Source organism: Scyliorhinus torazame, chromosome 20, assembly GCF_047496885.1.
Source record: "Scyliorhinus torazame isolate Kashiwa2021f chromosome 20, sScyTor2.1, whole genome shotgun sequence".
Lineage (NCBI taxonomy): Eukaryota > Metazoa > Chordata > Chondrichthyes > Carcharhiniformes > Scyliorhinidae > Scyliorhinus > Scyliorhinus torazame.
In genome coordinates this window covers 1,866,636-1,938,374 of record NC_092726.1, presented here as the reverse complement: position 1 = coordinate 1,938,374, position 71,739 = coordinate 1,866,636, and the positions used below count along the sequence as shown (strand labels likewise).

The 71,739-nt window shown below is 49.7% G+C and overlaps 1 protein-coding gene, 1 long non-coding RNA gene and 1 pseudogene across 4 annotated transcripts; all 3 read right to left on the bottom strand.

The window, feature by feature from the left end:
* Nucleotides 1-11,434: 11,434 nt before the first annotated feature.
* On the bottom strand, nucleotides 11,435-14,660 carry LOC140397063 (cholesterol 25-hydroxylase-like; annotated as a pseudogene).
* Nucleotides 14,661-24,152: 9,492 nt separating this feature from the next.
* Nucleotides 24,153-27,035, bottom strand: LOC140396814 (uncharacterized). Its single transcript, XR_011936638.1, has 2 exons — nucleotides 24,412-27,035; nucleotides 24,153-24,311 (listed from the first exon to the last, which is right to left on the bottom strand). It is a non-coding gene; the product is annotated as an uncharacterized lncRNA (long non-coding RNA).
* A 3,358-nt stretch (nucleotides 27,036-30,393) lies between these two features.
* LOC140396813 (erlin-2-like) lies at nucleotides 30,394-58,367 on the bottom strand. Of its 3 annotated transcripts, none has more exons than XM_072485567.1 (12): nucleotides 58,299-58,367; nucleotides 55,834-55,950; nucleotides 52,064-52,145; nucleotides 50,541-50,587; nucleotides 42,470-42,531; nucleotides 41,680-41,805; nucleotides 41,495-41,568; nucleotides 41,167-41,225; nucleotides 36,700-36,791; nucleotides 33,967-34,056; nucleotides 33,540-33,619; nucleotides 30,394-31,649 (listed from the first exon to the last, which is right to left on the bottom strand). In XM_072485567.1, the coding sequence occupies exons 2-12, from the start codon at nucleotides 55,938-55,940 to the stop codon at nucleotides 31,467-31,469; spliced, it is 1,002 nt and encodes a 333-aa protein (XP_072341668.1). In that variant the 5' UTR covers nucleotides 55,941-55,950; nucleotides 58,299-58,367; the 3' UTR covers nucleotides 30,394-31,466. The 3 variants fall into 3 exon arrangements, with proteins under 3 accessions (XP_072341668.1, XP_072341667.1, XP_072341669.1); XM_072485566.1 differs by lacking the exon at nucleotides 58,299-58,367 and adding an exon at nucleotides 58,000-58,207; XM_072485568.1 differs by lacking the exon at nucleotides 58,299-58,367 and adding an exon at nucleotides 57,674-57,975.
* Nucleotides 58,368-71,739: the final 13,372 nt, after the last annotated feature.

The following is a 71,739-nucleotide window of genomic DNA, read 5'->3' as shown; positions in this document are numbered from 1 at the left end:
CTCCTGGAGCGAATCATTCTTTCCGCACAGTCTTATAAAATAAACTAAAAGATTGGGGTTTGGGTCCAGTATCGGAGCCACTGTTGGGGTCTGGTATCATAATAACTCTCATCCATCCCAGTCATAAATTCAGCTTTGATACCTAACCCCCCCCCCCCAGTGGGCAGCTGTGACACAGCTCGAGAAAGTTTTAACCCCGGCACAGAGGCTATCACTCCGTTCACCAGGGATGGCTTCTCACAATTCCCAGGACTTACTGGGCTGGAGTCACTCGGGATCAGAAACCATGGACCTGCCGGTTAAGGCTGAGACATGTTGCATTGTTAACTCTGCAGCAGCATCCCAGAATTGAAGGCTGATTGCCCCCACGTTACGGTCGGAAACTCCGGGGTCGGGAATTCCGCATAAAACAGGAGTGAAGAAAAGTCTGCTCCATTCAATGGACATGAATGGGAGCAGGTTGAGGGGGTGCAGTTAACCACAGTCACTTAGGCAGTCACGTGTGAACTGTGGGAGCCAGGGAGAGGCGGTGCTGGATTTGGAAGGCAGCCTCGGGTGAATTTGCCATTCCAACACAGTATTCCTCCCTCTCGCCAGACTACCACCCAGGCTTGGGGTGGGGTGGTTACCCAGCAGACACCTCAGTCCCACCTCAATGGCCAGGTGCAAGTGAGTCCCTGGTTGGATATATTTCTGGCGAGTTAATCAGATGAACTCACGCCTTCACCTGATCCAAAAAGAAACAATTACCCCGCAATCTTCAACATTTCATGAACTAAAGAGTAGGTTGTTTATAAGATTGTGTAGTCTGCCTGTCAGCAAGCCAGGGTGGTCTGGTTGTTAGAGATTAAAGGGAGCACTTTAACTGGGAAGAAGGTGCAAGATGTTTACCCTGAGAGACAATGGCAAAAGTCTCTGCACAAACAGTGGATGAACTGTGAGTCTCCAAAGTCTCAGAAAGTGTTGGATTGTAAATATTTGTGCTTTATACTGTCTATTTACTTCCAAGATAGAATGGGATCTCAAGGGTAGCTCGTCAGTCTTTCTACCTGGATACAAGGCTCGTGTGATTCATGTTGCCATGGAGATGGACTTTGAGAGCTGCTATGATCCCAGCTGATAATACTGGACAAGTCAGATCCCACAGTGAAACATGACTTGATAGATCCCCTATCTCTTTTTAGAAACTGGAGGAAGTTACTGAACAAATGGACTTTCAGCAGAAATAATCAAATATTAAACAAGAAAAAAAATCTATATTACACCAAAAGGTTGACAAGATTTCAATACAAACCCAAGAAATTATTCAAATATTCACTATTCTTTCACCCTGGCCATATTTTTGCAGGCACATACAAAATGTATCTGTCTAGTATGAGGTTCATGTAAATTAACAGGCAAACTGTGGCCAGACACACAACGCTCTAAGGTAAGTGACAAATGTGACCAATACAGATTCCATGGATTTCTCACCTCCCTGGGACACCTTCGCTCTTCAGCATTCTGGTTCACCAGGAACTGGAGTTCCGGACTTCAGATTGACGAACTGGTTTCAGTTCCATTATAGATTGGAAGGGTTTCTAAGATATCTCAGAAAAATCAGTCAAGGTTCGACTTCCAGGATCCCTGTGACTCACTGTACTGGAATGCAGGTGTGGCCTGGTGCTGGGACCAGAAAGACCAACTGTAAGATTCTCCGTCGGTGCGATCACCCTCCCCGTTGGCAGCGCACCCACGTCTGCCCGTTTCCCAACGCCGCGGGGCGGCCACAATGGGAAACCCCATTGGCCAGCTGCGGAAACCGGGAATCCCGCTGCCGGTGGGAGAATGCCGTGCCGAAAAACGGGGCTGGCGGGACAGAGAATCCCACCCAAATTCCTGAGGAGTTTAAACAAGGCTGGAGGATTTGTCTAACTTTAGCTAGAGAGACAGAGAGAGAGAAGTCTCCGGGAACACTCACACCGTGAAAGACAGTTCTGGAGTTAAATGTTTTCAGTTTGGGAAAGTCAGAAGTAAATCTGCTCGGGGGCTGAAGGATCATTCTGGATTGATTCTGGAGGAATAGAACGTCTATTTAAAGACCAGTGTCATGTATACCTGATTATGAGCTTTCTTGCTGTTAAAAGTTCTGTTCTGTAGTTTGAGGTATAAATTTGTTTACAAAAATAGTGTTTAGTCAATAGTGCATTTAGTCTGTTACAGTGAATGTCTTAAACTGGGGATGGGTCACCTGGGCTGGTGAGTGGGCCGCATGACTGTCCGTCCCTCCTTCATCTCAATGGTCGCAAGGTTGAATTCGGGCTTGTTCACTAACCCTGATCCCATCAATAAGATTAAATATATTTAAATGACCTGGAGGAGGGCGTAGAAAGTTGGGTGAGTAAATTTGCGGATGACACTAAAGTCGGTGGAGTTGTGGACAGTGCGGACGGATGTTGCAGGTTACAGAGGGACATAGATAAGCTGCAGAGCTGGGCTGAGAAGTGGCAAATGGAGTTTAATGCAGAAAAGTGTGAGGTGATTCATTTTGGAAGGAGTAACAGGAAGACTGAGTACTGGGCTAATGGTAAGATTCTTGGCAGTGTGGATGAGCAGAGTAATCTCGGTGTCCATGTACATAGATCCCTGAAAGTTGCCACCCAGGTTGAGAGGGTTGTTAAGAAGGCGGAAGGTGTGTTAGCTTTTATTGGTAGAGGGATTGAGTTTCGGAGCCATGAGGTCATGTTGCAGTTGTACAAAACTCTGGTGCGGCCGCATTTGGAGTATTGCGTGCAATTCTGGTCACCGCATTATAGGAAGGATGTGGAAGCATTGGAAAGGGTGCAGAGGAGATTTACCAGGATGTTGCCTGGTATGGAGGGAAGATCTTATGAGGAAAGGCTGAGGGACTTGAGGCTGTTTTTGTTAGAGAGAAGAAGGTTAAGAGGTGACTTAATTGAGGCATACAAGATAATCAGAGGATTAGATAGGTGGACAGGTTCGAGAAATCTATAAAACACACAGACTGTTTCATGATGAGTAATAGAAAATGCTTAAATCATTGATAATGTGATGGGACAAGGGGCTGGGGATTGTGACGGGCAGTGTGGACTTTACTCAGTTCAGAAGCTCACACAGGTGTCCAAATACAAAAAAAATAACATTTACTTCAAGGTCTTCCGATTCTCAGCAAACACTGAAAAGAAAGGAAACACACACCTCGCTCAACTTTATACGCAGTCTATCCCTACTTCAACGAGGATGTCAATCCCGTTTCCCAGGGAAATCTCACCCCTGTGTATAACAGCGACAGCTCTTCAGCAAGGCAAGGACGTGGGCGAAGAAAGTGAGATTACCAGAGTGGGTCTCAGTCACAGCAAAGTTCAATCCAAATCAGGGTTTTCATGGAGTCCGAGGCCAGCAACCAACACACGGCAAATTCTTCACTCGCCCAAGGCACCTTCCTCACATTTACCAAGTTGACTTCCATTTTTAACAGGACTCAGTGCTCTGCTTATATAGTCTGGTAAGGCTACACAGCTGATCCCTCATTGCACTGATCCCCTATATTCCCCTCAGTTTTCCACATGACTTGTGGATTGACTTCCTGCAGCCATCTTGATGTAGAACTGTCACCAACTTCAAATGGGAAAAACAAAATTAATTACCGGAAGGTGCAAAGTCATTTAAAAAGTGCAAATCCCCAGTCCACTGGTGTTGTAACCAAGCCAGTCTCCTGTGATAGGGTCATCCGGCACGCTGCCCTGGTGCGTTTGATGGCCAATTGAACCATAGCGGCACTTTGACAGGACATAGAGGGAGTGCACGGCTCTCACAGTCAATGTTGTGAGCAATCAGCATGCTCCTCGCTTCACTCACCCTCGCTTTACGCGAGAGTCACTTCAGTCAAACCAGCAGGAAAAACACACCCCAGACAGAAGCCAGCAGAGTCTGCCAACCCAGCGGCTGGGCAACGCCCAAAAAACTGCCTCGCAGGCAACACTCAGAATCCTGAGAGGCCACATGCAGCCCGCAGGCCACCGCCTTAAACCCTGACATTCTGCTGTCTTACCCAAACAGCGAGTAATTGGAAAATTCCTTTCCTTCTTCCGTCTATCGTGTCTGTGCCGGTGAAAACAACCACCTAACTATTCTAACCCCATTTCCCAGTGCTTGGCCCAGGGCCGAGCCTGCCCTGGGATCGCACACCTAAATACTTCTTCAATGTTCTGAGGGTCTCTGCCTCCACCCCCCTTTCAGGCAGCGAGTTCCAGACTCCCACCCCCGTCTGGGTGAAAAGGTTTTTCCTCACATCCCCTCTAAACGTCCGACCCTTACCTTAAATCCCTGCCCCCTCCACCAAGAGGAAAGGTTCCTTCCTGTCTACTCAATCTGTGCCCCTCATAATTTTAGTAAGAAGCCTCACAACACCAGGTTAAAGTCCAACAGGTTTGTTTTGAATCACTAGCTTTCGGAGCGCTGCTCCTTCCTCTTCCTCATTCACCTGAGGAAGGAGCAGCGCTCCGAAAGCTAGTGTTTGAAACAAACCTGTTGGACTTTAACCTGGTGTTGTAAGACTTCTTACTGTGCTCACCTCAGTCCAACGCCGGCATCTCCACATCATGGCTCATAATTTTTCACACCTCAATCATGTCGCCCCTCAGTCTCCTCTACTCCAAGGAAAACAATCCCAGTCTATCCAACGTTTTATACAGTTCCAGCTAATATCCCTGCTCCTAAACTCTGCCTGGCCTAATAAAGGCAAGTATACCATCTGCCTTCTTAACCTCTGTATCCACCTGCTCTGCTACCTTAAGGGACGGGTGTATATAAGAACATAAGAACTAGGAGCAGGAGTAGGCCATCTGGCCCCTCAAACCTGCTCCACCATTCAATGAGATCATGGCTGATCTTTTGTGGACTCAGCTCCACTTTCCTGCCCGAACACCATAACCCTTAATCCCTTTATTCTTCAAAAAACTATCTATCTTTATCTTAAAAACATTTAATGAAGGAGCCTCTACTGCTTCACTGGGCAAGGAATTCCATAGATTCACAACCCTTTGGGTGAAGAAGTTCCTCCTAAACTCAGGCCTAAATCTACTTCCCCTTATTTTGAGGCTATGCCCCCTAGTTCTGCTTTCATCCGCCAGTGGAAGCAACCTGCCCGCATCTGTCCTATCTATTCCCTTCATAATTTTATATGTTTCTATAAGATCCCCCCTCATCCTTCTAAATTCCAACGAGTACAGTCCCAGTCTACTCAACCTCTCCTCATAATCCAACCCCTTCACTAGATTAACCTAGTGAACCTCCTCTGCACACCCTCCAGTGCCAGTACGTCCTTTCTCAAGTAAGGAGACCAAAACTGAACACAATACTCCAGGTGTGGCCTCACTAACACCTTATACAATTGCAGCATAACCTCCCTAGTCTTAAACTCCATCCCTCTAGCAATGAAGGACAAAATTCCATTTGCCTTCTTAATCACCTGTTGCACCTGAAAACCAACTTTCTGCGACTCATGCACTAGCACACCCAGGTCTCTCTGCACAGCAGCATGTTTTAATATTTTAACATTTAAATAATAATCCCTTTTGCCGTTATTCTTACCAAAATGGATAACCTCACATTTGTCAACATTGTATTCCATCTGCCAGACCCTAGCCCATTCACTTAGCCTATCCAAATCCCTCTGCAGACTTCCAGTCTCCTCTGCACTTTTTGCTTTACCACTTGTCTTAGTGTCGTCTGCAAACTTGGACACATTGCCCTTGGTCCCCAACTCCAAATCATCTATGTAAATTGTGAACAGTTGTGGGCCCAACACTGATCCCTGAGGGACACCACTAGCTACTGATTGCCAACCAGAGAAACACCCATTAATCCCCACTCTTTGCTTTCTATTAATTAACTAATCCTCTATCCATGCTCCTACTTTCCCCTTATTGCCATGCATCTTTATCTTATGCAACAACCTTTTGTGTGGCACCTTGTCAAAGGCTTTCTGGAAATCCAGATATACCACATCCATTGGCTCCCCGTTATCTACTGCACTGGTAATGTCCTCAAAAAATTCCACTAAATTAGTTAGGCACGACCTGCCCTTTATGAACCCATGCTGCGTCTGTCCAATGGGACAATTTCCATCCAGATGCCTCGCTATTTCTTCCTTGGTGATAGATTCCAGCATCTTCCCTACTACCGAAGTTAAGCTCACTGGCCTATAATTACCCACTTTCTGCCTACCTCCTTTTTTAAACAGTGGTGTCACGTTTGCTAATTTCCAATCCGCCGGGACCACCCCAGAGTCTAGTGAATTTTGGTAAATTATCACTAGTGCATTTGCAATTTCCCTAGCCATCTCTTTTAGCACTCTGGGATGCATTCCATCAGGGTCAGGAGACTTGTCTACCTTTAGCCCCATTAGCTTGCCCATCACTACCTCCTTGGTGATATCAATCCTCTCAAGGTCCTCACCTGTCATAGCCTCATTTCCATCAGTCACTGGCATGTTATTTGTGTCTTCCACTGTGAAGACCGACCCAAAAAACCTGTTCAGTTCCTCAGCCATTTCCTCATCTCCCATTATTAAATCTCCCTTCTCATCCTCTAAAGGACCAATTTACCTTAGCCACTCTTTTTTGTTTTATGTATTTGTAGAAACTTTTACTATCTGTTTTTATATTCTGAGCAAGTTTACTCTCATAATCTATCTTACTCTTCTTTATAGCTTTTTTAGTAGCTTTCTGTTGCCCCCTAAAGATTTCCCAGTCCTCTAGTCTCCCACTGATCTTTGCTACTTTGTATGTTTTTTTCCTTCAATTTGATACTCTCCCTTATTTCCTTAGATATCCACGGTCGATTTTCCCGCGTTTTACCGTCCTTCCTTTTTGTTGGTATAAATCTTTGCTGGGCACTGTGAAAAATCACTTGGAAGGTTCTCCACTGTTCCTCAACTGTTTCACCATAAAGTCTTTGCTCCCCGTCTACCTTAGCTAGTTCTTCTCTCATCCCATTGTAATCTCCTTTGTTTAAGCACAAAACACTAGTGCTTGATTTTACCTTCTCACCCTCCATCTGTATTTTAAATTCCACCATATTGTGATCGCTCCTTCCAAGAGGATCCCTAACTATGAGATCCTGAATCAATCCTGTCTCATTACACAGGACCAGATCTAGGACCGCTTGTTCCCTCGTAGGTTCCATTCCATACTGTTCGAGGAAACTATCGCGGATACATTCTATAAACTCCTCCTCAAGGCTGCCTTGACCGACCTGGTTAAACCAATCAACATGTAGATTAAAATCCCCCATGATAACTGCTGTACCATTTCTACATGCATCTGTTATTTCTTTGTTTATTGCCTGCCCCACCATAATGTTACTATTTGGTGGCCTATAGATTACTCCTATCAGTGACTTTTTCGCCTTACTATTCCTGATTTCCACCCAAATGGATTCAACCTTATCCTCCATAGCACCGATGTTATCCCTTACTGTTGCCCTTGGTAAGTGACCTTACCATCCACTCTGTCCTTCCGAAAAGTTTGATACCCTCGGATATTTAACTCCCAGTCGTGACCATCCTTTAACCATGTTTCAGTAATGGCCACTAAATCATAGTCATTCACGATGATTTGCGCCATCAACTCATTTACCTTATTCCGAATACTACGAGCATTCAGGTAAAGTACACTTATGTTGGCTTTTTTACCTCTGTTCTTAATCTTAACACCTCGATCAGTAACCTCTCCTAAGTTATATTTCCTCTTAACCTTTCTCCTAATTTTCCTTGTCGTCGAACCCACATCTTCCTGTAACAACCTGCCGCATCGCTTACCATTAATGTTTTCACTTCCCGTTTTATTCCTTTTAGTATTCCTGGTCCTATTCACTGAGCTCCCCTCAGTCACTGTACCTTGTACTGTCGCCCTTTTGATTTTTGACTATGGCTTCTCTGCCTTACACTTTCCCCCTTACTGCCTTTTATTTCTGTCCCTGTTTTACTACCTTCCGACTTCCTGCATCGGTTCCCATCCCCCTGCCACATTAGTTTAAACTCTCCCAAGCTCCCTCTGATCCTCGGTGCTTCCCAGGGTCCTGCCGTTTATCATGTATTCCCTGCCTTGTTTGTCCTGCCCAAGTGCATCATCTCACACTGATCCAGATTGAACTCCATTTGTCACTGATCAGCCCGTCTATACCCTCCCCTAATCGGAGGCTATCCTCCTCACTATTTACCACCCACCAATTTTCATATCATCCACGAACTTACTGATCAACCCTCCTACATTCATGTCTAAATCATTTATCTAAACCACAAACAGCAAGGGCCCCAACACTGATCCCTGCCGGACCCCACGGGATACAGGCTTCCAGTCAGAAAAACACCCCTCGACCATCACCCTCTGCTTCCTGTCACTCAGCCAATTCTGGACCCAATTTGTCAAATTTCCTTGGATCCCATGGGATATCTTCGCTATCAGTCTCTCATGTGGAACCTTATCAAAAGCCTTGCTGAAGTCCAAGTAAACTAATGCATTTCCTTCATCTACACACCTGGTCATCTCTTCGAAAAATTCAATCAGTTTGGTCAGACATGACCTCCCCCTAACAAAATGATGGAGTTATGATCACTGTGTGCAAAATGCTCCCCCACTCATACTTCAACCACTTGCTGGGTTTTGTTATCGAAAATTAAGTCTAGGGCCGCCCTCTCTCTTGTTGGTCCTTCTACACACGGACTTAAAACGTTCTCCCGGATGCATTCGAAGAATTCTGCTCCCGTTAAACCTTTCACACTCTGGCTACCCCAGTTAATATTGGGCAAGTTGAAATCCTCCACTATCACTCACGATTACTTTTACACTTCTCTGAAATTAGCCTACATATCTGCTCTTCAGTTTCTATCGGACTGTCAGGGGCCCAATAGAATCCTCCCAGCGATGTGGTTTTTAAGTTCTACCCATGTAGGTTCAGCCTTCTAAGGTGTCACCCCTCCTTACTGCTGTAATTGATTCCCTGCTCAATTCAAAGTCTGCCCACACATTGCCATGGCCACGGACATGACGTTCCTTGTTCCCACTGAGGAATATTAACTCAGTAACCGTCAGCTACTGCTTCGTCTGGCTGGAGTGTTACCTGGCAACCTCCCCAGAAGATCCCCTGGGGAATTTGGGGAATTATCCAAAAACCCCAGGAGATGCGAATTAATATTTTCCAGTTGTTTCCCACAGAAGCCTGGACAAGCCGGTTATTGTGTGAGGAATTAACCTCTTGCAGTCATTGTGAAATTGTGGGTTCAAGGCCCTCAGAGGTTTTAGCACAATAATCCATGCTGACATTCCCAGTGCGGTACTGAGGGAATGCTGTTATCCTGGAGGTGCTGTGCTTCCGATGAGGCCTTGTCTGTCCCCTCATCTGGACAGAAAGGCAACATCATGGGAAACAGATTATCTGATCATTGTCAGGCTTGGAAATATATCGGCCGCTCCTTCACTGTCGCCGGGGCAACATCCTGGAACTCCCTCCCTAACAGCACAGTGGGTGTACCTACACCACAGGGACTGCAGCGGGTTCAAGAAGGCAGCTCACCACCACCTTCTCAAGGGGCAATTAGGGATGGGCAATAAATGATGGCCTAACCAGCGACATGCACGTCCCAGGAAGAAATTTCAGAAATTAGAGCTAATATTCATCTTTCAGCTGTAACCTTGGAGCTTCACGGAAACATCCAAATGTATTCTTTACTCTGATAAGTCAAAGTTAAATGAATGTGAGCGTCCTTCACGTTAATTTCCTTTGAAACCATTTCTTTTATGTTATTTTATTATTTTGGAATGTGGACCCACAATCAGGATGTGGCTTCACGCAGACGCTGAAGCAGACCGTTTTCCAAGACCCTGTGTTCCCAGGTTTTGTGTTTGGCAGAGGAGAAGCCAGACTCCTCGGCACCGAGTGCATTTTATGAACCAACCTTGGATGGAGTCGGTTCGATTGGTTAACTGGCAATCGGTGGGTGGACCAGGTAGAGTGTTCTGCCTGGCAACGGTCAGTGATTGGCTCCTGGGTGATGCTTTCTGAGGGAACTGGGCAGAAGTGTTTAGACCTTGGACATGAAAGGAACACTCTCTCTCTCTCCTGCTCACTGAAGTGAAAGAACTGCTTTATTATTCTGAGAGCAGAGTGCTGGCCCATCCTTTGGAATGACGCTGAGCCTGTGGAGAAGATAGGCAACCTTACCAGAGAAAACCATCTCAAACCTGAAGGAAGAAGTATCAAAACGAAAGCCTGAACTCCTGAAAGACATTAACTGAGAGTCATCCCTGTGCATCAAAGATCTTTATCCTTTTATTTTATACATATTTTCTTTTCTTTTCCACCACCCTTTCCCCACTGTGTTGTTTGTCTGTGTGTGTGTGTGTTAGAGGATGGGCTGAGTTAGAAAGAGGGTTTGGGAAAGGTGTAATAGATTGTCAGTGACATTTTCATTAATTATAATAATGTGCACCATAAAAGGTTTCTTGTGTTTTAAAGTTACAAACCAGGTGACTGCAGTTTATTGGGTATTTTTAATAAAATCTAATTTCCGTCTGTTGCGACTCGGGGTCAAGCAGGGCTGGAATTGACCGCCTGCTGGCCCTGGGGGTCGCGACATGAGATACAAACTAATAACAACTTCAGTTGAATTAGGAAAGGCAACTGGACACTGAACCACATGAAGTGGCATTGGAGTAGATAGCCAGACAACTGGTCAAAGGGGAACTCTTCATGGGGAGTCTTAAAGGACAAAAGAGAAGTCAGGGGTCATGGGGAGAATTTCAGAACTTGGTAATAAAAGGCTCTGTCACCAATTGTGCAGCGATTAAAACCTGAGTTAAAAGATCCTAGATCGCTCGGAAAGTTATGGAGCTGGAGAAGATTTGAGGGGTTGGAGGGACAAGACCACGGAGGGATTTGAAACAAGGATATACATTTTTTAATTGAGCCATTGCCCATCCAAGAGCCTATCTCGGTCAGTGAGCATGGGGGGATGGCTGAATTGGACCTGTCAGATAGGACACACGCAGCAAGGTTTTGGATGGGTTCATGGGGACCAGGCAGGAACACTCATTGAACCTCCTGGTCTCTGATTCTTACAAGAGGGCAAACAATTACGTATCAAACAAACACGCTACACTGAACTTATGATTCAACACAATTTTATTGACTGACCTACAATAAAATACACTATGTATGTCAACCTTATGCTTTACAAATAATCACAATTGTCTCAAAACCCGCAGCTTTAGACATAAGTAAATATTACCCCAATAGAACTGGCCAAGTTTTTTCTTCGGAGGTCTTTCAGTTCGCTGAAGTCAGGGGAAACTCAGGGTGCTGTGTGTGTGAGATTGTTCCCAAATTGAGCGGTGTATTTACCCCCCCCCCCCCCCCCCCCCCCCTCTGCACACATATTTCATGGAGGTGTCATTCTCTTGATCGCCATTATGAAAACACCGCAGACCATATGACCTAGATCTCCTAACCCACGGTCCACCCTGCAGAATATTTTTCCAACATTCAGACCTTGTGGAGTAAAGTGTCGGGTTACCACAAGCTTTGACAAGGTCTTGTGGTTAATGACGAATTGTGTAGTTGAGGGAATCCTGTTGTTGCAATTTGCACAACTTCTACAGATGGGTCATGTCAACGATGACCAAATTTCCCAGCATGCCTGTAGTAAGTCATTTGGCATGAACAAGGCCTTATTGCTATCCAGTGATGGGATTTGTCCTCGTGCCCGGGGCATTAGTCCAGGCCTCTGATTACTCTGGATTGCTAATCCAGTAACATTACCACAATGCTCCCACCTCTGGATACTATGGTACACACCTGTCTGTAACCCTGTATCTCGGAGGCTGAGCTGGGCGGATTGCTCAGAGTTGTGAGTTGCACGTTATTGTTATCTATGCCAGTGAGGTGTCTGCTTTAAGGCCTTCGTGATGGTGTGAATATGTGGACGGGATTATCTTAGGGTCAAATACAATAACAAGGTTACAAACAGTCTGTTCAGTTTCAGACAGATTCCAGAAAGAAAGGTGATGTCGGTAGCTAGGGAATGGAGTTTGCAAGCGGGACGTTAAGCTCCAATTGTGTCCCTGTCCTAAGAATTAGAAAGCAAGTCTTGATTTTTTTCAAGTCCAATTTTATTGTGTTCTACAGTCACTTCTCCTCCAACTCCACAGTGCCACCTAGATCCGCTTTCTATACATGTGCAGTCCATCAAACAGTAAGTAGGGTCTGGTCTATTGAACAATTAAAGCTCCAATTCTCACTTAAGCACTGGTGAACATTAACTCTTTCCTAACAGGGAATAGATTTTGTAATGAGGAATGGAATGGAGTTTGTCATGGGAAAATCCAGAGGGTTTTGGTATGTGCAGTATTTAATTGGAGGAAATCTCTGACCATCCAGCACAGGGCATTATTTGTGTCTTTGGTAAGAGCTGTTTGATACTGTGACAAAAGTGGAAATCTGATCGGAGGGATTCAGGAGTCCTCAGAGTCCAGGGCTAGCCCCAGAGGAAGTTCGACCTAGTAGGCTTCGGGCAGGGAAGGAATCTTGATCAGATGGTCTCAATCTTTGTGATAAAGACGCCCATGAGCTCATTACACTTTTGTTTTGGATGTGAACGGTGGAGGAGACCGTTTGCAACAGGGAAAATCTCCAGGAATACTTTGTACCAAGGTTGGCAGCCCTCAGCCTGGGGGAATGGGGTAACGCAGAAAGGGAACGTGTGGCTTCAAAATGCTGACTCATCTGAACGCGACGACGCATGTTCCACTTCCAAATAATGTGGAGGAATGAGGAGAGATCTGTGGGCCTGGGGTCCATCCGTGAGATCTTTAACTTTGAAGACCATCGATGTGATGAGTGTCTGTGGAGTCTGTCAGTCTGTAGCTTTGTGGGGTCAGAGTCACATCAATGAGCGATTCAGTTCTTACTGTTGTATCATCATGCCCAGTTTCACCATGTGAGGAACCCTCAGACCCACTTGTTCGTCCTTTCCTCGTTCTCTCGCTCGCTGTTCCTCTGCCTGTCCGTCATTGGACTGTCCTGTAGTTAGAAATAGACCTTGTGTTTTGATCAAACTTTTAACAATTGCAGCAAGTCCCAAAGTGTTTCAGTGAAATAGTTGGGGAGTGTAGTCACATTTGTAAGGCCCAATTTGCGTACAGCAAGTTCCGTTGCGATGTTGCGATGTTCAGAGTTTAGTGATGTTGGTTGAGGGACAGGGGTGGGCAACACAGCAGCTAAATCACAAAGGGGGTGGTATTATTGGACCAAATGTTTTCTTGGGATATGTCTGAAAACTTTTTCCTCTTTTGTTTCACTTTCTTTCCGTTGCAGCCTCTCGTTCTCTGACAGTCTCTTATCAATTTCTTCCCCTGTCAGTTTCTCTGCCTTATCAATTTCTCAGTCTCTTTAAAAGTCTGTCTTTGGCAGCGTGTGTCATTGTTCCTCTTGTTGTGACAGTCTCCCTCTCACCCTCTATCCCACTCCCTCTTTTTCTGAATCTCTGACATAATCTCTCTCTGTCACTGTTTCTGTCGCAGACTCTCTTTCTTTCTCTCTGTCACATTCTTTCCCTCACAACATGGAACATTTCTGGGGCAACCCCAGCATGTAAAGAGTCAAAATATTTCTTGAAGACCAAGTGGGTGTCACTGTGGATCAGAGAGTCTTCATGGAGGGAATTCACTCCTGCTCAATCCTACCCTCAATTTAACCTGAGCAGCAGAGGTGTCCTCACTGACAGTACCGTACGACCGACTTCACCTTCACGCCAACAAACGGGTCCTTTATCATTCCCTGAGCCACTCTCTCACTTGGCATTCCCACCAACATTTCTCCCCTCCCCCGCGCTCCCTGATTCGGGTACTGTAGCCACACTATTACCTCTTGAAGGCTTCCTGTAGGTTCCGAAGAGTTTGTCCAAATAGGTGAAGTAAGGAGCATAGTTACATCGAGATGATGCAGATCATGGAAAGGGGCTCCCCCCAGGATGCCAAACGATGTTGTGCGCAGACCAGGGCAGGTCCTCAGCCGACAGCCACATGTTGAGGAGGAAGAAGGCCATCTCGGTCAGAGGGTGGCAGGACAGGAGGGAGGGGATGGAGACTGCCAGGAGCTGCAGGCACTGGCATACTGCGCAGAGAGCGACAAGGGGCTGCCATGCTGGAGCTGGTGACAGCGGTAAAGCAGGGGTACACCCGGTGATGCAGCCAGTGCCAGAAGAAGAAGAGGAGGTCAAAGGGGAGCAGACACACAATTACATCCCTCAGCAGCTGGGATATGGCTGGAGCTTCCAGGGTCCCAGGCTGCGATCTCACTCCCCGGAACAGCAAGGTGGCTGGGAAGATGAAGAGTCCGTGGCTGTTGCAGATCCTGGACAGACACCTCGCCACAGTGTCTCGCTCAAAGCTATGGGATGGCTTCAACTTGTAACGGTGGAAGAATGGCCAGCGGGGTCCCATTGTGTCCAACGGGAGGTAAGGGACACAGGCGACCAGGTTGGCAGTGAACGAGAACACCACCGGGAAAAAGGGGGAGGCCAAAAGGTCCTGGTGAGAGCCCAGCTTGTCCCAAATGGGCTGGAGGTGGGGGTCCTCACCACACTGACAGCTCCCGTCCATACTCCTTCCCAAAGTGAGACTCAGTCCTGTGAGCAGAGTCTCATTCTCCTCCCCCACTCTCCCAGGAGAGGAATACACAACTCCAAACAACACTCCCCTCTAGTGCTGGGAAACATATCTCCAGACACCGAATCATCGCAGACTCTCCCTGGCTGTTGACAACTACAACTGGTCTATTGTGAAAATGTGCAAAGGTTTGGGGGGGGGGTGAGTGCCGCTGGGGGAGAGAGCTGACAGTTAAATAGGAAGCAGCCAAAGACAAATAAAGAATGACCTCGTTCAGCTCCCCCATTTACCGGCTGTGCTGAATTTCCCAGATCAGATCCAGCCGATATTCACCATTCTTAAACTTCATTTCCATAGTTACAGAAGAAAAAAGTCAGTTGTTATTTTTTCCAAGTGTGCTCACTGAGATTTGAAGTTGTTTAGTTTAGTTGTTAACTTTTTTAATGTTTTCATTTTTAGATCAGTTCTGGTGCATGATCTTGATGATGTTATTGACCTTGTGACTGAGTGTTGGTCTCTCTTTAACCAGTTCCTCTTGATATAGGATAGATATTGGTAGCACATTAAAAAGGATTTGGCCGTGACTCGGCCAGCATTGATTGCCCATCATTAGCTGCCCTTCAGAAGGCATTAATATCTGGGAGTTCCTGTGGGGATATGGAGGTCGCACGTTGGGTGGCTCCCACCAAAGGTTCACCTAGCTGTGGGCGGGGGGGGGGGGGGGGGGGATTTTTATGTGAACTTTCTTCAATAAATCGTGGGTGTTTGACGATTTTGTAAACCCAACAAAAGAATACAGCACGACACGGAACGAGCGCCAGTTCACCAGCGGGCACGGGTACGGTGCGGAATTCTCTGGGAGGAAAGATGGTGGGAGGAAGGTCGCCAGGCGGGGCTGCGCCAATCACCGTGGATACACTGGCCAAGGTGATGGTGATGGACGTGGGCTTTTGTGGATCCGGGTTTTTGTGTGAGAATGACAAGGGTGATTGGCGATGGTGTGGGTTTAATAAAAATGGGGAGGTCTTGCCGGCAGTGCTGACGGCGGGGGTAAGGAGCGAGGTCGGCAGAAAGCGGGTAATTATAGGCCGGTAAGCTTAACTTCGGTTGTAGAGAAAATGCTGGAATCTATCATTAAGGAGGAAATAGCGGGGCACCTGGAGGGAAATTGTCCCATTGGGCAGACGCAGCATGGGTTCACAATGGGTAGGTCGTGTCTGACTAATTTGGTAGAATTTTTTGAGGACGTTACCAGTGCGGTAGATAACGGGGAGCCAATGGATGTGGTATATCTGGATTTCCAGAAAGCTTTTGACAAGGTGCCACACAAAAGGTTGCTGCATAAACTAAAGATGCATGGCATTGAGGGTAAAGTGGTAGCATTGGTAGAGGATTGGTTAACTAACAGAAAGCAGAGAGTGGGGATAAATGGGTGTTTCTCTGGTTGGCAACCTGTAACTAGTGGGGTCCCTCAAGGATCAGTGTTGGGCCCGCAATTGTTCACAATTTACATTAATGATTTGGAGTTGGGGACCAAGTGCAATGTGTCAAAGTTTGCAGACGACACTAAGATGAGTGGTAAAGCAAAAAGTGCAGAGGATACCGGAAGTCTGCAGCAGGATTTGGATAGGTTAGGTGAATGGGCTAGGGTCTGGCAGATGGAATTCAATGTTGCCAAGTGTGAGGCTATCCATTTTGGGAGGAATAACAGCAGAATGGATTATTATTTAAACGGTAAGATGTTAAAACATGCTGCTGTGCAGAGGGACCTGGGTGTGCTGGTGCACGAGTTGCAAAAAGTTGGTGTGCAGGTGCAACAGGTGATTAAGAAGGCTAATCGAGTTTTGTCTTTCATTGCTAGAGGGATGGAGTTCAAGACTAGTGAGGTTATGTTGCAATTGTATAGGGTGTTGGTGAGGCCACATCTGGAGCATTGTGTTCAGTTTTGGTCTCCTTACTTGAGAAAGGACATATTGGCACTGGAGGGAGTGCAGAGGAGATTCACTAGGTTGATCCCAGAGTTGAGGGGATTAGATTATGATGAGAGGTTGAGTAGACTGTACTCATTGGAGTTGAGAAGGATGCGAGGGGATCTTATTGAAACATATAAAATTATGAAGGGAATAGATAGGATAGATGCGGGCAGGTTGTTTCCACTGGTCGGGGAAAGCAGAACTAGGGGGCATAGCCTCAAAATAAGGGGAAGTAGATTTAAGACCGAGTTTAGGAGGAACTTCTTCACCCAAAGGGCTGTGAATCTCTGGAATTCCTTGCCCAGTGAAGCAGTTGAGGCTCCTTCTTTAAACGTTTTTAAGAAAAAGATAGATACCTTTCTAAAGAATAAAGGGATTCGGGGATATGGTGTACGGGCCGGAGAGTGGAGCTGAGTCCACAAAGATCAGCCATGATCTCATTAAATGGCGGAGCAGGCTCGAGGGGCCAGATGGCCGACTCCTGTTCCTAGTTCTTATCTCGCTTCAGGCGCAGGTGGATAGGGAGGCAAGGGAGGAGCGGCAGCCGCTGGTAGACAACATTTTGGAAGTTGATGGGAATTCTGCGGAAGTTCCCACTCTGGGACATTTGGCCAGACACTGTTTGACCTTTCAGGGAAAGCGGAATGCCAGTTGAGGTGGGTAAAGGGTGTGGTGTAAGAGTGCGCCAGTCACTCCGCCAGCAGGCAGTCTCCCGGGAGATTGTTCAGGTCTGGGATGGGATGAGGGGGCTGGTTGTTGCTGCGGAGCAGGAACATTGGGCATTTGAGGAGCTTTCTAAAAGGTGGATAGGTCGGGGGATGAGTCAGATATGAGGGGGTCTTTGGAGGAGCTGGAGTGTCCCACAGTGGAAGACGAGGAGAGGGCAAGGTTGAAGGAGCCAGTGGAGATTCGGGTGGCAATCTGGAAAATGTAAATGGGTAAAGCACTGGAGTCGGATGGGCTCCCAGAGGAATTCTATTATGAGTTTTCAGACAGGCTGGCCCTGCTGTTGATGGAGATGTTTGAGAGCGTGGTAGCTAGGGGGCGCTTCCAGAGACATGGGACAGGCATATATTTAGCTTTTGTTAATAAAAGATAAGGACCTAGTAGAGTGTGGGTCGTATTGGCCAAAATCCCTGTTTAATGTGGATGCCATGATTCTTGTCAAAGTGTTGCTGCTTAGGCTGGAGAAGTGCCTTCCGTAGGTGATTGGGGAGGATCAGATGGGGTTTGTAAAGGTTAGGCAGTTGATGCGGCGAACACAGAGAAGGTGCGGTGCTGGGGTAGGGAGATGGAGGTGATGTGGGTGAGGATGGAGGAAGGCTCAGGTAAGGGGTCGGGGTTGCGGGTGCTGGCAACGGCACCGCACCCCAGGAAACAGTCCCGTGGTGGCGGCTATGCTGAAGATATGGAGACAATTTCGGCAGCATTAGGGGCGGGGTCAAAGTTAATGCCAATCTGAGAGAGTCACTTGTTTGAGCTGGTGAGATTGGATACCAGGTTCCGGGGCTGGGAGGAGCAAGAGGTGGTGCAAATGAAGAACTTATTTCTGGAAGAACGGTTCGCGAGCTTGGAGTTGGCGGACAGGTTTGGTATTCCGCAGGGAGGGTGGGGGGCCTTCAGGTCTATGCAAGTGCAGGATTGTAGAAGGTTTTCCCGTTTCTGGTGACACCTCCCTCCTCGTGATTGGAGAAGTATTGTTGGTGATGGGGTTGGAGGGGCGGGGTCATATCAGTGATTTATGGGGGGATTCTGCAGGATACGGAGTCGTTGGAGGGGGTTACGGCCATGGGAGGAGGGACTGTGGTGTGAGGTGTTGTGGAGGGTGAATGCCTTAACCTCGTGTGTGGGTTAAAGATGGTGGATAGGGCTCAGCTGACGAGGTCAAGGATGAGCCGGCTGTTTGAGGGGGTGGACAACTCTTGCGAGCGATGTGGGAGGGGCCCATCAACCGTGTACACATGTTCTGCCATCAACCGTGTACACATGTTCTGGTCGCGTCCGAAGTTGGAAAAGTTTTGGGGGGTGTTCTTCAGCATCGTGTCGGCGATCCTGCACATAGACTTGCAGCCCAGTCCTCTGGGGGCCTTATTCGGGGTGTCAGACCTGCAGTGTTTGGTTGAGGTTACTGGGCGGGGGTGGGGGGGTTATTCTTTGCTATGTTGCATGTTTAAGATGATAAAATATCAAAAAGTTGAATTAAAATATTTTCATAAAAATACTTTCAGATTTACCTCTTTGTCCAAGTTTCTGGTCGCTGTTCTAATATCTCCTTAGTGTCATACTTTGTTTAATAATCATCCCATGAAGACCTTGGGACAGTTGAACAGAAGTTGTTCTTGTATGAATCTCGGAGCTGACCAGTTTCGGCGGTGCTATTAAAGAAGCCTGTGATTTACTTCAGTGCTGCATTGCACTGTAATATTAAGTGTATCATTTTATTACTTGAATTTAATTAGAATTTCCCTGTTTGAATTCGGAAACAATGTTTAAAGCTTGCTCTTATTTACCTAGGGTTAGAATTCTTGCTATTTGTTTCCCCAAGTTCTGGGTGCATAACCAATTGTAAATAGTCAGAAAAGGCTTGTGGGGAGCTAAAAGCTGATCGAGCAGACAAGGTGGGTGTCCAGAGACAGATCGGTGGAACTCATGATTCGATAGAATGGGGGGTATGGAAGATACGCGATTGAATGGATTTCCCCAGTTCCAGTTTTTGGGGTCATTCGCAGTGTCGAAGAATCAAAATGGACACCAGACTGATTACGGATGGGGAATGGGTTACTCATCATACTCCAGGAAGAATCAGAGTAAAGTCATTCCAAATGATCCTTAAAAAATGGTGCTAAAATATTGTGGATCTCGGCACAGATTGCTTCACCATTATCTGAGAAGTCTGAAGTGATGACTGAACATAATAGTCATCAGCGAACAACTCCACTCCTGCCTTGTGATGGAAGGTCAGCTGAAGATGGTTGGGTTGAGGACACTACCCTGAGGAACTCGAGAAGTAATGTCGTGGGACTGAGGTGATTGACCTCTGGCAAACAGAACCATCTTCCTTTGAGCTTGGGAGGTCTCTGGCCAGCGAGCGTTCTCCCGGATTCCCGTTGACTTCCATTTCACTCGGCCTCCATGAGGCCAGTCAACTGCTGCCTTGAAGTCAAGAGCAGTGGCTCTCCCCTCACCCACACCAGTGAGCTCTTTCATCTGTGCCGGTCTGCACATTGGTGAACAGGTTATGACTGACAGAGTGCCACACACCTGCATAACGTTGCTGATGATCAAAAGGACACCATTGGGGTTGTAATTGGCTGGGTTGCCCTGCTTTTTGGAAAGACGAGATGCCAAGACAATTCTCCCAATTTGTGGGGCACATATCTGTGCTGTAACGGTACTAGAACAGCTGGCAAGGGGCCATTTCTGCAGCCGGTCTTCAGCACCATGGCTGGTATTTTGTTACTTGATAACACATGAAGTGAACTTAATTGGCTGAAAGTGCACATTTGTGATGTTGTGGACCTCAGCAAGGGGTGAGATCATCTACTTAATTCATTCATGGGATATGTGCTTCGCTGGCTAGGCAAGCATTTATTATGGTCAGGCCCCTTCCTGTCGATTCCCGGATTTCCCATTTCTTTTACGTAGTCACCATCATTTTAATCCATGGATGTTTAAATCGAGCAGAGGAAGTGAGGAACTCAAAAGCTGCAAAATAGTACACAGTGCTATGAGGTTTAGCTTCTGAACAGAAAAACTCAGACTTTCTGGCACCCAAGAGATCGGAGGGATTCAGTTCAACTGGTGGACAATGAATTGGCTAAAGGCCGTATTCTGCCTGGTGACAGGCAGGGATTGGGTCCTAGCTGCGTTGGGTGGTTTTCAGATAACCCAGGAAGGGAGAGCCGGGTCCTGGACACTGAGAGAAGCTGTGAGCTGTTGACTCTCTCTCTCTTTCTCCAGATTTGCTGCCTTCCTGCTATTTCTGAACCTGCAGGGAGCCTTTGAGACCTGGATGCATCTACAGTGAAAACCATTACAGGCTGGAAGCAAAAACCTCCATCTGAAGGTCTGGACTGAAGAAAAGGGCTGTTTAGCACAGGGCTAAATCGCTGGCTTTGAAAGCAGACCAAGACAGGCCAGCAGCATGGTTTGATTCCCATAACAGCCTCCCCGAACAGGTGCCGGAATGTGGCGACTAGGGGCTTTTCACAGTAACTTAATTTGAAGCCTACTTGTGACAATAAACGATTTTAATTTCATTTTCAAAGTGTACTAGAGGACACTGAGACAAAGACTTTTATTCTTTTTATTTTTAATATTATTTTCTCTACACTCCTCTCTCTCCTCCGTGTTTGTCTGTCTAGTGTAGAGGGTGGGGGGGGGTAGGAATTAGATAATAGTTAGGGGCAGCACAGTGGCGCAGTTGTTAGCACTACTGCCTCACGGCACCGAGGTCCCGGGTTCGATCCCGGCTCTGGGTCACTGTCCGTGTGGAGTTTGCACATTCTCCCCGTGTCTGCGTGGATTTCACCCCCACAACCCAAAGATGTGCCGGGTGGGTGGATTGGCCGCGCTAAATCCAGCCACAGGGCAGAATGGTCTGGGTCCCTAGTCCATCCATCGTCCCGCGAGTGATTTTACCACTTGTGCAATTCAAACACTTGGAGAGATAGCGAGATTGTTGACAGGGCAAAGCCCCTGCATTAATTCTGCTGTAGATCTCACAGCCCATGGTCTTCGAGACAGCCCCAAGGAGCAGAGCCTGGCACAGATGGGGTGCCCTGGAGTCTCCATGCTGACCATTTTCAGCTCTGAGTGAAGTTTCCTGTACAAAGACCAGGAGGATGTGTGAAATGGGATCTTGCTCCATAATGCAGACTGCTCCTGTTATTTGAACTTGTTCCTAAACACATACCACCCGCATGTTCAGCCCACATTCAGATGGGCAAACAAACATTCAACAATTAAAATGATTTGTTTCAAAACGAAGAGACTGAATGTTTCCACCAGGATTAACTTGCATTTTAAATAGTCCCCTTCACAATCCCAGTATGCCCTGGGTTATTCTCAACCTCGCTCCTTGCCTGAGATGTGGCGACCCTCAGGTTAAATCCCCATCAGTCAGCTCTCCCCCTCACAGGGAAAGCAGCTTGTAGTCATCTGGGACTCAATGTCCCAAAGCACTTCACAAAACAGCTTGCATTTACGTAGCACCTTGAATGTTCCGGAAGCTCTGAAGCCAGTTGACAATTGACGTAGTTCAGCGGGGTCGTCACTTTTCTAATATTGGGAAACACAACTGCTCATACACCCACAGCCAGCAATGAAACAAATGGACAGCTGTTCCTTAGCTGCTGGCTGAGGGATAAGGATTGGTTAGAATATCAGGATTAGCTCTCTGACCTTCTTTGAACGGTTTTGGTTTAACGTCAGACAGTGGAGCCCTCCCAATGGACAGTGAACTATAGACAATCGCCCTGGATTATACGCCGTCATCTTCGAAAAGGGGTTTGAACCAACAACCTTCTGACCCACAGTCACGTCACGATCAACACCCCACCAAACAAGGTTCTTAATTTCGCCCTTTGAAGTCTACGTGTATTTGAGAAATAATCTCCAGCAGTTTGACAGTTGTTACAGCACAGGAGGATTCATGGGGAACTCTGCTTTTGCGACGCAGTGTGACAGGAAGCTGACCCTGGTAAATAAAGGATATTCCCCTGCAGAATGCCAGTTGGATGGCTTTCAAAAGGGAGATATTTATCATGTATCAAACTCCAGACAAAGTTGGCAGGGTGATCAGCACACTGAGGCTGCGGGGTGCAGTATTCACAGGATTCACCGCAGTTACTTGCCAAGGTTTCTTTGAAGCTACCCGAGTAACCCACCTGATGGTGATGAATAAACTCAATTGGAAATTCAGGAGAAGCTTCATGGACAGTATGAGAACATGGTACTCACTCCCACACGGAGCAATATAGGAATACCGTTCCATCACTGTCGTGGGTCAAGATCCTCGGACTCTCTCCCTAACAGCACAGTGGGTGTACCTACACCTCAGGGACTGCAGCGGTTCAAGAAGGCAGCTCACCACCACCTTCTCAAGGGGCAATTAGGGATGGGCAATAAATGCTGACCTAACCAGCGACACCCACATCCCAGAAAAGATCGAAGGAGAAACCAGGTGAAGACACGATAAAGAGCAGATTCAGTACCTACGGAACGCTGAGGGAGTGGCAAGTGAGCTGGGGATGTAGCCACCTAAATTGGCCAACTCCCGATTTAAAATGGCGAACGGCAAAGGCTGATGGAAAAGTCAGCCAACAAGACAGAAACCAGCAGCTGCAGGTTTGCTGTGTATTTGAAAATGGAATGAAATGAAAATCGCTTATTGTCACAAGCAGGCTTCAAATGAAGTTACTGTGAAAAGCCCCTAGTCGCCACATTCCGGCGCCTGTTCGGGAGGCTGTTACGGGAATTGAACCGTGCTGCTGGCCTGCCTTAGTCTGCTTTCAAAGCCAGCGATTTAGCCCTGTGCTAAACAGCCCCTGTTTACCTCTGCAAAGGCCAGACAACATCGATACCAGCGGCCATCAGCATAACAAAGTAGCAGCCACCTGCATACTGATGAGCGATCCCCGGGAACAATAAGTAACATTTTGGACACACAAAGCAAAGCCAGACTCCCCGGCGCCAGCAGGAGCCAACACAAAGGAGGCGAACAAGCATCTCAAGACCGCCCATCGATCAGGGAACCGCTCCAGTATTGGAGAAAATCGAACCAAGCGATTGGGACAAAGTCCAATCACTTGGGACCAGGTACAGGGTCCGCCCCGAAAGGCAGGAAGCCCCTGGGGACTATAAGGGTTAAGCCCCAAGTTCAAATCGCTCTCTTCACCTCTTCGTCCTGCCCAGGTCACCCAGCAACACGAACCAACATTGACCGCGACCGGTGCAGTGATCGCCGAATGAAGTAAGTCTTAATTCAACGCTCGCTACGAGATAGGCGCTCCTAGCTACCAGTCCGTACCAACTTCGAATCCCGCAGACTCAGAACCCAAACGAAAGGCCATTTGTTCCCCTGACCTGGTGGGCCAGTCCGAAGTTAAGTATAGGCCTGTTAGTTGTAGAAGTCGCTTAGACGTAGAATTTGTGCATGAGTAGCGATTACTGTGTACAATAAATGTGCTTTGATTTGAATCTTACTAATCGGTGTATTGGGTTATTGATCATTACTCGGACTTGAACCTCGTGATGGTATCATAAAGATACCTGGCGACTCGAGAGCAAAGATAATAAAACAGAGCAATTGAACCAAGGAGAAAGTTAGCAACAGGGAGAGGGAGATGGAGGAATAAAAACAAAATGTGTCAGCACAAGTGAGTGAAACAGAACACAGATTTCACTGGGTGGGGGAAAGGGGAAGGGGCTGTGCGCCCACCAATCAGTCCCAGGCCCAGAAAGCATTTGTCCTGGTGGACCGCGGAGATAAACCTGCGCACTGCCAAGCATCGACACATCGACTTTTTATTGTACGGTATCAGGACACTGAAAAATCAACAGATCAGGTTTGATGAGAAAAATACCCAAAACAATTCAAAATTTCAAACTCAAAGGAGGAATAATAAAGAAACTAAATCACAGTTGGAATGAAACTAGACAAGACCATCACCTGAACAGAATTTCAATCATTTCCAAAACACACGCATTCGGGTTGCATTCAATTAGCTTCTCACAGCAAATAATCGTGAAGCTCCCAAATGGACCATCACCTGAACAGAATTTCAATCATTTCCAAAACACACGCATTCGGGTTGCATTCAATTAGCTTCTCACAGCAAATAATCGTGAAGCTCCCAAATGGCACCTTCCTGCATTGAACTGGTCTACACGCCTTCGTCAGGCCCTGTTTCCCTCAAAGAATCATCGGCAATGTCATGATTTGGTTTTCTTTGAGGATAAAATAAACTAAATTGGAAAAATGACACCAATCAGACTTCTCGGAATTTTAATCCCGATGCTCGTCGCTCAGAGGTCAATGAGAGGCAGCAGCTTAGGGTGGGAATAACCATTGCCCAATGGCCGATGCTGTGAAACGGACAGCATTAGGTTCCACACGTCCTCTCAGAGCAGCACTCATCTGTGGCCGCACAGCCGAACAGAAACGCAATTCGGCCTCGCTCTAATCAATCTGTGGTCATCGTCAGTAAAGTCAAGACACCGCCCAAAGCCCCTTCACCCCAGTGAGCCTCTGGGCATTCACCAAAAGAGTCAGGGGTTTCAAATCAAGCCGTGTTGGGCTGGTGTGGGTGGGAGAATAACAGACTGAAGGCAACAGGCAGAATACAGTCCCTGTTTTAAAGCAAAATTACTTCTTTACATTTCCATTATTGATTCTGTTATCCACATTTGTATTGGGGACAGCCTATGTAAACATGTCACGGTATAATTTCACCCTCCCAGCCAATGGAAATACTGGGGTTGTTGGGACATGTTTACAAAGGCACTTCCTATTATCACGGTGGATGTGGGGATTTTAAAGCAGAAAGGCCATTCAGGATTTGAATTAACTTGAAACACATTCTTCAAAAAATAATTCAATATTTCCTGATGAGGGAGCAGAGCTATCGAATCCAAATAACTATTTGCGTTTCTAGTTTAGTGAAGTCAGGGATATAAACGCAATGATTTGCCTCAGATTCTAATGACCACAACCCAAAATGCAGCAGGTGCCTCTGAACTGGGCTCATGTTCTGGAAACGCAAAGGGAATTGTTTTTATATTCATCTGCTAAAAACAGGGGAATCGGTTCTAAAAATACCATCAATGGCCGTCATTGACAGACATGTTGTAGTCAGCTTGACATGCCTGGAATGTTGTGCTAAGTTGATGAAATCTCCCCTTTGCCTTTCAATCAAGCCCGTTTGCATTCATTCTGGTTGATGCAGGCCTGCTAGGTATCTGGGACACAGAACGAGAACTGCATGGCTGATGGAACACTGGTCATGAAAATCAGCAGAATAACTGGGCTCTGACAAAGAAGGGAAGGGAGAGGACAGAGCATGGCCGACTGCCAGTTTGGACAATATGACGTACACAGTCCAGGGAAAGAACGCCTGTCGTGTCACTGCCACTAAGCTGCTGGGGCCAGTCAGGGTTGGAGCATTTTCAGAAGGAACCATCACAGGTTGGATCCCGCAAGTGTGTTTCAGAGGGATCTGCATCGAGCGAGACGCCTGTCCCCGAGTACTCTGAACAACAACCTCACCTCAGTCATTCTTAAAGGAGAGCCCATTTCCCTCCCCCCCCAAAGCTTGGCTGTGGACAGATTGAGTGAGGACTGCAGCCCAGAAATGGGAGAAGCCCTGCCAAGGTCACCGATATCTCCCCCTCCCCCATATCCACTTTATCACACGTGAATCAGAGCAGGCAGGTGAAACTCACCGAGCATCCGCAGTCCCCTCCTTTCCCCACTGTGAGGGCCACACAGACTCACTGATGGTGGAGTTTGTCGAGAAATAGCCAGCCTGGTACTGTTCAGTGTATTGGATTATTACTGCTTCGTGAGGCAGAAAAGTCATAACTTACTGGATTCTAAATATATTGGTGTTTATAGAGTCTGAACACATCTCAAAATAGTTTTCACATGATTGACCACTGCTGCAGAGGGATAGGAGGCAGTGAGGAACCCAGAGGTGGCACCAAGTCACTTGTGGCAATAAGCAGCAAATGGTTCTGCTCACTGGAGAAACACATCTCCCCAAAATTCACTGCACCCTTTCTAAGTCAATGCAATGTTGGTTCAAGTCATCTCCTGCAAGAGGGTCAACGGGATGCAATGGAAGAATGAGGCTGTCCAGGGTTTAGTGTTCGTTACAGCAAGAGAATATTTACAAATACAGTGCACGCTGGTATTCGAAGAGCTACAGCTTGGACCCCTTCAACAGAACCTACTGGCGGATGGGGGTCCTGTCAACGGACCTGGCCAGACTGACAAAAGAATCTCAGGTGACAACAGTCACGTGACATAACAAACGTCTTCGTCTGGCCAGACTACAGTACCATCAGCAACTTATGTACCGAGTAGAATGTCACCCACTTCTCTTTCCATTACTCTGCCACTCACACAATCATTTTCACAAGCACTCTCGCTCTCCCACACACGCACTCGCTCTCCCACACACGCACTCGCTCTCCCACACACGCACTCGCTCTCCCACACACGCACTCGCGCTCTCTCACATACGCACTCGCGCTCTCTCACATACGCACTCGCTCTCTCCCACACACGCACTCGCTCTCCCACACACGCACTCGCTCTCCCACACACGCACTCGCTCTCCCACACACGCACTCGCTCTCCCACACACGCACTCGCTCTCCCACACACGCACTCGCTCTCCCACACACGCACTCGCTCTCCCACACACGCACTCGCTCTCCCACACACGCACTCGCTCTCCCACACACGCACTCGCTCTCCCACACACGCACTCGCTCTCCCACACACGCACTCGCTCTCCCACACACGCACTCGCTCTCCCACACACGCACTCGCTCTCCCACACACGCACTCGCTCTCCCACACACGCACTCGCTCTCCCACACACGCACTCGCTCTCCCACACACGCACTCGCTCTCCCACACACGCACTCGCTCTCCCACACACGCACTCGCTCTCCCACACACGCACTCGCTCTCCCACACACGCACTCGCTCTCCCACACACGCACTCGCTCTCCCACACACGCACTCGCTCTCCCACACACGCACTCGCTCTCCCACACACGCACTCGCTCTCCCACACACGCACTCGCTCTCCCACACACGCACTCGCTCTCCCACACACGCACTCGCTCTCCCACACACGCACTCGCTCTCCCACACACGCACTCGCTCTCCCACACACGCACTCGCTCTCCCACACACGCACTCGCTCTCCCACACACGCACTCGCTCTCCCACACACGCACTCGCTCTCCCACACACGCACTCGCTCTCCCACACACGCACTCGCTCTCCCACACACGCACTCGCTCTCCCACACACGCACTCGCTCTCCCACACACGCACTCGCTCTCCCACACACGCACTCGCTCTCCCACACACGCACTCGCTCTCCCACACACGCACTCGCTCTCCCACACACGCACTCGCTCTCCCACACACGCACTCGCTCTCCCACACACGCACTCGCTCTCCCACACACGCACTCGCTCTCCCACACACGCACTCGCTCTCCCACACACGCACTCGCTCTCCCACACACGCACTCGCTCTCCCACACACGCACTCGCTCTCCCACACACGCACTCGCTCTCCCACACACGCACTCGCTCTCCCACACACGCACTCGCTCTCCCACACACGCACTCGCTCTCCCACACACGCACTCGCGCTCTCTCACACACGCACTCGCGCTCTCTCACATACGCACTCGCGCTCTCTCACATACGCACTCGCTCTCACATACGCACTCGCTCTCACATACGCACTCGCTCTCACATACGCACTCTCTCTCGCATACTCGCTCTCTCACACACGCACTCGCTCTCACACGCGCACTCTCTCTCACACGCGCACTCTCTATCTCTCTCTTTCACATACACACTCTCACATACACACTCTCTCCCATACACACTCTCTCCCATACACACTCTCTCACATACACACTCTCTCACATACACACTCTCTCACATACACACTCTCTCACATACACACTCTCTCACATACACACTCTCTCACATACACACTCTCTCACATACACTCTCTCACATACACTATCTCTCTCGCTCTCACATACGCTCTCTCACATATGCACTCTCCATCTCTCTTTCACATACGCACTCTCTCTCACACACACTATCTCTCTCACATACTATCTCTCTCTCGCTCACATACGCACTCTCTCTCTCACATACGCACTCTATCTCATACGCACTCTCTCACATTCGCACTCTCTCACACAATCTCTCTCACATTCGCACTCTCTCACACAATCTCTCTCACATACCACACCTCCACACACCACCCACCCCACACACACACCTCACACACCACACCTCACACACACACCTCACACACACCCCCACACACCTCCCACACACACCTCTCACACACACTCTCTCACACACACCCCACACACCCCACACACCCCCACCACCTCCCCCACACACACCCCCACACACACCCCACACACACCCTCACACACACACTCTCACACACACTCTCTCACACACACTCTCTCACACACACCTCCACACACACTCTCACACACACCCTCCCACACACACTCTCTCACACACTCTCTCACACACACCTCTCACACACACTCTCTCACACACACCTCTCACACACACACTCTCACACACACACTCCTCACACACACACCCTCCACACACACTCTCACACACACACTCTCCACACACACACTCTCACACACACACTCTCTCACACACACACTCCTCACACACACACTCTCACACACACACCTCTCACACACACACCCCCACACACTCACACACACCACACACACTCCTCACACACACCTCTCCACACACACACTCTCTCACACACACACCTCTCACACACACACCCCACACACACACTCACACACACACTCTCTCACACACACACCACACACACCCCACACACACACTCTCACACACACACTCTCACACACACACCTCACCACACACACACTCTCACACACACACTCTCACACACACACTCTCACACACACACCTCACACACACACTCTCACACACACACTCTCACACACACACCTCTCACACACACACTCTCACACACACACTCTCTCACACACACACTCTCCACACACACACTCTCACACACACCACACTCTCTCACACACACACTCTCTCACACACACACTCCTCACACACACACTCTCACACACACACTCTCTCACACACACACTCTCCACACACACTCTCTCACACACACACTCTCTCACACACACACTCTCTCACACACACACTCTCTCACACACACTCTCTCACACACACACTCTCTCACACACACACTCTCTCACACACACACTCTCTCACACACACACTCTCTCACACACACACTCTCTCACACACACACTCTCTCACACACACTCTCTCACACACACTCTCTCACACACACTCTCTCACACACACACTCTCTCACACACACACTCTCTCACACACACACTCTCTCACACACACACTCTCTCACACACACACTCTCTCACACACACACTCTCTCTCACACACACTCTCTCACACACACACTCTCTCACACACACACTCTCTCACACACACACTCTCTCACACACACACTCTCTCACACACACACTCTCTCACACACACACTCTCTCACACACACACTCTCTCACACACACACTCTCTCACACACACACTCTCTCACACACACACTCTCTCACACACACACTCTCTCACACACACACTCTCTCACACACACACTCTCTCACACACACACTCTCTCACACACACACTCTCTCACACACACACTCTCTCACACACACACTCTCTCACACACACACTCTCTCACACACACACTCTCTCACACACACACTCTCACACACACACTCTCACACACACACTCTCTCACACACACTCTCTCACACACACACTCTCTCACACACACACTCTCTCACACACACACTCTCTCACACACACACTCTCTCACACACACACTCTCTCACACACACACTCTCTCACACACACACTCTCTCACACACACACTCTCTCACACACACTCTCTCACACACACACTCTCTCACACACACACTCTCTCACACACACTCTCTCACACACACACTCTCTCACACACACACTCTCTCACACACACACTCTCTCACACACACACTCTCTCACACACACACTCTCTCACACACACTCTCTCACACACACACTCTCTCACACACACACTCTCTCACACACACACTCTCACACACACACACTCACACACACACACTCTCACACACACACACTCTCACACACACACTCTCACACACACACTCTCTCACACACACTCTCTCACACACACACTCTCTCACACACACACTCTCTCACACACACACTCTCTCACACACACACTCTCTCACACACACACTCTCTCACACACACACTCTCTCACACACACACTCTCTCACACACACACTCTCTCACACACACACTCTCTCACACACACACTCTCTCACACACACACACTCTCACACACACACTCTCTCACACACACACTCTCTCACACACACACTCTCTCTCGCTCACATGCACTCACTCTCTCTTACGCACTCTCTCTCACATACGCACGTTCTCACACACTATCTCTCTCTCACATACACACTCTCTCTCGCACACACGCTCTCTCTTGCTCTCTCACACACACTCACTCGCTCTCTCACACACACTCACTCGCTCTCTCACACACACTCACTCCACACACACTAACTGAACCTGAGAGAGGAGACATTTTTGTTCACAGTTTTGGCTGCAGCCGTGGTCTGCAGTTACACTGCCCAGAGGGTGGCATTCACTCCTGGAGGGACTTTAGTGGGTTCCGTAATCTCATGAGTTACGTTACCACCTTTGATGGGTGATGTACATTCCAAACAGCAGAGGTAAGTGGCAGTATAACTGCAGTTAAAGGAAGCAAAGGAGCTCAGATTAAGGGACAAAATGAGCTCTAAAGAAAACAAAGTAAGAGGGTGATGTCCTTTCTGAAGCACCTGGGTACTATTAGAGCTAGTTCACAGTGGTTTCTACCAAGCTGGACTCACTGTCCATCCCATCATCACAGCTTACGCTCAAACTCCTACAGGTTGCTGTCAATCTCGGGTGACGAGTGTCCTTCGCCTGACGTCTTGCCCACTGCGCCGGGTGTAATGGTGCTCAAGTCCAGGAACATTTTGGGGATGTCCTTCCCAAAGTAGATCTTGCTGTTGGAGGCGATTGCTCGGTACTTCAGCAGCTGCAGATACTCTGGGCTCAACTTCAGCTGCAAGGGGGTGAGCAAAACAAAATGACAACATCAAATGTCAGGGCGGCATCTACAAAAAGAGCTACAGCAGCGTACGCACCCTCCGCACGTTCCAACAACTGCCCTGCATTTTGAAAAGGGTATGGAAGGGCTGAAATACAAGCAAACTGGACTCACTGTCACTGCTACAGGGAAGGCAGAGAGGTGACACGATTGCTGCTTTGACGTTCTAGATAATGTCACCACCGTGATCTGTCTTACCTGATCCACCCCAATAAAAGCAGGGCTGCGCCTGGAAAATCACAAACCCTCTGGGTTAATCTACCCGACCGGATTTGTATTCAAATGCACATCTCTTTTTGGAATGTCGATTTTGGATTTTGATATGTGGCTTAGGAAGGACAGGTGATTTGGATCCACGATTCCTCAAGCTCTCCTTTACAGGGAGCTTTCCCTCCCTCGGGCACGATCTGCCAGCGCGTTGCACCCTCGCCCGATCGCAACACACCCGGTAGATCCCGGGAGAGGCCTCCCGCGGGATTCCCAAGCCCCACGGGGTGTCGGAATCCGAATCCTGCCCAAATGGCACAGGCCTATGTTGGCTTTGAACCTACTTCGGCGAGTTCACCCGATATCTACCGGCCGCCCGGGATCTACAACCTCTCAAGGGAGCTGGCAGCTGGGCAGCGATCAGCGCTGGTCCACACAAACATGGACCAGGCAGAACGGCACCCAGGGGAGTCACTCGGGACATCGGTGGCCCCTGGGTGGTCAGGGTCAGGGCAGGCTGGCTCCCAGGCCCTTCCCCTGGAAAGCAGGCACCTTGGCACTGCTGCCCTGGCACTGCCAAGAGTTAGTGCCCGAGGGGGGCAATGCCCATGAAGAGAGGGTGAAGGGGGGTATTGGAGGTGGGAGGGGTGCAGGGAAGGCGAGGAGGGGCCTCTGGAGGTTGCCGTGTGGGGTTCCTGTAGGGAGGGGGGTCCCAGGGACATTGGGGGGGGGGGCCCACCAAGGGGATGTGTGGCAGGGGGTGACACTTCCCTTGGGTGGGGATTGTGGGGGACCCACAAGTTTACTCCGCGATGGGGACACCCTTTAAAAGTGGCGGCCCGATCTCAGAGTTCAACCGAGTGTGGACGAAACTGGTGAGATACTGCCCAGGGCCCAAATAAGTGACTGAGTGACATTGAAAAGCGGCGGGGAATTCACCGGCAGATCCAACGGGAAACCCCCTGAAAAACACGACACAAATTAATCTGTTCCCGTGAAATTCCGCCCCAGATGTCTGGGTCTGTTGCAAACCCATTGCTTTGATTGGTCAATGACTCGATTATTATTGGACGATCCATCAACCAGGAGGGAAACGGTGAACTCGATGGAACTAATTATTTCTCTAAAAATGCCCACCATTAATAATAATAATCTTTATTGTCACAAGTAGGCTTACATTAACACTGCAATGAAGTTACTGTGAAAATCCCCTAGTCGCCACATTCCGGCGCCTGTTCGGGTACACTGAGGGAGAATTCAGAATGTCCAATCCACCTAACAAGCACGTCTTTCGGGACTTGTGGGAGGAAACCGGAGCCCCCGGAGGAAACCCACGCAGACACGGGGAGAACGTGCAGACTCCGCACAGACAGTGACCCAAGCCGGGAATCGAACCCAGGGTCTGATGCTGTGAAGCAACAGTGCTAACCACTGTGCTACTATGTCGCCCCAGCAATACGACCACATGAAACAGGCGTCATGACAGGGAGTGCATGCGACCAGCACGAGGATCGAACCAGTGACTTGGCGTTATTAACGCCACGCACTAACCAGCTACCACCTAAATGGGGCAAAACAATTATTGCTTTAGCTGCGCAGCCTGGACTTCATCGGATTGGAGTTGGAAGAATCTCTCACCCGGTTCGATTCAGCGACGCGTTGAGCGGTGTAAAAATCTGCATCTGCTCGAGCTTTCTCCCGAGCCACAAACACACCATCTATAGGAGAGCGACACACAGAAAGAGGACGGAGAGAGAGAGAGTGGGTGTTAATTACAACCATGCTTTATAAATATGTACATGTAGGTTTAACTCTACTCCCTCTGCTGGCTTTGATCCCTTATGACACCAACTCTTGGCCCCCCTCCTGCTCTCTGCCCTTGTTCCCCGGCTCCATCAAAGTGGCTGGAGGGAACAGCAATGAGGAAATCAAGCAAACCTTCAGGGGAACTCTGCTGCACAATGCGGCAATCAGGCGATGTGATGCCTCCAAAGGCAAATATCTGTTCAATATTACCAGGCTGCAACTACTCTTTCAGGGAAGCTCAGGAGAAATATTAACTCACCTTCAATCTCTGAAATCCTCTTCTCGGTTTCCTTCTCCATGACCATCTGCGCAAATTTAATCTCTGCCACTTGTGCGACTTTCTCTGCTTCTGCAATATGCCAAGAGGTCCCATTACAGCCTCAAGACCTCCTTAAAGCAACATTCAAACCTGCACATTTACACCAACATTCAGCTAAACGGCAAAACCATTTAATGCAAGTTTGGACAGGAGGAAGTGAGGGGAATGAAGTCACAAGTAAATCTTTACAGAGCAATAAAATCAAAGCAAAAAACTACAATGCTGGAAATGCGAAATCCAGACAGAAAATGCTGGACGATCTGAGCCGGCCTGGCAGCGTGTGGAGAGACAAACAGACGCAACGTTTCCAGTCTGTATGACTAGTTCAAATTTGCAAAACAACAGTGAAGACGACAAATGGTGCGTTGGCCTTCAGAGCGAGAGGATTCGAGTACAGGAATAGGGATGTTTTACTGCAATTGTATAGGGCATTGGGGAGGCCACACCTGGGGTATTGTGTGTAGTATTGGTGTCCTTATCTGAGGAAGGATGTTCTTGCTATGGAGGGAATGCAGCGAAGGACCAGGCTGATTCCTGGGGTGGCGGGACTGTCATATGAGGAGAGATTGAATCGGTTCGGATTGTTCTCGCTGGAGTTCAGAAGAATGGGGGGGGATCTCTCATAGAAACCGATAAAATTCTCACAGGACTGGACAGGGTAGATGCAGGAAGGACGTTCCCCATGGTGGGGGGTGTCCAGGACCAGGGGTCACAGTCTGAGGATACGGGGGAGACCATTTAGGACAGAGAGGAGGAGAAATGTCTTCACCCAGAGAGTGGTCGGCCGGTGGAATCTGTTACCACAGGAAGCAGTTGAAACCAAATCACTATGTTTTCAGGGAGCAGGTAGATATGGCACTTGGGGTGAAGGGGATCAAAGGATATGGGGGTAAAGCGGGATTAGGCTATCGAGTTGGATGATCAGCCATGATCAGAATGAATGGCGGGTCAGGCTCGAAGGGCCGAATGGCCTCCTCCTGTTCCTATTTTCAGTATTTCTAAACACATCAGGATACACATGAAACAGACATAATACGAGGACGCGAGCAGTGTTTTTCAAACTTTTTGCCAACCTTCGCGACCCACGCCACATATGTTTCCTTTTGGTTTCCTTTAACGCGATTGGGGAGCCTGCTTGGTCCTCACGATCTCACTCCAATCAGGTTCCAAGGAGAGGGCAACGTGCACATCGGGTGCAGACTTCAGCCGGTTCCTTTGTGCCATCTTCACCTTTCAGAGAATGAAAAATCCAACCTCGCACATGCAGGTCGTCGTGAAGGGCAATAGCAACAAAATGCTTGTTTTACTCAGCACTTGATACGCCTGGGAGACGCTGCTCCAGAATGCTGACAGTCTCTCAGCCTCGCGGTGTGTTACGGTGCAGTAACAGATCAGGCGCAGCAGTCCAGTCTCCTCTCAAAAAAGAAAATGCTGGAAAATCTCAGCAGGTCTGGCAGCATCTGTAGGGAGAGAAAAGAGCGAACGTTTCAAGTCCAGATGACCCTATGTATCTGGGACTCGAAACGTTAGCTCATTTCTCTCCCTACAGATGCTGCCAGACCTGCTGAGATTTTCCAGCATTTTCTCTTTGGTTTCAGATTCCAGCATCCACAGTAATTTATTGATAGTTCAGTCTCCTCATTTGGAGTCAGCTGTAAGTTCATAACTGACTCTGGCATCTCAAACCCAAAGAGATTATTCGCCCACCTCTTCTCTTTCAAAATCTGAAACTTGTCCTCTGGAAAGTAGTGGGCCCATCCCTAATTGCCCTCGAGAAGGTGGTGGTGAGCCACCTTCTGGAACCGCTGCCGTCCCTGTGGTATAGGTACACCCACAGTGCTGTTAGGGAGGGAGTTCCAGGATTTTGACCCAGCGACAGTGAAGGAATGACTGATTTATTTCCAAGTCAGGGTGGTGAGTGACTGGGAGGGGAACCTCCAAGTGGTGGCGTTCCCATCTGTCTTCTTAGTGGCCAATCAAGTGGGGCTGCTTTGTCCTGGATGGTGTTGAGCTCTGGAAGTGTTGTTAGAGCTGCACTCACCCAGGGAAGTGGAGGAGTCGCTGTAGTTGTAAAGACTCTTTTTACATAGACTCTATCGACTGTTTGCTGTGATGTGCTGTTGAATACTCAGTGGATTTTTTGCTGTGGCATAGTCTTTATATAGACTCTGTTTGTTGTGAGATGTTGGCCAAATGGACTGTTTCTTGTAGTGTTAAGTTTAAATAGACTCTGTTTGTTGTTTGCTGTGATGTGCTGTTTAAATGCACTTCACTTTGAGGCACATTAGGTCTCCAACTCAATGGGCTGTCATATCGGTGCTAAAAGCGACTCCTTTGTTCAATGCATTCCCTCTCTGATATCTAAACCCTTCTACACAGTGAACAAGTTCCTTGGGGTCCTTCACATGCTTGAAAACCTCAAAAGCTCCACAGAAAAAGGTGACAAGTTCCTTAACCTTCTCACGATTGATTGCATAATTGAATGGCGGAGCAGACTCGATGGGCCGAGTGGCCTAATTCTGCTCCTTTGTCTTAGGGATTCCCAAGAGCTGCTAGCAGGAATGATTTGCAACAGAATCATTGCGAGACATTCGGTCCATGAAGAATTGTAAAGTCAGACTGTGATGAAAAAGGATGAAGTGTAAAGGGGAGATTTACTGATTGGGAACTGACCTATCAGTGCTTTCTTGCGCTCAGTCTCCGCTTCCTTCTCCACCACTTTCTGTTTCTGAGCCGCAATCAGTAACTTTGTCTTTTCACTCTCCCTGCAGAGGAACGAAGGAGAAGCTACAATTATCAGCTGCACTCTGCACCAACCAATCTGAACATCAAAGGGGTATCACACTACAGGCTGTGCACCTCCAATTGCACATTGGAATGATTAATAAAACAGATGATTCCCAGTTGAATTCTATAGGAAATATATGGACTTGCTGGCCCCGCTACTGATGAGAACCTTTAATGAGGCTAGGGAAAGGGGGCAGCTGCCCCCGACTATGTCAGAGGCAACGATATCGCTCCTCCTAAAGAAGGAAAAGGACCCGCTGCAATGCGGGTCATACAGGCCCATTTCCCTCCTGAATGTGGATGCTAAGATTCTGGCCAAGGTAATGGCAATGAGGATAGAGGAATGTGTCCCGGGGGTGGTCCATGAGGACCAAACTGGGTTTGTGAAGGGGAGACAGCTAAGTACAAATATACGGAGGCTGCTAGGGGTAATGATGATGCCCCCACCAGAGGGGGAAGCGGAGATAGTGGTGGCGATGGATGCTGAGAAAGCATTTGATAGAGTGGAGTGGGATTATTTGTGGGAGGTGTTGAGGAGATTTGGCTTTGGGGACGGGTATATCAGGTGGGTACAGTTGCTGTATAGGGTCCCGATGGCGAGCGTGGTTACGAATGGACGGGGGTCTATTTTCGGCTCCATAGAGGGACGAGGCAGGGATGTCCTCTGTCCCCGTTATTGTTTGCACTGGCGATTGAACCCCTGGCCATGGCACTGAGGGGTTCCAGGAAGTGGAGGGGAGTACTTAGGGGGGGGGGGGGGGGGGGGGGAGAACACCGGGTATCTCTATATGCGGACGATTTGTTGCTATATGTGGCGGACCCGGCGGAGGGGATGCCAGAGATAATGCGGATACTTGGGGAGTTTGGGGATTTTTCAGGGTATAAACTGAACATGGGGAAATGTGAGTTATTTGTGGTGCATCCGGGGGAGCAGAGCAGAGAGATAGAGGATTTACCGTTGAGGAAGGTAACAAGGGACTTCCGGTACCTGGGGATCCAGATAGCCAAGAATTGGGGTACATTACACAGGCTTAATTTAACACGGTTGGTGGAACAGATGGAGGAGGATTTCAAGATATGGGACATGGTGTCCCTGTCATTGGCAGGTAGGGTGCAGGCGGTTAAAATGGTGGTCCTCCCGAGATTCCATTTTGTGTTCCAGTGCCTCCCGGTGGTGATCACGAAGGCTTTTTTCAAAAGAATTGAGAAGACCATTATGAGTTGTGTGGGGGCTGGGAAGACCCCGAGAGTGAGGCGGGAATTCTTGCAGCGTAGTAGGGACAGGGGGGGCTGGCACTACCGAGCCTAAGTGAGTACTACTGGGCCGCCAATGTTTCAATGGTGTGTAAGTGGATGGGAGAAGGGGAGGGAGCGGCGTGAAAGAGATTGGAGAGGGCGTCCTGCAGGGGGACTAGCCTACAAGCAATGGTGACGGCGCCGTTGCCGTTCTCACCAAAGAAATACACCACAAGCCCGGTGGTGGTGGCTACATTGAAAATTTGGGGGCAGTGGAGACGGCATGGGGAAGGACGGGAGCTTCGGTGCGGTCCCCGATAAGAAACAATCATAGGTTCGTTCCGGGGAGAATGGATGGGGGATTTGGAGCATGGCAAAGAGCTGGGGTAGTACAACTAAGAGATCTATTTATAGATGGGACGTTTGCGAGTCTGGGAGCGCTGACGGAGAAATATGGGTTGCCCCAAGGGAATGCATTTCTGTATATGCAACTGAGGGCTTTTGCGAGGCAACAGGTGAGGGAATTCCCGCAGCTCCCGACACAAGAGGTGCAGGACAGAGTGATCTCAGAGACATGGGTGGGGGACGGTAAGGTGGCGGACATATACAGGGAGATGAGGGACGAGGGGGAGATCATGGTAGATGAGCTGAAAGGGAAATGGGAAGAAGAACTGCGGGAGGAGATTGAGGAGGGGCTGTGGGCTGATGCCCTACGCAGGGTAAACTCATCGTCCTCGTGTGCCAGGCTAAGCTTGATACAATTTAAGGTGCTACACAGGGCGCATATGACTGGAGCACGGCTTAGTAAAGTTTTGGGGATAGAGGATAGGTGTGCGAGATGCTCGAGAGGCCCAGCGAATCACACCCACATGTTCTGGTCATGCCCGGCACTACAGGGGTTCTGGGTGGGGGTGGGAAAGGTGCTTTCGAAGGTGGTGGGGGTCCGGGTCGAACCAAGCTGGGAGTTGGCTATATTCGGGGTTGCAGAAGAGCCGGGAGTGCAGGAGGCGAGAGAGGCTGACGTGTTGGCCTTTGCGTCCCTTGTAGCCCGGCGCAGGATATTGTTAATGTGGAAGGAAGCCAAACCCCCGGGTGTGGAGACCTGGATAAACGACATGGCAGGATTTATAAAGTTAGAACGGATTAAGTTCGTGTTAAGGGGTTCGGCTCAAGGGTTCACCAGGCGTTGGCAACCGTTCGTCGACTACCTCACAGAAAGATAGAGGGAATGGAAAAGAAGTAGACAACAGCAGCAACCCGGGGGGGGGCGGGGGGGGGGGGGGGGGGGGGGGGGGGGGGGCGGGGGGGAGGAATCGGACGGACTCTCAAGGATGTTATTGTATATGTATAGGTATTTGGTATATGTAATTGTATATTGGATTGTTGGATTGTATTTTTGGAGAGTATTTATTTTGGACAAGGCAGTTGCCATTTAGTTTTGTTTTTGTTTTTGTTTATATATTACTTATTTATTTGTTTAAAACTGGCCACGGCTATTTATATTGCTTTATTGTTGTGTAAAAGAAACACTACGTATTGTTATGTTTGGCCAAAAATCTTGAATAAAATATATTTTTTTAAAATAAATAAATAAAACAGATAAGAATTCTAATAGAAATGTTATCCGTGTGCACTATATAGATTGACGGCTGGGATAGTCCAGGTGCCCAAGATGATAAAGGGATTCAAGATCTCAGCAGTACCTTCATACCTTTACAGGGGCGGCACGGTAGCACAGTGGTTAGCTCTGTTGCGTCACAGCACCGAGCTCCCAGGTTCAATTCCTGGCTTGGGTCACTATCAGTGCGGAGTCTGCACGCTCTCCCCGTGTCTGCGTGGGTTTCCTCCGGGTGCTCCGGTTTCCTCCCACAGGTCCCGAAAGACATGCTGTTAGGTGAATTGGACATTCTGAATTCTCCCTCTGTGTACCCGAACAGGCGCCGGAGTGTGGCGACTAGGGGCTTTTCACAGTAACTTCATTGCAGTGTTAATGTAATCCCACTTGTGACAATAAAGATTATATAAAGAAAATATCATAGATGAACTACTTCCTGTGCTCAAGCGTCAAGAACGAGAGGATATAAACTTACGGGAGATGGTGGCAGAGTTGTAACATGAACGGAAATCCCACCACAGGCATCTCATTCGTAGTGATCCTTAAACTTCTCGATTGTCACACAAATCCATCCGGTTCACCAATGTCCTTCAGAGAAGGAAATCTACCATCCTTACCTGGTCTGGCCTACACGTGACTGCAGATCCACGGCAAACGTGGCTGACTCTCGCCCTCTGAAATGGCCGAGCGAGACACTGAGCTGGGAGCCGCCCATCATCTACTCGAGACCAACTTGGGGTGAGCAATAAATGCTGGCCTTAGCGGTGAGGCACGGAGCCCAAGAACCAATATGTAGAAACAGAGAGAGAGCTTGGCCATTGAGCGGTTAATTCGCTTCTTCCCAGAAGAGGCAGGAGGTATCTGGGACCCTCTTCCCCAAGCTGACAAGGCTGATGGACAATTTGAAAACGCTTTGGTGTACATCAAGAGATGCTCACGCTGGGAAATGTTTCAAAACTGAACATAAATCCCCTAAACGACTGGAGTACGTTAGTGAGTGCGTGCCTCTGTTACTGGAGATGGCCAAGTGGGTAAACAGCTCCGAGCCAGGAAGTCGCCCTCCTGAGACTTGAGAGTGTAACTTATGCTGACACTATCTGGTATGGTGCTGTCTTTCAAGTGAAGCAATAAACCTGACCCTTTCAGTTTGGGCATTAAGTATTTCATTGCGTGAAGAGGAGCAGGAAACTTCTCCCTGGTGCCCAGGCCGGTATTTATCCTCTGACCAACAGTTAACAGATCATCCGACCATTTACCAGACTGGTGTTTTGTGGGCCCTTGCTGTGACATTTCTTGCATTACAGCTGTGACTACACTTCAAAAATAGATGACCGGCTGCAAACATTCAGTCTCCGTCAAGGCCCAATGCTGGGGCTAGTTGGACATCTTGCCTGAAGAGGGCCAGGATGAGCTTTTGTAAAATCCAGACGCATTCTCTGAGCTACACCAATGAGTAAAGTCAAAACGAATTTCTAACTTTGTGTGGCGTTCCCAAAACTCACATCAATTCGTAGTTCCTCCGGATGGTTTCGGGAATGTTCGGCTTGGTTACACGCACTGCCTGTGGAGACACAGGAAACGAGAGTTAGGAGAATACCAGAAGCTTCTAGTGGCAGGGCTGCTCCTGTTGAGAGTGGTAAGGGCTGTGATATTGGGATAGCTGCTCTCAAAAGGGGAGCCCAATCCAGACCGCAGATCCTGATTTGATGCAAGGTACGAAAGAGCCAATTTGTTAAAGCTCCTCACACAAGCGGCCTCTGATTTCCGATAACACTGAACCGGACTCTGTACACTGCCCATAGCAGTGTTCATTAGTGAAGAGAAACTCACATGGATAATCAGGCCGGGAGCCATGCCTGTTAAATCTTGTTGTAGTGCCAGCTTCAGGTCTTCGTCTATCCGATCTGACAAGACAAGAAAGTGGGATTACCCTCGGTAATAACTGTACCCGCTGCCCACCCTCACCCCAATTGCTTCAACATCCTCCTCCATCAACATCAGCCGACACCTCTTACCAAACAGTTCAATGTAGACTTCCTGTAGAGTGTGCACACTGCAGAACTGGTTCAGCTCGTGATGGATCTTGTTGAAGATCAACGTCTTGTCGTAGTCTGCTGTGTAGTTCTTCACAATGTCATACACTGAGGACAATAATTTAAACAGAGGTGAATATCCAACTCCATCACTTTGAGGAGGATGCACCAATCGCCCTCGCACATCCATCACCGATAGATCGAGACTCCAGAGGTACTGCGGCGGAGGCCAGGGAGGTTCACTGGGACCACCCCAGAATGGGGAGAAGATAACTAACAGGAGAGATGGCCGATCAAAAGTTCGGTCAAACACAGTGGCAGAGTTCAGTGACTGCCTGAACAGGAGGAGAAACAGAGAGGCGGGGAGGAGTACGGAGCTTGAAGCGTAGGATGCCAATGATGGAGCAGTGAGGTTTTGGAGCAATGCAGATATCTCGGGGGTTGTAGGGCTCGAGGAAATTACAGGGATAGAGAAGGGGGAGGCCATGGAGAAATCTGTAAAGAAGGATGGGAAGTTTGAATTCAGGACCTGTCGGTCTGCAAGTCAACATAAGTCAGCGAGCTGTGCGAACGGGGCTCGGTGTGGCTTCGGGCACGGGTATGGGATTTATGATTGTGTTGAAGTTTATGGAGGGTATAGGCTGGGAGGCTGGTAAGGATACCATTGGTATCGTCAGGTGTGGAGATGACAAAGACACGGGATGAGCTTTTCCGCAGCCCACGGGAGGAGACAGGGGTTGTGGCGCTGATACAGGTTTGGCGAGCTTCTTACCTGCACTTGGAATGAGGAAGTTTACCACTTCAATTCGATCAAAGTAGATCATTACACCGCCACTGGCAGAGAAAGAGAGGAAGGGGGAAGATTAGTGCCACTGCAATTCGGTTTGTGATCTGACCCTGATTTCCGACTGGAGAGACTTCCGCTTGTGAGACTCTGAGCCCCCAGCAGAAGATGCTGCACTGAGAACCAACATGCTGAAAGGTCAGAGTGTTGAAGGCTCCTCTGCAACTTTTAGCAACATAAACCAGAGTGACATTGGACTGTGCAGACACAGGAATGGAACCCTCCATCCCCAGTGTTCCCACATGGTGTGTAGTTGACACCACTTGCAGCACAACTCCAAGAAGGTTGCCCCAGGTTTAAAACACACACGCGTGCACTTTAAAACGGCCTGGAGCTAAGTGAACGGTCAATGCTGAGTAAAACAGCTTCGCCATGAAGACAGAGGCTCCCAGGAACGAAATCCAGATTCTTATATGTGACTTTACTGAGCCACACTGCCCCGTCACCAACAATTACACATTAACAATGGACTAGAGCATTGGAAACCATGAAACTCAACACTGTACAACAGGAGCCTGCGAGAACTCAGGCTGAAATACATCAATGGGATTTATTCACATTCTGAGTGATTACACAGAAGCAGCAAGTCCTGATAGCACACAAAACTTTGGAAATGATAAAGATGGAAATGAATGGAAAGTGCTCCTTCTCGTTAACATAGAACATAGAACATAGAAAATACAGCACAGAACAGGCCCTTCGGCCCACGATGTTGTGCCGAACCTTTGTCCTAGATTAATCAGATTATCATTGAATTTACAGTGCAGAAGGAGGCCATTCGGCCCTTCGAGTCTGCACCGGCCCTCGGAAAGAGCACCCCACCCAAACTCAACACCTTCACCCAACACCAAGGGCAATTTGGACATTAAGGGCAATTTATCATTGGCCAATTCACCTAACCCGCACATCTTTGGATTGTGGGAGGAAACCGGAGCACCCGGAGGAAACCCACGCAGACACGGGGAGGACGTGCAGACTCCGCACAGTCAGTGACCCAAGCCGGAATCGAACCTGGGACCCTGGAGCTGTGAAGCAATTGTGCTATCCACAATGCTACCGTGCTGCCCTTGAGAACAAATAAATCTACACTATATCATTTAACCGTAATCCATGTACCTATCCAATAGCTGCTTGAAGGTCCCTAATGTTTCCGACTCAACTACTTCCACAGGCAGTGCATTCCATGCCCCCACTACTCTCTGGGTAAAGAACCTACCTCTGATATCCCTCCTATATCTTCCACCTTTCACCTTAAATTTATGTCCCCTTGTAATGGTTTGTTCCACCCGGGGGAAAAGTCTCTGACTGTCTACTCTATCTATTCCCCTGATCATCTTATAAACCTCTATCAAGTCGCCCCTCATCCTTCTCCGTTCTAATGAGAAAAGGCCTAGCACCCTCAACCTTTCCTCGTAAGACCTACTCTCCATTCCAGGCAACATCCTGGTAAATCTTCTTTGCACCTTTTCCAAAGCTTCCACATCCTTCCTAAAATGAGGCGACCAGAACTGTACACAGTACTCCAAATGTGGCCTTACCAAAGTTTTGTACAGCTGCATCATCACCTCACGGCTCTTAAATTCAATCCCTCTGTTAATGAACGCGAGCACACCATAGGCCTTCTTCACAGCTCTATCCACTTGAGTGGCAACTTTCAAAGATGTATGAACATAGACCCCCAAGGTCTCTCTGCTCCTCCACATTGCCAAGAACTCTACCGTTAACCCTGTATTCCGCATTCATATTTGTCCTTCCAAAATGGACAACCTCACACTTTTCAGGGTTAAACTCCATCTCCCACTTCTCAGCCCAGCTCTGCATCCTATCTATGTCTCTTTGCAGCCGACAACAGCCCTCCTTACTATCCACAACTCCACCAATCTTCGTATCGTCTGCAAATTTACTGACCCACCCTTCAACTCCCTCATCCAAGTCATTAATGAAAATCACAAACAGCAGAGGACCCAGAACTGATCCCTGCGGTACGCCACTGGTAACTGGGATCCAGGCTGAATAATTGCCATCCACCACCACTCTCTGACTTCTATCGGTTAGCCAGTTCGTTATCCAACTGGCCAAATTCCCCACTATCCCATGCCTCCTTACTTTCTGCATAAGCCTATCATGGGGCACTTTATCAAATGCCTTACTAAAATCCATGTACACTACATCCACTGCTTTACCTTCATCCACATGCTTGGTCACCTCCTCAAAGAATTCAATAAGATTTGTAAGGCAAGACCTACCCCATACAAATCCGTGCTGACTATCCCTAATCAAGCAGTGTCTTTCCAGATGCTCAGAAATCCTATCCTTCAGTACTCTTTCCATTACTTTGCCTACCACCGAAGTAAGACTAACTGGCCTGTAATTCCCAGGGTTATCCCTAGTCCCTTTTTTGAACAGGGGCACGACATTCGCCACTCTCCAATCCCCTGGTACCACCCCTGTTGACAGTGAGGACGAAAAGATCATTGCCAACGGCTCTGCAATTTCATCTCTTGCTTCACATAGAATCCTTGGATAAATCCCGTCAGGCCCGGGGGACTTGTCTATCCTCAGGTTTTTCAAAATGCCCAACACATCTTCCTTCCTAACAAGTATTTCCTCGAGCTTACCAATCTGTTTCACACTGTCCTCTCCAACAATATCGCCCCTCTCATTTGTAAATACAGAAGAAAAGTACTCGTTCAAGACCTCTCCTATCTCTTCAGACTCAATACACAATCTCCCGCTACTGTCCTTGATCGGACCTACCCTCGCTCTAGTCATTCTCATATTTCTCACATATGTGTAAAAGGCCTTGGGGTTTTCCTTGATCCTACCCGCCAAAGATTGTTCATGCCCTCTCTTAGCTCTCCTAATCCCTTTCTTCAGTTCCCTCCTGGCTATCTTGTATCCCTCCAATGCCCTGTCTGAACCTTGTTTCCTCAGCCTTGCATAAGTCACCTTTTTCCTCTTAACAAGACATTCAACCTCTCTTGTCAACCATGGTTCCCTCACTCGACCATCTCTTCCCTGCCTGACAGGGACATACATATCAAGGACACGTAGCACCTGTTCCTTGAACAAGTTCCACATTTCACTTGTGTCCTTCCCTGCCAGCCTATGCTCCCAACTTATGCACTTCAATTCTTGTCTGACAACATCGTATTTACCCTTCCCCCAATTGTAAACCTTGCCCTGTTGCACGTACCTATCCCTCGCCATTACTAAAGTGAAAGTCACAGAATTGTGGTCACTATCTCCAAAATGCTCCCCCACTAACAAATCTATCACTTGCCCTGGCTCATTACCCAGTACTAAATCCAATATTGCCCCTCCTCTGGTCGGACAATCTACATACTGCGTTAGAAAAGCTTCCTGGACACACTGCACAAACACCACCCCATCCAAACTATTTGATCTAAAGAGTTTCCACTCAATATTTGGGAAGTTAAAGTCACCCATGACTACTACCCTATGATTTCTGCACCTTTCCAAAATCTGTTTCCCAATCTGTTCCTCCACATCTCTGCTACTATTGGGGGGCCTATAGAAAACTCCTAACAAGGTGACTGCTCCTTTCCTATTTCTGACTTCAACCCATACTACCTCAGTAGGCTGATACTCCTCGAACTGCCTTTCTGCAGCTGTTATACTATCTCTAATTAATAATGCCACCCCCCCCACCTCTTTTACCACCCTCCCTAATCTTATTGAAACATCTATAACCAGGGACCTCCAACAACCATTTCTGCCCCTCTTCTATCCAAGTTTCCGTGATGGCCACCACATCATAGTCCCAAGTACCGATCCATGCCTTAAGTTCACCCACCTTATTCCTGATGCTTCTTGCGTTGAAGTATACACACTTCAACCCCTCTCCGTGCCTGCAAGTACTCTCCTTTGTCAGTGTTCCCTTCCCCACTGCCTCATTACACGCTTTGGCGTCCTGAATATCGGCTACCTTAGTTGCTGGACTACAAATCCGGTTCCCATTCCCCTGCCAAATTAGTTTAAACCCTCCCGAAGAGTATTAGAAAACCTCCCTCCCAGGATATTGGTGCCCCTCTGGTTCAGATGCAACCCGTCCTGCTTGTACAGGTCCCACCTTCCCCAGAATGCGCTCCAATTATCCAAATACCTGAAGCCCTCCCTCCTACACCATTCCTGCAGCCACGTGTTCAACTGCACTCTCTCCCTATTCCTAGCCTCGCTATCACGTGGCACCGGCAACAAACCAGAGATGACAACTCTGTTTGTCCTGGCTTTTAACTTCCAGCCTAACTCCCTAAACTTGTTTATTACCTCTACACCCCTTTTCCTACCTATGTCGTTGGTACCAATGTGCACCACGACTTCTGGCTGCTCACCATCCCCCTTAAGGATCCTGAAGACACGATCCGAGACATCCCTGGCCCTGGCAGCCGGGAGGCAACATACCTTCCGGGAGTCTCGCTCGCGACCACAGAATCTCCTATCTATTCCCCTAACCATTGAATCTCCTACAACTATTGCTTTTCTATTCTCCCCCCTTCCCTTCTGAGCCCCAGAGCCAGACTCAGTGCCAGAGAACTGGCCGCTAGGGCCTTCCCCCGGTAGGTCATCCCCCCCAACAGCATCCAAAACGGTATACTTGTTTTGAAGGGGAACGGCCACGAGGGATCCCTGCACTGTCTGCCTGTTTGTTTTTTTCCCCCTGACTGTAACCCAGCTATTCTTGTCCTGTACCTTGGGTGTGGTTACCTCCTTGTAACTCTTCTCAATCACCCCCTCTGCCTCCCGGATGATCCGAAGTTCATCCAGCTTCAGCTCCAGTTCCCTAACACGGTCTTTGAGGAGCTGAAGTTGGGTGCACTTCCCGCAGGTATAGTCAGTGGGGACACCAGTGGTATCCCTCACCACCCACATCCTACAGGAGGAGCATGTAACTGGCCTAGCCTCCATCCCCTCTTACCTGACAGAATATAGCTGCCCTGTGGACTAACTAGATCTCCGCCCTCCGACCCTGCTCCCAGTCAGCTACACTTTCTGTAAACTCCTGGCTCTCTTCGCACTCTTTGCGGAAATGTCGGAAACAAAACGAAAGGAGCACCTTACTCCCTCCTCACCTAACTCCCTCGGTCACCAAACTCTCACTATCGCACTCAAATGCACCAAATTCAGCACTCAGTGCAAAACAGTTACCCCAAGGAGCAGTAGTGTTTTGGTTTTTGTTTTAAATAATATTTTATTGAGGTATTTGAAAATTTTTATAACAGTGACATCAACATGGTAAAATAAACATTCCCCCCCCCCCCCCCCAGCCCAATCTTCACACAGCGCCCCCCCCTTCGGACTGCTGCTTCAACCGACATTTTAATTTTCCCCGAGAAAGTCGAGGAACGGCTGCCACCTCCGGGAGATCCCCAACATTGACCCTCTTAAGGGGAACTTTATTTTCTCGAGACTGAGAAACCCAGCCATGTCACTAACCCAGGTCTGTACACTCGGGGCTTCGAGTCCCTCCACATTAACAAGATCCATATCTGGGCTACCAGGGAGGCAAAGGCCAAGACATCGGCCTCTTTCGCCCCCTGAACTCCCGGATCTTCCGACACTCCAAAGATCGCTACCTCCAGACTCGGCACCACCCGTGTTTTTAGCACCGTGGACATTGCCTGAGCGAAACCCTGCCAAAACCCTCTAAGCTTTGGGCATGCCCAAAACATGTGGACATGATTTGCTGGGCTTCCCGCGCACCTCGCACACCTGTCCTCCACCCCGAAAAACTTGCTCATCCTAGTCGCTGTCATGTATACCCGGTGGACTACCTTAAATTGTATCAGGCTAAGCCTGGCGCAGGATGAGGAGGCATTAACCCTGCTTAGGGCATCCACCCTTAAACCCGCCTCTATCTCTCCTCCTAGCTCATCCGCCCACTTGCCCTTCAGCTCCTCCACCGGGGTTTCCTCCACCTCCGAAAGCTCCTGGTAAATATCCGATACCTTCCCCTCTCCCACCCAGGTACTGGAAACTACTCTATCCTGTATCCCCCATAGCGGCAGCAGCGGAAAGGCCGGCACCTGTTTTCTCAGGAAGTCTCACACCTGCAGATACCTAAAACCATTCCCTGCTGGAAATTTAAATTTATCCTCCAGTCTATAAATAGATCCCCCATCCTTCTAATTCCTGCCCTTTGCCAACTCCGGAACCCACCATCTAGCCCATCCGGAACAAACCTGTGTTATTATAAATCAGGGTCCAAATCGATGCTCCCTCCACTCTCTCCTCTCTCCTCCATTGCCCCCGGATCCTCAGAGCCGCCACTACCACCGGACTTGTGGAGTATCGGGCCGGCAAGAACGGCAGAGGTGCTGTTATTAGTGCTCCCAAACTAGTGTCTTTGCATAACGCCGCCTCCATCCGCTCCCGTGCCGACCCCTCCCCCACTACCCAATCATGGCTATATTAGCCACCCAGTAGTAATTGCAGAAGTTCGGCAGCGCCAACCCACCCTCCCCCGACTGCGCTCCAGCAACTCTTTCTTCACTCGCGGAGTTTCACTCGCCCACACAAAGCCCAAAATAATCTTATTCACCCGCTTGAAAAAGGCCTTAGGAATGAAGATGGGGAGGCACTGAAAAACAAACAGAAATCTGGGGAGGACCGTCATTTTCACGGTCTGTACCCTCCCCGCCAGTGATAGCGGGAGCATGTCCCATCTCTTAAAGTCCCCTTCCATTTGTTCTACCAGCCGGGATAGGTTTAACTTGTGTAGTGCCTCCCATTCCCGGGCCACCTGGATTCCCAGATATCGAAAGCTCTTCCCTACCATTCTAAGCAGCAGCTCTCCCAGTCTCTTCTCCTGTCCTCTTGCCTGGGTCGCAAACATCTCGCTTTTCCCCATGTTCAATTTATACCCCGAAAAACTGCCAAATTCCCCCACGGTTCGCATTACTTCCCCCATCCCCTCCAACGGGTCCGCAATGTACAAGAGCAGGTCATCTGCGTAAAGCGAGACCCAGTGCTCCCCCCCCCCCCCCCCCCCCCCCCAAAACCAGCCCTTTCCAGTTCCTAGAGGCTCTTAACGCCATGGCCAATGGCTCTATGGCCAGAGCAAACAGTAACGGGGAGAGGGGGCACCCTTGCCTCATCCCTTAGTGTAGTTCAAAATACCCCGACCTCAGCCGGTTCGTACGCACACTCGCTACTGGTGCCTGATAGAGCAACCGCACCCAGTCAATAAAGCCCTCGCCAAACCCAAACCTTCCCAGTGCCTCCCACAGGTAATTCCACTCCACCCGATGAAAAGCCTTCTCCGCATCCACCACTACCACCACTTCCGCCTCCTCTCCTTCTGAGGGCATCATAATAACATTTAAAAGCCTTCAAACATTGGCCACGAGTTGCCTGCCCTTTACAAATACCATCTGGTCTTCCCCTATCACCCCTGGGACACAGTCCTCTATCCTTGTGGCCAGTATCTTAGCCAGCAGTTTGGCATCCACATTCAATAGAGAAATCGGTCTGTATGACCCTCATTGCTCCAGATCCTTCTCCCGTTTCAGGATCAATGAAATCGAGGCCTGTGACATTGTTGGGGGGAGGACTCCCTTCTCTCTTGCTTCGTTAAATGTCCTCACCAGCAGTGGGCTCAATATCTCTGAAAACTTCTTATAGAATTCCACCGGGTAGCCGTCAGGCCCCAGGGCCTTGCCCGACTGCATGCCCTCCCAGCCCCTTGATTATTTCCTCAATCTCAATTGGGGCTCCCAGCCCCTCCACCAGGTCCTCCTCCACCCTCGGGAACCTCAACTGATGCAGAAATTGCCTCCTCCCCTCCACCCCAGCCTGGGGTTCCGACTCATATAACTTATTGTAAAAGTCCTTAAACACCTCGTTCACCCCCTCCAGGACAGTATTACCGTCTCTACTCTTTACTTTACCTATCTCCCTGGCCGCCTCTCTTTTCCTGAGCTGGTGCGCAAAGCAGTAGTGTTAAGAAGGAGGTATCAAGTGCATAACACCCACTTACCTTGTGCCACAAGGGACATTTTTTACTTCATCTGTTTGCACAGTATTCTGAAAAACAAACGGTGATATTAAAACCTGAATCCCCATGGGAAAAGGAGAGAGCAAGTTGATCACTGGATACATAGGGCATGAAACAACCTGAATGTCTTTAATCCAGTGTTGGGAAACATATCTTCAAGAACTGTATTTTTTTTTTAAATTTGGAAGGACATTGCATTATTTGGACACTTGGACTTTTTAAAATAAAGATCATAAATTCGCTGGGGGGGGGAAACATGCCTTTTCCAGGAATTTACCTCGCCTGCATGGCAATTGAGGGTGAGACTTTTTGCTTATTTGAACAGTCATGGTTTCAATGGCTGGAATGCAAATTGTTTCAATCCAGAGGCTGTGATGATGTGCTGGAAATCACACGAGGAAGCTGAAGTTTTCAACTTCCTTTTTTTTTTAAAACTCAGTTGGAAATAACCCTAGGAGAAAAGCTGGCCAGCTTACTCGCCTTGAACCCCATGACATACAATTTGATTATCAGGTACCCAGCTCGAAATCCTCATCGAAGTGGAATTTGCCTGTCTTTGGAAACCTGGAAACCCGAGGGGCTGAGATGAGAGGGGGATCCCAAAGATCGATTGCCTCTATTCTCCACCACGCTAAAGCTCCATTGGTGAGCGCTTCCAAACATCTACTGGGACTAGCGTTCTGTCTTCATAAGGGAACACCCAGTCAACGGCGTCAAAACCCTGCGAACTTTATACTCTCCAGAAAATCTGCCAATCTCGGCACAGTCACTATTTGTTTCGGTGAGCATTTTAAGGGGTTAGATAGTTAAGGCTTTCAGATTACAAATTGTCTATGTGCCAGTTTTTGCAACTTGTTTTAAAAAGATTCTTTTCACAATAAATCAATCATTCAGAGTTTATTGAAAGAAGCTTTGCTGAAGTCTCTTCGGTAAACAATTGGTCATTTTGGTGAGTCAAGGAAACATTTATATTAATAGTGCCCCCTGCAGTTTGGTGGGGTTAAATCAACTGTGTGCCTCCCATCCCGGTGGTAATATCAGACAATCCCTGTCAGCATCCGACACGCCAACAAACTCAATATGCTCGACCAGCCCTGGAGATGGCGCAGCGATTTATCACAATGCTCCTGGGGTTGAGGGGCTTCAATTATGTGGATCTCCTTGGCGCAGTGAAGATGGAGGGGAGGTCAAACAGAGGTGATAGCAATAGTAAGGCTTTTGACAGTGAACCGGGGGAAACTATTTCCACTGGCAGTGAGGTCAGTAACCAGAGGGCACAGACTTTATAAAATTAACAACCATCGGTGAGAGGAGGGGAATTTTATACACACAGCGAGTTGTGATCGGAAGAGGTGGAAGCAGATTCAATGGGAACTTTAAATATTTGAAAAGGAAAAATTTGATTTTAGCCAGGGCACGAGGGAGCTGAGAGTTTTGATGCAATGCTGCAGACTTGTAGTGGAGCTTAGCGTGATTCAAAAGTTCTACATTCCTAAAGGACCCACCTGTACTGCTTTGAAGGTGGTGATAAAGGGAAGCATCAGATGGAATCCTGGACCGCTTGTTGCCTTTAATAATGCACCACCCCTATGAAGCAATTCAACGGGTCAATTAGAGAGCAGGCGGTAAGCTGTGTCATTCTGTGGAACTCATACAAAAATATTAGTGAAGAACTTCTTTTCCAAAACTCAAAGGCAGCCTCAATGTCTCACTGCAGCTCTCCCTTCTTACATTAACCTCACCTACATCACTGAAGCAATTTTAACCCCCCTCCCCCTCTCTGGAGAAAGTGGGGAAAGAAAATGGAGGAAGGTATGTGAGAGCGCAGAGGGTAGAGAAGGTTTAAATGACAAAGCGGTGAGGGCGCAAGGAGGGGTCATGGGACAAATAAAGAAAAAGCGGAGACCCGAGCTGTAAATGGAAAGGTGGAACAACCACAATTGGGAAAGGTCCGGGTGGGAGCCGGGTGGAATATTCGAATAACTGGAAGCTCAGGTTTACACTGGGAGACTGAGCGACAGAGTGGCCACCCAGCCTGAGGTTGGTCTCCCCCAAAGAGCACACTATGAACAGAAAACTGACAATTAAATCACAGCTTGGCCTGGAAGTGTTTGATATGCTGGACAGCGAACAGGGGAGGGGAAGGGGGTTCATATGCAGCAAGATAGGCAGCAACATTCAGGCTTGGGGCGATGTGACAAGTCACATTCGGGCTACACAAGTTCCAGGCAACGGCCACATTCCAAGAGAGAATCAAATCATCGCCCAATGACATTCAATAGCATTCCCATCGCAGAATCCCCCACTTTCAACATCCTGGGGCTTACCACTGACCACAAACTGGGCCCAGCCATATAAACACTGCGGCTACCAGAGCAGGTCAGAGGCTGGGAATCCTACAGCGAGTAACTCACCTCCTGACCCCCCAAAGCCTGTCCACCATCTACACAAGTCAGGAGTGTGAGGGAATACTCTCCACTTGCCTGTCAGGACGCTCGACACCAGGACAGAGCAGCCCTGCTTGATTGGCACCCCATCCACCACCTTCAACTTCATTTTTTAAAAATCCAGAGTTTAGGTATATGCAGGTGCACAGGAGAATGGAGGACGTTTCCCCAGTTACCAGAGTGCACGTTGTTGGGAGCATCTGCTGCTACTGGACAATATGGGGGAGGGGATTGGGGTGTTGGGGGAGCAGGGCTTAGGCACAGGGGGTGAGGGTAAAGCCTAAGTGGGAGGAGCAGTTGGGGAGGGAAATGTGAGGATGGGTGACATCAGCCTCCTCTTGCGCGAGGTGGAGCTTGATTCAGTTCAAGGTGGTGCACTGGGTACACATGACTCAGGCGAGGATGAGTGGGTTCTTCTAGGGGATGCCAAAGTGTGAGAAGTGAGGGCGGGGGTCGGTGATACATGCTCACATGTTCTGGGGCTGCGAGAAGTTGGAGAGATTTTGGGAGGCAGTGTTCCGGACGTTGTCCAGGAGAGTGGGGGCGGAGGAGCCGGAGCTGCTGGAGGGGAAGGGGGCCGATGTTGTGGCCTTTGCCTCTCTGATTGCCCAGCGAAGGATCCTGTTGGGCAGCACGGTAGCACAGCAGTTAGCTCTGTCGGTTCACAGCTCCAGGGTCCCGGGTTCGATTCCAAACTTGGGTCACTGTCTGTGCGGAGTCTGCACGTTCTCCCCGTGTCTGCGTGGGTTTCCTCCGGGTGCTCCGGTTTCCTCCCACAAGTCCCGAAAGACGCACTGTTAGGTGAATCGGACATTCTGAATTCTCCCTCTGTGTACCCGAAGAGGCGCCGGAATGTGACGACTGGGGGATTTTCACAGTAACTTCACTGCAGTGTTCATGTAAGCCTACTTGTGACAATAATAAAGAATTAATATTATTATTATTGTTGAATTTGAGGTCAGATACGCCACCGTGGGTGGCGGCCTGACTGGTGGATTTGTAGTACTGTACCCGACTGGAGAAAATTAAGTTTCAGTTGAGGGGGTCAGAAGAGGGTTTCGAGGAGCTATGGAGGCCGTTCATAACTTAATTTGAGGAGCTGTTTGTCGCGGGGTGGGTTTTAAAGGGAGAACACTGTACAAACTGATGATTCTGCTTTGATGGACTGTGTAATTTGTTGATGTCGTGTTTGTTTGGAATGTAATATCTTTTTTTTAAAAAAGAAAATTGGAAGCAAAATCCACGAGCAGCTGTGGTTAGCACAGCTGCCTCAGGGCGCCGAGGTCCCAGGTTCGATCCCAGCTCTGGGTCACTGTCCGTGTGGAGTTTGCACATTCTCCGTGTCTGCGTGGGTCTCACCCCCACAACCCAAAGATGTGCCGGGTGGGTGGATTGGCCACGCTAAATTACCCCGTAATTGGAAAACATGAATTGGGTACTCTAAATTTTAAAAAAAAGAAGCAAAATTCATAGAATTTTCCACTTTAGTTATCAGAAAGCTAGAGACAGTCATTCACGCCGGAGAAAGTTATGAGGAAGGCAATTGGAGTTGAACAAGAATATTCCACATATCACACACAAAGGCAGGATAGCTGGGAGCCACTCTGCCTCTGATAACACCTTCCATCACAGGAAATGAATGATGATCTTATTCATTTAAAAAACATTTTTAAGAGTATCAAATTGTTTTCCCCCCAATTAAGGGGCAATTTAGCGTGGCCAATCCACCTACCCTGCACATCTTTGGGTTGTGGGGGTGAAACCCACGCAGACACGGGGAGAATGTGCAAACTCCACACGGACAGTGACCCAGAGCCGGGATCGAACCCGGGTCCTCGGCGGCGTGAGGTAGCAGTGCTAACCATTGCGCCACCGTGCTGCCCTTGATGTTATTCAATGTGGCCTTTCACATTGCTGCTTTGCATTTGTTGTACAGGTTCAGTCCAGTAAGAATTCTTGGGTCTTTCTAAGGCCCGTCATGAAATCACATTTTTACGGTGCAGAAGGTCAATCAGCCCATCTTGTCAGCACCATGGCTCAGGCCTTTCCCCCCACACCCCTGCATACTGGTTCTATTCAAATAACCATCTGTATTGAATGCCCCCACCACACCTCCAGGCCCCAACCACTCGCTGCGTGGAAACGTTTATACCCACATCACATTTGCTACTTTTGCAAATCACTTGAAATCTGCGGCTCTCTTGTTCTCAATCCTTTGACAAGTGCAAAACGTTTCTCCCCATCAGCCTGTCCAACCCCATGATTGTGAACGTCTCTATCAAATGCCCTCTCAGCCTCCTTCTCTCCAAGGAGAACAGTCCCAATCTCTCCTCTATCCTCGGGAAGAGTCTGTCCTCGTAACTGACGTTTCCATCCCTGGAACCATCCTTCTGTACTTCTCCTGCACTCTCTCCAATGTGTTCACATCCTTCCTAGTGCGGCGCCCAGAACGGTGTACAATATTCCAGCTGACGTCTAACTCGTGTCTTGTATAAGTTCAACATAACCTCCTTGCTCTTGCAACCTAAGCCTCTATCATAAAGGCCAGAATATTATCTGCTTTATTAACTGCTCACTCCATCTGTCCTGTCACCTCAGTGATCTATGCACAGGTACACCCAGGTCCCGCTGCTCCTGCACACCTTTACAACTGTATATCTGATTTTATGTTGTCTTTCCAGGTGCCTCCGCTTTGTGTTTCTCTTTCACTCACCAACACGCTGCACACTTGCTCTACTTTTGTCCAACTGAATTTGTGACTCAACATGCGTGTGCCCCTACGGAGCTGGAGCATTCAGTCTGTAACGGGGGGGCAGATAGAAGCTCACCTGTAGTAAACGGCGATGTGACCCTCTTCAACTTTGTGCACAGAGGAGAAGATCATGGCAACCAGGATGGCAGCAGCAACTGCCACGACCGAGCTAAGCTGCACCATCTCCAGCAATCTGCAGAATAGCAGAGGACAGCATCACATTGAGTCTACAGCAGAGAAACAGGTCATGCAGCCCAAAGGGTCAGAGCTAGTCATCATGAGGGTCAGAGCTAGTCATCATGCTGCTCAGAAGCCACCCAATTGGTCTATCCTTCTCTCATGTTTATTTAATTCCCCTTCAGTGTATCTATACGATTCACCCCAACCACTCCTTGCAGTAGCAAATGCCACATTCCCAGCACTCTCTGTAGAAAGAAGCCTTGCCTGAATGAAATTAAATGAAAATCGCTTATTGTCACGAGTAGGCTTCAAATGAAGTTACTGTGAAAAGCCCCTAGTCGCCACATTCCGGCACCTGTTCAGGGAGGCTGGTACGGGAATTGAACCGTGCTGCTGGCCTGCCTTGGTCTGCTTTCAAAGCCAGCGATTTAGCCTTGTGCCTGGTCAGATTCGTTGATATTGTCCTTATATTTATGTCCCCAGTTTCTGACGAGCACAAGTTTCTCCTGAATGTCAAACCCTTTCATAGTTTTAAAACTCCTCAGCATCCCCTTCTAGAGGAAAGAGCGGGTATCACCTCTAATCGTTACCAATCTGTTTGCAACTCCTCCAGCACCACAACACCGGGGAGATAGGGACACCAGAGACGGCATTCTCTGCTCACCGACGCCAAAATCACATTTGGCAATCGGCCGTAGAATCAAAGTTCCTGACCAAATCGGGAGCAGCGCCGCTTTCGTGATGCTCCGCTCCCTCCAAAGCGCTGTACTCTGCGGGTTCGCCACATGACGTATCGACGGCCTCAGTACATAGCCGGAGTCCCAAACCCCGATACTCCGCCGCCGACTGGCCAGGTTCCCGACGGCGTGGGTCTCTCCCGTCGGGAATTCGGCGTGGTGGCTGCGGACTCAGTCCAGCGCCGCCAGTCGGGGGACAGCCAATCTGCGGGCAGGGGGGACTTTACCAGGCGCACTGTGGGGGGGGGGGGGGGGGGGGGGGTGATCTGAGGCGCTGTTTCGCAGGCTGGGTCGGCGCGGCAGGCCGCCGCCGTGCACAGGCATGGCCACGGCAATTCTCTGGGCCGTATCAGCAGCTCGAGCTAGGTGCTCTATGCTGCCGGCATTCTAGCCCCCTGCCAAACAGAGGATTGGTGGCCGTTTTGCGCTGAATTTTCAGGCGTAAAACGCCACCATGAGGACATAGTCCCAGAATCAGAGAATCCAGGCCCAGAACTGGGTGCTGAACTGCAATGCACTGCAAGTGCTGGCCAGCCCAGCTTCAACACAAGTCTTAACATTATCCCTTTGCCTTTGGATTCTATTTTTCTATCGATTCCTCCTTTCCATTTTGAGGAGCATGTTCATGTTTATCATTACTTTCAGTGATTTGTGTATCCAAGAATGTAAGAATGAGGAGCAGGAATAGGCCATTCAGCCCCTCAAGCCCGCTCCGTCTCACAATACGATCATGGCTGATCTCATCTCGGCCTCAACTCAACCGTCCTGCCCGTTCTCCTTAACCCTTCAACCCATTAACGATTAAAAATCTGTCTAACTCCTCCTTAAATGTACTCAATGTCCCAGCATGCACCGCACTCCGGGGGTAGCGAATTCCACAGATTCACAACCCTTTGGGAGAAGTAATTCCTCATTTGTTTAAAATCCTAAAACTATGACCGCTCGTTCTGGAATGCCCCACAAGAGGAAGCATCTGCTCCACGTCTACTTTATCCGTACCTTTTATTATCTTATGTCCCTCGATTAGTTCTCCCCTCATTCTTCAGAACTCCAGAGTATCGGCCTCTCTGGAATCAATCTAGTGAACCTCCTCTGAACTGCCTCCAATACAACTACATCCCTCCTCAAATAAGGGGACCAAAGGGGCTTTTCACAGTAACTTCATTGAAGCCAACTTGTGACAATAAGCGATTATTATTAAAGTGTACACAATACTCCCGGGGCGGTCTCACCACTGCCTTGTACAGTTGCAGCAACACTTCTCTACTTTTATACTTTGTTCCTTTAGCTAGAAAGGGCAAAATTCCATCTGCCTTCCTTATTACCTGCTGCACCTGCAGACTAACTTTCGATTCATGCACTCGGACACCCAGATCCCTCTCACCCCTCCCCAGCCCTCCCACTCCTTGCCCCCCCCCCCCCCCCCCGGATGGTGTTTGTTGCTGTGGGGGAGGGGTCGGAGCGCACAGCACGATCCCAGGGCAGCACTCAGCTGAGAGCCGCCTTGACCTCAGGACCCCGGAGGGGGAGGGCCCAGTCCCTGCCCCGCTCAGCCCCCGCCGGGCTGGACCCCCGGCCCCCGCGCCAGACCCTCTCTCCCCCTCCCCGGTCCCGGAGCTCTCACCAGATCCGCGGCGGCGGCGGCTGATGACGTCACTGCAGCGCGACCGCAGCGACTCCGGAAACAGCGGCGCCGCCTGGACAGCAGCTGACATTACAGCTCAGTGAGAGAGAGAGATAGAGTGTGTGGGAATAGAGAGAGATAGAGAGAGTGAGAATAGAGAGAGTGAGAGAGAGAGAGTGTGGGAATAGAGAGATAGAGAGTGTGAGAATAGAGAGAGAGAATAGAGAGAGTGAGAGAGAGAGAGAGAGTGTGAGAATAGAGAGAGTGAGAGAGAGAGAGTGTGGGAATAGAGAGATAGAGAGAGTGAGAATAGAGAGAGAGAGTGTGAGAATAGAGAGAGAGAGTGTGGGAATAGAGAGATAGAGAGTGTGAGAATAGAGAGAGAGAATAGAGAGAGTGAGAATAGAGAGAGAGAGAGTGTGAGAATAGAGAGAGAGAATAGAGAGAGTGAGAGAGAGAGTGTGGGAATAGAGCGAGAGAGAGAGATAGAGAGAGTGAGAATAGAGAGAGAGATAGAGAGAGTGAGAGAGAGAGTGTGGGAATAGAGCGAGAGAGAGAGATAGAGAGAGTGAGAATAGAGAGAGAGATAGAGAGAGTGAGAATAGAGAGAGAGTGTGAGAATAGAGAGAGAGAGAGAGTGAGAATAGAGAGAGAGTGTGAGAATAGAGAGAGAGAATAGAGAGAGTGAGAGAGAGAGAGTGTGAGAATAGAGAGAGAGAATAGAGAGAGTGAGAGAGAGTGTGGGAATAGAGCGAGAGAGAGAGATAGAGAGAGTGAGAATAGAGAGAGAGATAGAGAGAGTGAGAATAGAGAGAGAGTGTGAGAATAGAGAGAGAGAGAGAGAGTGAGAATAGAGAGAGAGTGTGAGAATAGAGAGAGAGAATAGAGAGAGTGAGAGAGAGAGTGTGAGAATAGAGAGAGAATAGAGAGAGTGAGAGAGAGAGAGTGTGGGAATAGAGCGAGAGAGAGAGATAGAGAGAGTGAGAATAGAGAGAGAGATAGAGAGAGTGAGAATAGAGAGAGAGTGTGAGAATAGAGAGAGAGAGAGAGTGAGAATAGAGAGAGAGAGAGTGTGAGAATAGAGAGAGAGAATAGAGAGAGTGAGAGAGAGAGTGTGAGAATAGAGAGAGAGAATAGAGAGAGTGAGAGAGAGAGTGTGGGAATAGAGCGAGAGAGAGAGATAGAGAGAGTGAGAATAGAGAGAGAGATAGAGAGAGTGAGAATAGAGAGAGAGTGTGAGAATAGAGAGAGAGAGAGAGTGAGAATAGAGAGAGAGAGAGTGTGAGAATAGAGAGAGAGAATAGAGAGAGTGAGAGAGAGAGAGTGTGAGAATAGAGAGAGAGAATAGAGAGAGTGAGAGAGAGTGTGGGAATAGAGCGAGAGAGAGAGATAGAGAGAGTGAGAATAGAGAGAGAGATAGAGAGAGTGAGAATAGAGAGAGAGTGTGAGAATAGAGAGAGAGAGAGAGTGAGAATAGAGAGAGAGATAGTGTGAGAATAGAGAGAGTGAGAGAGAGAGTGTGAGAATAGAGAGAGAATAGAGAGAGTGAGAGAGAGAGTGTGGGAATAGAGCGAGAGAGAGAGATAGAGAGAGTGAGAATAGAGAGAGAGTGTGAGAATAGAGAGAGAGAGAGTGAGAATAGAGAGAGAGAGAGAGTGTGAGAATAGAGAGAGAGAATAGAGAGAGTGAGAGAGAGAGTGTGAGAATAGAGAGAGTGAGAGAGAGAGTGTGGGAATAGAGCGAGAGAGAGAATAGAGAGAGTGAGAATAAATAGAGAGATAGAGAGAGTGAGAATAGAGAGAGAGTGTGAGAATAGAGAGAGAGAGAGAGTGAGAATAGAGAGAGAGAGAGTGTGAGAATAGAGAGAGAGAATAGAGAGAGTGAGAGAGAGAGTGAGAATAGAGAGAGAGAATAGAGAGAGTGAGAGAGAGAGTGTGGGAATAGAGCGAGAGAGAGAGATAGAGAGAGTGAGAATAGAGAGAGAGATAGAGAGAGTGAGAATAGAGAGAGAGTGTGAGAATAGAGAGAGAGAGAGAGAGTGAGAATAGAGAGAGAGATAGTGTGAGAATAGAGAGAGAGAATAGAGAGAGTGAGAGAGAGAGTGTGAGAATAGAGAGAGAATAGAGCGAGTGAGAGAGAGAGTGTGGGAATAGAGCGAGAGAGAGATAGAGAGAGTGAGAATAGAGAGAGAGATAGAGAGAGTGAGAATAGAGAGAGAGTGTGAGAATAGAGAGAGAGAGAGAGTGAGAATAGAGAGAGAGAGAGTGTGAGAATAGAGAGAGAGAATAGAGAGAGTGAGAGAGAGAGTGTGAGAATAGAGAGAGAGAATAGAGAGAGTGAGAGAGAGAGTGTGGGAATAGAGCGAGAGAGAGAGATAGAGACAGTGAGAATAGAGAGAGAGATAGAGAGAGTGAGAATAGAGAGAGAGTGTGAGAATAGAGAGAGAGAGTGAGAATAGAGAGAGAGATAGTGTGAGAATAGAGAGAGAGAATAGAGAGAGTGAGAGAGAGAGTGAGAATAGAGAGAGAATAGAGAGAGTGAGAGAGAGAGTGTGGGAATAGAGCGAGAGAGAGAGATAGAGAGAGTGAGAATAGAGAGAGAGAGAGTGTGAGAATAGATAGATAGAGAGAGTGAGAATAGAGAGAGAGTGTGAGAATAGAGAGAGAGAGAGAGAGATAGAGAGAGTGAGAATAGAGAGAGAGTGTGAGAATAGAGAGAGAGAGAGTGAGAATAGAGAGAGGGAGAGTGTGAGAATAGAGAGAGTGAGAATAGAGAGAGAGTGTGAGAATAGAGAGAGAGAGAGAGTGAGAATAGAGAGAGAGAGAGTGTGAGAATAGAGAGAGAGAATAGAGAGAGTGAGAGATAGAGAGTGTGAGAATAGAGAGAGAGAGAGAGAGTGTGAGAATAGAGAGAGAGAATAGAGAGAGTGAGAGAGAGAGAGTGTGAGAATAGAGAGAGAGAGAGAGAGAGTGTGAGAATAGAGAGAGAGAGTGTGTGAGAATAGAGAGAGAGAATAGAGAGTGAGAGAGAGAGTGGGAATAGAGAGAGAGAGAGATAGAGAGTGAGAATAGAGAGAGTGAGGATAGAGAGAGATAGAGAGAGTGAGAATAGAGAGAGAGAGAGTGTGAGAATAGAGAGAGAGAGAGAGAGTGAGAATAGAGAGAGAGAGTGTGAGAATAGAGAGAGAGAATAGAGAGAGTGAGAGAGAGAGTGTGGGAATAGAGAGAGAGAGATAGAGAGAGTGAGAATAGAGAGAGAGAGAGTGTGAGAATAGAGAGAGATAGAGAGAGTGAGAATAGAGAGAGAGAGAGATAGAGTGAGAATAGAGAGAGAGAGAGTGTGAGAATAGAGAGGGAGAGTGAATAGAGAGAGAGTGAGAGAGAGAGTGTGAGAATAGAGAGAGAGAGAATAGAGAGAGAGAGAGAGTGTGAGAATAGAGAGAGAGAGAGAGAGATAGAGAGAGTGAGAATAGAGAGAGAGAGAGAGTGAGAAGAGAGAGAGAGGGAGAGAGAATAGAGCGAGAGTGAGAGAGAGAGTGTGAGAATAGAGAGAGAGAGAGAGAATAGAGAGAGTGAGAGTGTGAGAATAGAGAGAGAGAGAGAGAGAGAGAGTATTGGGCGCGATTCTCCGAGGCCGCGCCGGTTGGGAGATTTGCCAGCCGCGCCATTATATCGCGCAACGCCGTCCCACTATTCCTCCAACCGGCGAGAATGGCCCCGTCGAGTTCCGCGCCGTGCCAGCCGGAGAATCGCCCGAGACACTCACAACGGCGATTCTCCGGCACCCCCGCTAATCACCGGCCCGGATGGGCCGAAGTCCCGAAGTCGCTGTTCACACCTGCTAAATAAAATCATCAGCCAGTCGTGCTGGCTAACGTGGAGGAGCGAGGAGGTGAGCGGCCCCTGCCCCGGAGTTTCTGCAGACTGGGGGAGGCTTCCCCGAGAACGCTGCCGCCAATCGCGGGGAGGGGGGGGGGGGGGGGAGTGGACGATGCCTTTGTGGAAGGCTTCAGGCATGCCTGGGGCAGGGGGGGGGGGGGAGAGGAGGAGGTCGCCTATCCGCTGGTGCCACATATGAGCCGCCCTGCCATGGCAGGATGGTGACGAGGACACGTCTGCAAGTTGTCGTGTAGCTGATGGGCACAGGCGACTGGCGCACCGGTGAGGAGGACGGTGTGAACTGACCGGTGGACAGACAGTGACCAGGGGTTAGGCTGGCTGCGTGTCTGCAGTGAGACCAGGCCACCGGGACACACCGGTCTCCCAGGCAGCCCGGCTGGCGAGGTGTGGAAGTACCTCCGTGTGACATGTCGTTTCTCTGCCCCACCCTCCTGCAGGTCACCATGTTGCCAACCAGACAGCGATGTTCACCGCCGTGGTTGGAGCCGCTGCTCTGCAGGTGGCCACCCGGCAGCGTAGACTGCGCCGGCTCGGAGCGGCTGCTGAGGGGATGGCCGCACAGGGCCCCGTCGTCGCCGCGCAGGCTGCAGGCGCTCACGGCCGGAATGACCAGGATGTTGCTGAGGGGAACATTGACCACCAGATCGTCGGGAATGCACACGGTGCGGGCACTGATACCGATGCGCGGGGGGAGGAGGAACCAGTGCTGGTGGTGCCAGGGCGCCACAGGCGGCCAGCAAGGCCGAGGGTTTACCGTGACCTTCGAGGCCTCACCGGACATTACATGCAGGAGGAGACTACGGTTCAGCAGGGAGACGGTCGCACATATATGCCACCTCGTGGCGCACCTCGCACCATGTGGAACGGGAGGACACGCTATACCAGTCTCCGTCAAGGTGACAGTGGCCCTAAACCTTTAGCAACCGGTTCTTTCCAGGCGCCAAGCGGGGACCTATCCGGGATCTCACAGGCATCTGTCCACAGGTGCATCCGGTCCGTGACCGACGCCTTGTACGCCATCGCGGACAGGTACATTCAATTCCCCAAGGACCGCGCACAGCAGGAAGCACGGGCACGTGGATTCGCCAAGGTGGCCGGGATACCGATGGTCCAGGGTGTCATCGACGGTGTGCACGTCCCCATGCGCCCGCCTGCAGACAACAGGGAAGTGTTCATGAACAGAAAGGGCGCGTACTCCATGAACATTCAGGTGGTCTGCGACCCCCACATGAAGATCATGCACGCGTGTACAAAGTACCCCGGGGGGGTGCATGACGCCTACATTCTGGCACAGTCGTTCACCCCCGCAGTGTTCGATGGATGACCCCCCCCCGGCTGAGGGGCTGGTTGCTGGGCGACAGGGGTTATCCATTGAGGTCATGGCTGATGACGCCAATACGGAGGCCTCAGACCAACGCGGAGAGCCTATACAACGAGGCCCATGCAGCAACCAGGGGTGTGGTGGAGCGGTGCTTCGGCCTGCTGAAGATGCGATTCAGATGCCTGGACCGCTCCGGAGGGGCCCTGCAGTACCGGCCCGACAGGGTCGGTCGCACAGTTGTGGTCTGCTGTGCGCTGCACAACATTGCCATGCAGAGGGGCGATGCCCTGGTGGAGGAGCCGGAGGGAGGACCCGACGGCACCGGAGCCAACGCAAATGAGGAGGAGGAGAAGGAGGATGACGTGCATCAGGTTGGGGGGTGGGGGCACCGGGCACAGACACGGCCCGGGTGCTGGTTACATCCAGGAGGCTGCACGACGACACCGTCGAGGACAGCGGGCACGCAACGCGTTGGTGGACGCACGGTTCACACACCGCGGGGGAGGGATTCACTGAACACTGACACTTGCACCACCAGTCACGCACACGGGCACCACCCAGCACCCAGCACCCCCCCACACCTCCGCACAGCATACACCACACCAATTCCACATCACCTTACCACTGCGGCACTACGGGACTGCACTACATTGATGATTGTGTAAGCGGGTGTGATCAGTGCCATGTTGAATGATGACAGCCCGCTCTGCGATGAGCTGTGAGCTCAGATTCGTTAGACAAAGTCTGACTCATGGCAATAGCTGAACCATCCACCTCGGTGGTACCTGCGTTCGTCACGGCCCTTTGGATTTCGGCGGCAGCGGTGCGCAGGGGCCCTCTGGGAGGTGAGTAGTGAATTTAAAAACTCTTACCTTTACAGGAGCAGCCCTTTGGATTTCGGCGGCAGCGGTGCGCAGGGGCCTTCTGGGAGGTGAGTAGTGAATTTAAAAAGCCTTACCTGGTCCCGTGTCTGTTCTTCTTTTCTGTTTTATTTGTTTTTATATAAGGCGGGAACCGGAAGTTCGACCTCTGGCAAGTGCCCCCCCCCCCCCCCCCCCCCCAACCAATAAATTCTGGTGGAGAGGAAACCCGAGACACTACACGTGTAGTGTCTCCCACCCACCCGCCCTCCTCCTCTAACCTAATAATAAGACCCATTGGTGTAAGGTAAGTGCCATATTATATTATTATTATATTATTAGCATTGTGCAGGTCAAGGTTCGGAGGTGGAGGAGCAGTCTCTGTCAGCGAGAGAACCTGAGAATATCTCAGACACTCAGAAGGTAAGAAGGTAAGTAAGTGATTTTTACTTATTTTCACTTTTCTACCTTTTTTCAAATTGTGTGTGTCGGGGGGAAACTGAAGTGACATCACAGAAAAGCTGTGGCCAGAGTGGCTGGTTGGGATTCTACCCTAAATTTAAAAACAATTTTGAGTATTTGGTAACTAATTAGACATAATAACTTAATTATAATTTAGAGGATATCTAAGCCAGAGATCGGAGAGTATTATAGTTAGCTATCGCATTTCTATTAGAAATCTAGTGCTAGGAAACAGATAGTTGACAGTAACTTTGACATTTTAAAAAATATATTTTAAAAAAAAAGACAAATTTTAATTTTAATTTTAATTAATTGACGCAATGTCAGTTAGAGGGGTGCTGTGCTCTGACTGTGAGATGTGGCAGGTCCGGGAGGCTTCCAGCGTCCCGGATGGCTTCATCTGCAGAAAGTGCACCCAACTGGAGCTCCTCACAGACCGCATGGTTCGGTTGGAGCAGCAATTGGATGCACTTAGGAGCATGCAGGTGGCGGAAAGCGTCATAGATCGCAGTTATGTAAATGTGGTCACACCCAAGGTGCAGGCAGAGAAATGGGTGACCACCAGAAAGGGCAGGCAGTCAGTGCAGGAATCCCCTGTGGTTGTCCCCCTCTCGAACAGATATACCCCTTTGGATACTGTCGGGGGGGATAGCCTATCAGGGGAAAACAGCAGCAGCCAGAGCAGTGGCACCACGGCTGGCTCTGATGTTCAGAAGGGAGGGTCAAAGCGCAGAAGAGTAATAGTGATAGGGGACTCTATAGTCAGGGGCACAGATAGGCGCTTCTGTGGACGTGAAAGAGACTCCAGGATGGTATGTTGCCTCCCTGGTGCCAGGGTCCAGGATGTCTCCGAACGGGTAGAGGGAATCCTGAAGGGGGAGGGCAAACAGGCAGAGGTCGTTGTACATATTGGTACTAACGACATAGGCAGGAAGGGGCATGAGGTCCTGCAGCAGGAGTTCAGGGAGCTAGGCAGAAAGTTAAAAGACAGGACCTCGAGGGTTGTAATCTCGGGATTACTCCCTGTGCCATGTGCCAGTGAGGCTAGAAATAGGAAGATAGAGCAGATAAACATGTGGCTAAACAGTTGGTGTAGGAGGGAGGGTTTCCATTATCTGGACCACTGGGAGCTCTTCCGGGGCAGGTGTGACCTGTATAAGAAGGACGGGTTGCATCTAAACCGGAGAGGCATAAATATCCTGGCCGCGAGGTTTGCTAGTGTCACACGGGAGGGTTTAAACTAGTATGGCAGGGGGGTGGGCACAGGAGCAATAGGTCAGAAGGTGAGAGCATTGAGGGAGAACTAGGGAATAGGGACAGTGTGGCTCTGAGGCAGAGCAGACAGGGAGAAGTTGCTGAACACAGCGGGTCTGGTGGCCTGAAGTGCATATGTTTTAATGCAAGGAGCATTATGGGTAAGGCAGATGAACTTAGAGCTTGGATTAGTACTTGGAACTATGATGTTGTTGCCATTACAGAGACCTGGTTGAGGGAAGGGCAGGATTGGCAGCTAAACGTTCCAGGATTTAGATGTTTCAGGCGGGATAGAGGGGGGATGTAAAAGGGGAGGCGGAGTTGCGCTACTTGTTCGGGAGAATATCACAGCTGTACTGCGAGAGGACACCTCAGAGGGCAGTGAGGCTATATGGGTAGAGATCAGGAATAAGAAGGGTGCAGTCACAATGTTGGGGGTATACTACAGGCCTCCCAACAGCCAGCGGGAGATAGAGGAGCAGATAGGTAGACAGATTTTGGAAAAGAGTAAAAACAACAGGGTTGTGGTGATGGGAGACTTCAACTTCCCCAATATTGACTGGGACTCACTTAGTGCCAGGGGCTTAGACGGGGCAGAGTTTGTAAGGAGCATCCAGGAGGGCTTCTTAAAACAATATGTAGACAGTCCAACTAGGGAAGGGGCGGTACTGGACCTGGTATTGGGGAATGAGCCCGGCCACGTGGTAGATGTTTCAGTAGGGGAGCATTTCGGTAACAGTGACCACAATTCAGTAAGTTTTAAAGTACTGGTGGCCAAGGATAAGAGTGGTCAGAGGATGAATGTGCCAAATTGGGGGAAGGCTAATTATAACAATATTAGGCGGGAACTGAAGAACATAGATTGGGGGCGGATGTTTGAGGGCAAATCAACATCTGACATGTGGGAGGCTTTCAAGTGGCAGTTGAAAGGAATACAGGACCGGCATGTTCCTGTGAGGAAGAAAGATAAATACTGCAATTTTAGGGAACCTTGGATGACGAGTGATATTGTAGGCCTCATCAAAAAGAAAAAGGAGGCATTTGTCAGGGCTAAAAGGCTGGGAACAGACGAAGCCTGCGTGGAATATAAGGAAAGTAGGAAGGAACTTAAGCAAGGAGTCAGGAGGGCTAGAAGGGGTCACGAAAAGTCATTGGCAAATAGGGTTAAGGAAAATCCCAAGGCTTTTTACACGTACATAAAAAGCAAGAGGGTAGCCAGGGAAAGGGTTGGCCCACTGAAGGATAGGCAAGGGAATCTATGTGTGGAGCCAGAGGAAATGGGCGAGGTACTAAATGAATACTTTGCATCAGTATTCACCAAAGAGAAGGAATTGGTCTGGAGAAGGGGGTGTAGATAGCCTGGGTCACATTGTGATCCAAAAAGACGAGGTGTTGGGTGTCTTAAAAAATATTAAGGTAGATAAGTCCCCAGGGCCTGATGGGATCTACCCCAGAATACTGAAGGAGGCTGGAGAGGAAATTGCTGAGGCCTTGACGGAAATCTTTGGATCCTCGCTGTCTTCGGGGGATGTCCCGGAGGACTGGAGAATAGCCAATGTTGTTCCTCTGTTTAAGAAGGGTAGCAAGGATAATCCCGGGAACTACAGGCCTGTGAGCCTTACTTCAGTGGTAGGGAAATTACTGGAGAGAATTCTTCGAGACAGGATCTACTCCCATTTGGAAGCAAATGGACGTATTAGTGAGAGGCAGCACGGTTTTGTGAAGGGGAGGTCGTGTCTCACTAACTTGATAGAGTTTTTCGAGGAGGTCACTAAGATGATTGATGCAGGTAGGGCAGTAGATGTTGTCTATATGGACTTCAGTAAGGCCTTTGACAAGGTCCCTCATGGTAGACTAGTACAAAAGGTGAAGTCACACGGGATCAGGGGTGAGCTGGCAAGGTGGATACAGAACTGGCTAGGCCATAGAAGGCAGAGAGTAGCAATGGAAGGATGCTTTTCTAATTGGAGGGCTGTGACCAGTGGTGTTCCACAGTGATCAGTGCTGGGGCCTTTGCTCTTTATAGTATATATAAATGATTTGGAGGAAAATGTAACTGGTCTGATTAGTAAGTTTGCAGACGACACAAAGGTTGGTGGAATTGCGGATAGCGATGAGGACTGTCGGAGGATACAGCAGGATTTAGATTGTCTGGAGACTTGGGCGGAGAGATGGCAGATGGAGTTTAATCCGGACAAATGTGAGGTAATGCATTTTGGAAGGTCTAATGCAGGTAGGGAATATACAGTGAATGGTAGAACCCTCAAGAGTATTGAAAGTCAAAGAGATCTAGGAGTACAGGTCCACAGGTCATTGAAAGGGGCAACACAGGTGGAGAAGGTAGTCAAGAAGGCATACGGCATGCTTGCCTTCATTGGCCGGGGCATTGAGTATAAGAATTGGCAAGTCATGTTGCAGCTGTATAGAACCTTAGTTAGGCCACACTTGGAGTATAGTGTTCAATTCTGGTCGCCACACTACCAGAAGGATGTGGGGGCTTTAGAGAGGGTGCAGAAGAGATTTACCAGAATGTTGCCTGGTATGGAGGGCATTAGCTATGAGGAGCGATTAAATAAACTCAGTTTGTTCTCACTGGAACGAAGGAGGTTGAGGGGAGACCTGATAGAGGTATACAAAATTATGAGGGGCATAGACAGAGTGGATAGTCAGAGGCTTTTCCCCAGGGTAGAGGGGTCAATTACTAGGGGGCATAGGTTTAAGGTGAGAGGGGCAAGGTTTAGAGTAGATGTACGAGGCAAGTTTTTTACGCAGAGGGTAGTGGGTGCCTGGAACTCGCTACCGGAGGAGGTAGTGGAAGCAGGGACGATAGGGACATTTAAGGGGCATCTTGACAAATATATGAATAGGATGGGAATAGAAGGATACGGACCCAGGAAGTGTAGAAGATTGTAGTTTAGTCGGGCAGCATGGTCGGCACGGGCTTGGAGGGCCGAAGGGCCTGTTCCTGTGCTGTACATTTCTTTGTTCTTTGTTCATCACGTGCCCGTGTGGGGTAGCTGGCGTCGGAGTGCCGAGGACGACGGTGTCCGGTTTGGGGGGGGGGGAATGCACACCCGGCATCACCGTTGCTCCGAACGTAAACCCCAGCACCACTCGCTCACCCTCGCGAGCCTCCTACCACCGGACTTAGCTCAGAGTCTTCAAAATTCAGTGCAACAGTGACTTTAATCGTGACATTCAAATACAGATGCCCTAGCCCCTACAACTAACCCGTGCCAATTAACTATGTGTCTCGCTTCTTTGCCTTACGGGCCCCACCACTACGCCTAGGTGCATCCCCAGATGATACAGCAGGAGAGGAGGCGGACTGCTGACACTCCTGCCCTGCGATGTGGCTGCCTGTCGGCGCCCGTTTCCTGGGGCTGCCCAGCTTCGATGTGCCAGGCTGCTCGGCAGGCGTGCTGGATGGAGTGGTGCCACCCTGTCCTGCCCGCTGCCCACTACATGCACCAGGGAAGGAACGGGGGGAGGCCGAGTGTACCGGGACGTCCCTTGCTGGAGTTACCGGGACGGGCCCCAGAACCTCCTCCTCCCTCAGGGAGCCTGGTGGCCCCCAGGACTCACTGTGGGACGGTGGTGCGAGTGGAAACCAGCGCCGTGGCACTACCGCCACCTGGCGCTGCCAGTCCTGGAGGCCTGCAGCGGGATCGACCACGGTCCGAATGTTCGCAGAGACGGAGCCCAGGGAGTGTCACATCCCTGTCAGGGACTGTGCGATCTCGACCTGTGAGAGCGCTACGCCATCCAGCACGTGCGCCAGGCGGCCAATGCACTCAGCGATGGAGTGCTGGGACCAGGCCATGGCCTGGTGCGTGGCTGCAATGTTCTGCTGGCTCTGGGACATGGCTGCCTGTGAGAGTGCAGCCCTGTCCTGGGCCATGGATGACGCAAGCACATGAAGCCCCACGCCTTGCCGAACCTGACCCATGGCCGAAAGTTTCCCCCATTGCCTCCACCGCGGACGCCACCCGTGCGGTGTCAGCCTGGGTGGCTGCCATGACCGGCACCGCTCCCTGCCCCTGGACGCAGATAGACTCCTCCAGCTGCGCCTGCAGGTGCTGGAAGGCGGCCATCATCCCATTGTCCACTCCCTGGGTTTCAAAACGCATCGGGTCTGTGGGTGGGTCTAGTAAGTCCAGGTACCCGGGAACTGTCTGGGCGGCAGCTGGGTGCTGGGCCTGGCCTGCCCTCCGACCGTCCAGCCCCTCGGCTGCTCCTACCTCCACCTGCTGTCCCGGCTCGGCTGTGTGGTGCGCACCAGACCGTGACCCGGGAGCCTCATCACGTATCTGCCCAGCCGAGGTGAGTGTCTCTGCGATGGTGGATGGTGTGGGAGACAGCAGTGCCGCAAACTCGAGGTCATCGTCCGCCCAGAAGTCTGGTGTGTCCAGGGCCGACTCTTGGCCCGAAGCAAGGCGCCCGCAGCCCATGTCATGTTCCGTGCCCAGTGTGTCCGTCGACTGTCTGGGCGTCCTCTGTGCGTCACTGTCCACAGTCCCCGTCCTGTCCCCGTCACTGTCCTGGCTCAGGGCCCTACCTTCAGGCAATTCACGGCCATCACTGTCGTGACTGTCCATCCTGTGTCCCTCAGTGTTGTATCTGTCCGTCCTCTATGCGTCCCCCTCCAGTGTCCCGGACTGTGAGGATGGCACTCCTGTACGACTTCCTTCCACCCTTTGGTGTGCGTCCCTGGGTGCGGCTGAGCTTCCGGATGGACAGCTGCGTCTTGCCCGAGATGACCCTGGACGTTCAGCCCCTGGCCCTGGGGAACACAGTGATACGGGGTTCGTTAGACACACTGGGCCGGGTGTACGGTGGTGGTTGGGGCACTGTGAGGGGGAGGGGTTCGGGGGGCAGTGGGCAGAGTGTGAGGGGGAGGGGTTCGGGGGGCAGTGGGCAGAGTGTGAGGGGGAGGGGGCAGTGGGCAGAGTGTGAGGGGGAGGGGGGCAGTGGGCAGAGTGTGAGGGGGAGGGGTTCGGGGGTGCAGTGGGCAGAGTGTGAGGGGGAGGGGATCTGGGGGCAGTGGGCAGAGTGTGAGGGGGAGGCATTCGGGGGTGCAGTGTGCAGAGTGTGAGGGGTTCGGGGGGTGCAGTGGGCAGAGTGTGAGGGGGAGGGGTGCGGGGGTGCAGCGGGCAGAGTGTGAGGGGGAGGGGGGCAGTGGGCAGAGTGTGGGGGGGAGGGGTGCGGGGGTGCAGCGGGCAGAGTGTGAGGGGTTCGGGGGGGGCAGTGTGCAGAGTGTGAGGGGGAGGGGTGCGGGGGTGCAGCGGGCAGAGTGTGAGGGGGAGGGGGGCAGAGTGTGAGGGGGAGGGGTGCGGGGGTGCAGCGGGCAGAGTGTGAGGGGGAGGGGGGCAGTGCGCAGAGTGTGAGGGGGAGGGGTTTCAGGGGGGCAGTGGGCAGAGTGTGAGGGGGAGGGGGTCGGGGGGCAGTGGGCAGAGTGTGAGGGGGAGGGGGGCAGTGGGCAGAGTGGGAGGGGGAGGGGGAGGGGTTCGGGGGGCAGTGGGCAGAGTGTGAGAGGGAGGGGGCAGAGTGTGATGGGGAGGGGGTGCAGTGGGCAGAGTGAGGGGGAGGGGTTCGGGGGCAGTGGGCAGAGTGTGAGGGGTTCGGGGGGCAGTGGGCAGAGTGTG

Bases quoted from the DNA above. Each gene is read 5' to 3' on its own strand.
- LOC140396813 (XM_072485566.1), bottom strand. From the start codon at position 58,031: ATGAATCGAAAGTTAGTCTGCAGGTGCAGCAG. The intron at 41,806-42,469 runs GTAAGAAGCTCG...TATTGTCCTCAG, and splicing joins CTTCCTCATTCCAAGTGCAG to TGTATGACATTGTGAAGAAC. The intron at 31,650-33,539 runs GTGAGAGATTCT...ACCCCCTTGCAG, and splicing joins GCGTCGCTGAATCGAACCGG to CTGAAGTTGAGCCCAGAGTA.